The 72,089-nt window shown below is 29.5% G+C and overlaps 1 protein-coding gene across 1 annotated transcript; it reads left to right on the forward strand.

The window, feature by feature from the left end:
- The first annotated feature begins 28,350 nt into the window (after window positions 1-28,350).
- Window positions 28,351-29,051, forward strand: LOC145258315 (nudC domain-containing protein 2-like). The gene has a single exon (XM_080116390.1). The coding sequence runs from the start codon at window positions 28,385-28,387 to the stop codon at window positions 28,844-28,846; it is 462 nt and encodes a 153-aa protein (XP_079972516.1). The 5' UTR covers window positions 28,351-28,384; the 3' UTR covers window positions 28,847-29,051.
- The last annotated feature ends 43,038 nt before the right edge of the window (window positions 29,052-72,089 follow it).

Consider the following 72,089-nt stretch of genomic DNA (forward strand, 5'->3'; position numbering starts at 1 on the left):
TAATATATAATGTAAAATAAACATTTTATTTTTTAAATAATAAAAATTTCTTTCCATGATACATAATTTAAAACAAATATTTTATTTTTAAGATCATAAAAATCTATTTTTATAATATATAATTTCAAACTAATATTTTATGTTTAAGATTATAAAAGTATTTTTTCATAATATAGAATCCCTAATAAATATTTTATTTTTACAATCAGTAAAATCTATTTTCATAATATACAATTTCCAAAAAATATTTTATTTTTAAAATCATAAAAATCTATTTCCATAATATATGATTTCAAATCAATATTTTATTTAAAAAAAAATAAAAATGTATTTTAATAATATATAATTAAAAATAAATATTTTATCTATTAAATTAAAACAATCTATTTAAATATTATATAATTTTAAATAAATATTTTATTTTTAGGAGTATAAAAATCTATTGAAATAAAATATAATTTCAAACAAATATTTTTTTAAAGTATAAAAATCTATTTTCCTAATATATAATTTCAAATAAATATTTTATTTAAAAAATCATAAACATCTATGTTCATGGTATATAATTTCAAATAAATATGCTATTTTTAAAAGTATAAAAACTATTTTTAAATATGTAATTTCAAACAAATATTTAACTTTTAAAATTATAAAAATCAATTTTCATAATACATAATTTCAAATAAATATTTTATTTTAAAAATTTTAAACATCTATTTTCATAATATATAATTTCAAATAAATATTTTATTTTTAAAATTAAAAAATGTATTTTCATAATATGTAATTTTAAATAAATGAGTTATTGTTAAAATTGTAAAAATCTATTTTCATAATATATAATGTAACATAAACATTTTTAAAATAATACAAATCTCTTTTCATAATACATAATTTAAAATAAATATTTTATTTTTAAGATAATAAAAATCTATTTTCATAATATATAATTTCAAACGAATATTTTATTTTTAAAATTATAAAAGTATTTTTTCATAATATAGAATCTCAAATAAATATTTTATTTTTAAAATCATAAAAATCTATTTTCATAATATACAATTTAAAAAATATTTCATTTTTAAAATCATTAAAATCTATTAACATAATATATGATTTAAAATCGATATTTTATTTTAAAAATCATAAAATGTATTTTAATAACATATAATTAAAAATAAATATTTTATCTTTTAAATTAAAACAATCTATTTCAATATTATACAATTTTAAATAAATATTTTATTTTTAGAATTATAAAAATCTATTGTCCTAATATATAATTTCAAACAAATATTGTTTTAAAGTATGAAAATATATTTTCCTAACATATAATTTCAAATAAATATTTTATTTTTGAAATCATAAAAATTTATTTTCATAATATATAATTTCAAACAAATATTGTATTTTTAAAATTATAAAAATCTGTTTTCATAATGTATAATTTCAAATAAATATTTTATGTTTTAAAATATAAAAATCTGTTTTAATAATATAAGATTCTAAATAATTATATTTTTTTTAATTATAAATATCTATTTTCATAATAAATAATATCAAATAAATATTTTATTATTAACATCATGAACATCTATTTTCACAATATACAATTTCAAATAAATATTTTATTTTAAAAATCATAAAAATCTATTTTCTAAATATATAATTTAAAATAAATATTTTATTTTCAAAATTATAATAAATTTTTTTCATAATATATAATTTAAAATAAATATATTTTTTAATTATAAAAATCAATTTTCATAATATATAATTTCAAATATATATTTTATTTTACAAAATTATAAATACCTATGTTATTAATATACAATTTCAAATAAATATTTTATTTTTAAAATTATAAAACTTTTTTGTTATATATAATTTAAAATGAATATTTCTTTTAATTATGAAAATCTGTTTTCATAATATATAATTTCAAATAAATATTTTATTTTTAAAAGTATAAAAATCTATATTCATAGTATATAATTTCAAAATAATATTTTATGTTTAAAATCATAAAAATCCATTTTCATAATATATAATTTCTACTTTGTGAGTTACTGTTAAAATTATAAAAATCTATTTTAATTATATATAATGTTAGATAAACATTTTATTTTTAAAATAATAAAAATCTTTTTTCATAATACATAATTTAAAATAAATATTTTATTTTTAAGATCATAAAAATCTATTTTCATAATATATAATTTAAAATAAGTATTTATGCTTAAAATTATAAAAAAAATTTTTCATAATATATAATTTCAAATAAATATATTATTTTTAAAACTATAAAAATCTTATTTCAAAATATAAAATTTCGAATAAATATTTTATTTTAAAAATTATAAAAATCTGTTTTCATAATATATAATTCTAGATAAATATATTTTTTTAATTATAAAAATCTATTTTCATAATATATAATTTCAAATAAATATTTTTTTTAATTATAAACATCTCTTTTCATATTTTATAATTTTAAATAAACATTTTATTTTTAAAATCATAAAAATCTCTTTTCATAATATATAATTTAAAATAGATATTTTATTTTTAAAATCTTAAAAATCTATTTTCATGATATATAATTTAACATACCTATTTTATTTTTAAAATTATAAAAATCTATTTTAATAATATATAATTTCAAAAGAATATATTATTTTTAAATCTAAAAAAATCTATTTTTATAATTAAAATATTTTATTTTTAAAATTATATAAATCTATGTTCATATTATATAATTTCAAATACATTGTTTTTTTAAATTATAAATATCTATTTTCTTATTATATATAATCTCAAATACATATTTAATTTTCAAATTAATGTTATATTTTTTAAATTATAAAAATCTATTTTTAATATATAATTTCCAAAAAAAATAGTATTTCTACCATGATAAAAATGTTATTTCTAATTCTATATAAATAATTTTCTTAATCATAAAAATCTATTTACTACGATATAATTAAAAATCAATATTTTACTTTTAAAATTAAAAAAATCTATTTTAATATTATATAATTTCAAATAAATATTTTATTGTTTAAATGATTAAAATCTATTGTAATAATATATAATTTCAGATACATATTTTTTAAAGTATGAAAATCTATTTTCCTAATATGTAATTTAAAATAAATATTTTATTTTTAAAATCATAAACATCTATTTTGATAATATATAATTTCAAATAAATATTGTATTTTTAGAATTATAAAAATCTATTTTCATGATATATAATTCTAAATAGTTATATTTTTTTTTAAATTATATATATCTATTTTCATAATATATAATATAAAATACATATTTTATTATTAAAATCATGAAAATCTATTTTCACAATATATAATTTCAAATAAATATTTGTGTTTAAAAATCATAAAAATCATTGTTCTTAATATATAATTTAAAAACAATGTTTTATTTTTAAAATTATAATCAATTTTTTTACTAATATATAAATTGAAATAAATATATTTTTTAAATAATAAAAATCTATTTTCATAATATATAATTTCAAATATATATTTAATTTTAAAAATCATAAATATCTATGGTCATAATATATCATTTCAAATAAATATTTTTTTTAAATTATAAACTTTTTTTCTTAATATATAATGTCACCCAAATATTTTTGTTAATTATGAATATCTATTTTCATAATTAATAATTTCAAATAATTATTTCATGCTTAAAATAATAAAAATCTATTTTTATAATATATAAGTTCAAAAATATGGTATTTGTAAAATTATAAAATCTATTTTCATAATATATAATTCCAAATAAATATTTTATTTTTAAAAATTATAAAAATCTATGTTCATAATATATAATTTCAAATAAATATTTTATTTTTAAAATTATAAACATCTATTTTCATAATATATAATTTCGACTAAATGAGTTATTGTTTAAATTATAAAAATCTATTTTCATGATATATAATGTTAAATAAATATTTTATTTTAAAAATAAAAAAAATCTCTTTTCATAATACAGAATTTAAAATAAATATTTTATTTTTAAGATCATAAAAATCTATTTTCACAATATATATTTTAAAACCAATATTTTATCTTTACAATTATTAAAATATTTTTTAATAATTTATAATTTAAAATCAATTTTATATTTTTTAAATCATAAAAATCTATTTTAATAATATATAATTTCAGAAATATATTTTATGTTTAAAATCATAGAAATCTATTTTCGTAATATATAATTGCAAATAAATATTTTTTTTCAAAAATCATAAAAATCTATTTTCATAATATACAATATCAAATAAGTATTTATTTTTAAAATTATAAAAATCTATTTTCATAATATATAATATCAATTATATATATTGTTTTTAAAGATATACAAATCTATTTTCATTATATATAATTTCAAAGAATATTGTATTTTTAAAATTATAAAAATCCATGTTCATATTATATAATTTAAAATAAATATTTTATTTTTAAAATTATAATATCTATTTTCATAATATATAATTTAAAACAAATATTTTATTTTCAAATAAATATTTTATCTTTAAAAGTGTGAAAATCTATTTTTATAATATATAATTTCAAATATTTTATTTTTTTAAATTATAAAAATCTATTTTCATACTATATAATCTCGAATAAATATTTTATTTTTAAAATTATAAAAATCTGTTTTAATAATATATAAATCTAGATAAATATATTTTTTCAATTATAAAAATCTATTTTATAATATATAATTTCAAATAGATATTTTATTTTTAAATTACTAACATCTATTTTCATAATATATAATTTCAAATAGATATTTTATTTTTAACATCTTAGAAATCTATTTTCATAATAGATAATTTCATATGCATATTTTGTTTTTAAAATTATAAAAATCTATTTTCATCTCTATATAAATAAAATGAACTCATTTTTTCCCGTATGATTTTGACATTAATAGGATTAAAAATCGAGATATTTCATGCAAATATAATATGCACAAACGGCAGAACAATATCTGAGGTGTGTTATAGGCTTATTATTTCTCAAATTCCTCGATAATCTTAGATTTCTATACTTTTTCTGCTGAGAAGTCACGGCCAAAATCGGTTAAGATCAATGAAAGTGGTAAAATATTTTCTCTCTAATAAATTCCTCCTCCCCCTGTCACCACTTAACACCGTTTGGGGATCTTTCACAAGGAACAGTTGAGAAGAGAACACCGGTTTGGCTTCGTAGTTCTTTCATGTGAAGTTATTTAAAATCACTAAACTAAGCTGCAGTGCTCTGTGGCGTGGTTGTTAGCGTGCTGGACAATTCACATTATATTTTCACGTTCGCGCCGACCTACCGTAGTCGTTTTTTTTTTCCTAAACAACTGGAATGGACTTTTCTTGGTGGCCGAACTGTTAACGTTCCAGATGTTTGTTTTTTTTTTTCACACTTTATTTTCCTACTTTTACTCATGACTCCGGGTTTGATCCTTCCTACTTACCTCCCATAAATTTTTTTAACTCCCCCCCCCGTCCCGGAAACAAACACTCGGGCAACGCCGGGTACCCACGCTAGTAATATATAATTTCAAATAAATATATTATACTTAAACCTATAAAAATTTATTTTTATATTATATAATTTCAAATAAATATTTTATTTTTTAAATTATAAAAAATCTATTTTTATTATATAAAATTTTAAAAAAATGTGTTATTATTGAAATTATAAAAATCTATTTTCATAATATATATTGTCAAATAAACATTTGATTGTTTAATTGCAAAAATCTGTTGTCGTATCATATAATTTCAAACAAAAATTGTATTTCTAAAATTATAAATATCTATTTTCTTATTATATATTATTTCAAATAAATATTTTATTTTCAAATTAATATTATATTTTTAAATTATAAAAATCTATTTTTAATATATAATTTAAAATAAAAATTGTATTTCTAAAATTATAAAAATCCTTTTTCATAATATATACTTCTATATAAACAATGTTTTAATTATAAAAATCTATTTACGACTATATAATTAAAAATCAATATTTTATTTTTTAAATTAAAAAAAATCTATTTTAATATTATATAATTAAAAAAATACATTATTTAATGATAAACATCCAATGTAATAATACATAATTTCAAATAAATATTTTATTTTTAAAATCATAAAAATCTATTTTGATAATATATAATTTCAAATAAATATTGTATTTTTAAAATAATATAAATCATTTTTCGTGATATATAATTCTAAAGAATTATATTTAAAAAAAAAATAAATATCTATCTTATTAATATATAATATAAAAAAAATATTTTATTATTAAAATCAGGAAAATTTATTTTAACAATATATAATTTCAAATAAATATTTTATTAAAAAAGAATAAAAATCTATTTTCTTAATATATAATTTTAAAACAATATTTTTTTGTAAAAATTATAATCATTTTTTTTTACAAATATATAATTTCAAATAAATATTTTTTTAAATTATAAAAATCAATCGTCATAATACATAATTCCAAATAAATATTTTATTTTTTAAATTATAAAACTTTTTTCGTACTATATAATTTCACATAAATATTTTTGTTAATGATGAAAATCTATTTTCATAATATATAATTTCAAATAAATATTTCGTGCTTAAAATAATAAAAATCTATTTTCATAATATATAAGGTCAAAAATATTTTATTTGTAAAATTATAAAATCTATTTTCATAATATATAATTTCAAATAAATATTCCATTTTTAAAATTATAAAAATCTGTTTTAATAATATATAATTTCAAATAAATATTTTTATTTTAAATTATGAAAATCTATTTTCATAATATATAATTTCAAAGAAATATTTTATTTTTAAAAGTATAAAAATGTATTTTTATGATATATAATTTCAAATAAATGAACGATTGTTAAAATTATAAAAATCTATTTTCAAAATATAAAATGTTAAATAAACATTTTATTTTTAAAATAATAAAAATCTCTTTTGATAATACATAATTTAAAACAAATATTTTATTTTTAAGATCATAAAAATCTATTTTCATAATATATAATTTCTAACCAATACTTTATTTTCAAAATTATAAAAATATTGTTACATAATTTATAATTTCCAATAAATAATTTATTTTAAAATCATAAATACCTTTTTTCATAATATATAATTTCAAAAATATATTTTTTACATAAGAATCTATTTTCATAATATATAAATTCAAATAAATATCTTATTTTTAAAATCATTACAATCTATTTTCATGATATATAATTGCAATTAATTATTTATTTTTATAATTATTAAAATCAATTTTCCTAATATATAATTTCAAATAAATATTTTATTTTTAAAACTATAAAACTCTATTTTCATAATATATAATTTCAAATAAATATTTTATTTTTAAAATTATAAAAATCTATTTTTATAATATATAATTTCTTATAAATATTATATTTTTTAAATTATAAAAATCTATTTTCATATTATAATATTTTGAATAAATACTTCATGTTTTAAATTATAACGATCTATTTTCACATTGTATAATTTCTAATAAAGTTTTTTTAATTATAAAAATCTGGTTTCATCATATATACTTTAAAATAAATAGTTTATTCTCAGAATTATTAAAATATATCTCTATAATATATACTTTACAATAAATATTGTATTTTTAAAATTATAAAAATCTTTTTTAATAATATAAATTGAACTGAAATATTTTATTTTTAAAATCATAAAAATCTGTTTTCACAATAATACCAAACAAACATTTTATTTACAAAATTATAAAAATCTGTTTTAATAATATATAAATTCAAATAAATATTGTAGATTTTAACTTATAAAAATCTGTTTTCATAATATATAATTTAAAAAATATATTTTATTTTAAAAGTCAGAAAAATCTATTTTCATTATATATAATTTCAAATAAATATTTTATTTTTCAAAATTATAAAAATATATCTTTATAATATATAATTTCAAAAAGATATTTTATTTTTCAAAATTATAAAAATATACTTTTATAATATATAATTTCAAATAAATATTCTATTTTTTAAATCATAAAAATCTCTTTTCATAATATATAATTTCAGATAATATATGATTTTTAAAACTATACAAATCTGTTTTCATAATATATAATTTAAAATAAATATTTTTTTAAATTATAAAACCTGTTTTCATAATTAATAATTCCAAATAAATATTTTATTTTTAAAATCCTAAAAATCTATTTTCTATAATATATAATTTCAAAAATATATATTATTTTCAAAACTATAAAAATCTGTTTTAATAATATATAATTTAAAATAAATATTTTATCTTTAAAATTATAAAAATCTATTTTAGCAATATATAATTGTAAATCAATATTTTAATTTTAAAGTTATAAAAATCCTTTTTCATATTATATGATATTAAATAAATATTTTTTTTAATTATAAAAATCTATTTTCATAATATCTAATTTAAGATAAATATTTTATTTTTAAAAGTAGGAAAATCTTTTTTCATAATATATAATTTCAAATGAAAATTTATTATTAAAAACATAAAAATTTATTTATATAATATATAATTTCAAATTAATATGTTATTGTTGAAATTACAAAAATATGTTTTCATAATATATAATTTCAAAAAGAAAATTTATTTTTGAAGCCATAAAAATCTATTTTCACAATATATAATCTTTAATAAATATCTAATTCTTAAATTATAACCATATGTTTTTCATAATATATAATTTCAAATAAATATTTTATTTTTAAAATTATAAAAATCTATTTTCATATTATATTATTTCAAATAAATACTCTATATTAAAAATTATAAAAATATATTTTCATAATATATAATTTCACATAAATTTTTTATTGTTAAAATTATAAAAATCTATTTTCATCATATATAATTTAAAATAAATATTTTATTTTAAAATCATAAAACATTTTCATAATATATGATTTCAAATAAATAGTTTTTTTGTATTTATAAATTCTATTTTAATAATATATAATTCCAAATAAATATTTCATGATTGAAATAATAAAAATCTATTTTCATAATATATAATTTAAAATAAATACTTTATGTTTAAAATTATAAAAGTGTATTTTCATAATATATAATTTCTAATAATTTTTTTTAAATTTTAAAAATCTATTTTCATCATATATACTTTAAAATAAATATTTTATTCTCAGAATTATAAAAATCTGTTTTCATAATATATAATTTCAAATAAATATTTTATTTTTAAAATCATAACAATCTATTTTCATACTAATGTAAAATATACATTTTATTTACAAAAAAACTCTGTGTTAATATATAAATTCAAATAAATATTGTATTTCGTAAATTATAAAAATCAATTTACATAATATACAATTTAAAAAAAAATATTTTATTTTTAAAATCATAAAAATCTATTTTCATTATATATAATTTAAAATAAATATTTTCTTTTCCAAAATTATAAAAATATACTTTTATGATATATAATTTCAAATAAATATTTAATTTTTTAAATCATAAAAATCTATTATCATAATATATAATTTCAAATAAATGTATGATTTTTAAAACTATGAAAATCTGTTTTCATAATATATAATTTAAAATAAATATTTTATTTTAAAAATTATGAAATCTGTTTTCATACTTAATAATTTCAAATAAATATTTTATTTTAAAACTCCAAAAATCTATTTTAATAATATATAATTTCAAATAAATATATCATTTTTAAAGCTATAAAAATCTGTTTTCATAATTGATAATTTCAAATAAATATTTTATTTTTATATTATACAAATCTTTTTTTAATATGTAATTTAAAATAAATATTTTATCTTTAAAATTATAACAAAATCTATTTAAGTAATATATAATTGTAAATAAATATTTTATTTTTAAAGTTATAAAAATCCTTTTTCATATTATATAATATTAAATAAATATTTTATTTTTAAAATTATAAAAATCTAATTTCCCAATATATCAATTTTAATCAATATTTCATTTTTAAAATTATAAAAATATATTTTTCATAATATATAATTTCAAATAAATATTTTGTTTTTAAATCATAAAAATCTATTTTCATAATATATAATTTCCAAAATATATTTTATTTTTAAAATCATAAAAATGTATTTTCATAATATAAAATTTCAAAATAATATTTTTCTTAAATTATAAAAATCTATTTTTATAATATATAATTTCAAATAAGAAATTTTTTTTAAATTATTAAAATCTATTTTCATAATATATAATTTCAAATAAATATATGATTTTTAAAACTATAAAAATCTGTTTTCATAATATATACTTTCAAATAAATATTTTCTTTTTAAAATTGTAAAAATCTATTTTCATGATATATTATTTCAAATAAATATTTTATTTTAAAAATTATAAATATCTGTTTTCATAATATATAATTTCAAATAAATATTTGATTTTTTTAAGTATATAAATCTATTTTCATATTATATTATTTTAAATGAATACTCCATATTTAAAATTATACAAATATATTTTCATAATATATAATTTCAAATAAATATTTCTTTTGCAAATCATAAAAATCTATTTTCACAATATATAATTTTTAATCAATATTTTATTTTTAAAACTATAAAAATATGTTTTCCATAATATATAATTTTAAATAAATATTTTATTTTTTAAATCATTAAAATCTATTTTCAAAATATATAATATCAAATAAATATATGATTTTTAAAACTATAAAAATCTGTTTTCATAATATAGAATTTAAAATAAATATTTTATTTTTAAAATTTTTAAAATCGATTTTCATAATATATAATTTCAAATAAATATTTTATTTTTAAAATTATAAATATCAATTTTCATAATATAGGATTTAAAATAAATATTTTATTTTTAAACTTATCAAAATCTATTTACATAATATATAATTTCAAATAAATATTGTATCTTTAAAATTATGAAAATCTATTTTCATAATATATAATTTAAAATGAATATTTTGTTTTCAAAATTATAAAAATCTATTTTCATAATATATAATTTCAAATAGATATTCGATTGTTTAAATTATAAAAATCTATTTTCATATTATATTATATCAAATAAATACTCTATATTTAAAATTATAAAAATATTTTTTCATAATATATAATTTAAAATGAATTTTTTATTGTTAAATTCATGAAAATCTATTTTCATAATATATAATTTTAAATAAATATTTTATTTTAAAAATTATAAACATCCAGTTTCATAACATATAATTTCAAATAAATATTTTATTTTTAAAATCATAAAGCTTTTTTCATAATATATGATTTCAAATAAATAGTTTTTTTTAATTATAAAAATTTATTTTCATAATATATAATTTCAAATAAATATTTCATGTTTAAAATAATACAAATCGATTTTCATAATATATACTTTCATATAAATGTTATTTTTACAATTATAAAATCTATTTTCATAATATATAATTTCAAATAAATATTGTATTTTAAAATTATAAAAATCTATTTTCATAATATAAATTGCAAATAAATATTTTATTTTTAAAATCATAAAAATCTATTTTCATAATAATGTCAAGTAAACATTTAATTTACAAAATTATAAAAATCTGTTTTAATAATATATAAATTCAAATAAATATTGTATTTTGTAAATAATAAAAATCTATTTTCATAATATATAATATCAAAAAAATATATTATTTCTAAAGCTATAAAAATCTGTTTTCATAATACATAATTTCAAATAAATATTTTATTTTTAATATTATAAAAATCTTTTTTCATAATATATAATTTAAAATAAATATTGTATCTGTAAAATTATAAAAATCTATTTTAGTAATATTTAATTGTAAATAAATATTTTATTTTTATGTTATAAAAATCCATATTATAAAATATTAAATAAATATTATATTTTTAAAATCTATTTTCATAATATCTTATTTAAAATAAATATTTATTTTTAAAAGTAGGAAAATCTTTTTTCATAATATATAATTTCAAATGAATATTTTATTATTAAAAATATAAAAATCTATTTTTATAATATATAATTTCAAATAAATGTGTTATTGTTGAAATTATTAGAATCAATTTTCATAATATATAATGTCAAATAAACATTTTATTGTTCAATTACAAAAATCTCTTTTCATAATATATAATTTCAAATTCAAATAAATAGTTTTTTTTAATTATAAAAATCTATTGTCATAATAAATATTTCATGTTTAAAATAATAAAAATCTATTTTCATAATATATATTTTCAAATAAATATTTTATTTTTAATATTATAGACATCAATTTTCATAATAAATAATTTCAATTAAATATTTTTTAATCCATAAAAATCTATTTTCATAATATATAATTTCAAATCAATATTTTGTTTTAAAAATCATAAAAATCTATTTTCATAATATATCATTTCAAATAATATTTTTTTAAGTATACAAATCTATTTTCATATATATAATTTGAAATAAATATTTGATTTTTAAATTATAAACATCTATATTCATAATATATAATTTTAAATAAATATTTTATTTTTAAAATCATAAAAATCTATTTTCATAATATATCATTTCAAATCAATATTTTATTTTTAATATCTTAAAAATATATTTTCATAATATATAATTTTATATACATATTTTATTTTTAAAATCATAAAAATCTATTTTCATAATATACAATTTCAAATAAATATTTTATTTTTAAAATTATAAAACTTTTTTTCATAGTATATAATTTCGAATAAATATTTGTTTTTAATTATAAAAATCTATTTTCATAATATATAATTTCAAATAAATATTTTATTTTTAAAATTGAAAAATCTATTTTCATAATATATAATTTCAAATAAATATTTTGTTTAAATTATAAAACTCTATTTTCATAATATATAATTTCAAATAAATATTTTTGTTTTAAAATCATAAAAATCTATTTTCATAACATATAATGTCAAATAATATTTTATTTTTAAAATTATAAAAATTTATTTTCATAATATATGATTTCAAATAAATATTTTATTTTAGAATCTTTTTTCATAATATATAATTTCAAATAAATATTTGTTTTTAATTATAAAAATCTATTTTCATAATATATAATTTCAAATAAATATTTTATATTTAAAATTATAAACATCTCTTTTCATAATATATAATTTCAAATCAATATGTTATTTTTAAATCATGAAAATCTAGTGTTATGATATATAATTTCAAATAGATATTTTATTTTTAAAATCATAAAAATCTATTTTTATAATATATAATTTCAAATAAATATTTTATTTTTAACATCATAAAAATCTATTTTCGTAATATATAATTTCAAATAAATATTTATTTTTAAAATTATAAAAATCTGTTTTCATAATATATAATGTCAAATGAATGGTGTATGGTTTTATTATAAAATATATTTTCATAATATATAATTTCAAATAAATATGTTTCTTAAATTATAAAAATCTATTTTCATAATATATAATTTCAAATGAATATTGTATTTTTTAAATTATAAAAATCTATTTTCATAATATATAATTTCAAATATTGTATATTTAAAATTATAAAAATCTATTTTCATAATATATAATTTCAAATAAATATTTTATTGTTAAAATTATTAAAATCTTTTTTCGTAATGTATAATTCTAAATAAATATTTTATTTTTAAAATCATAAAAATCTATTTTCATGCTATATATATTTCCTGTAAAATTTCAAATAAAATAAAAACGTTTTTTTCTATTTTGATATTAAAAGTGCAATTAAAGACTAATTGTGTTATTTTCATTTGTATTATTTTATACATTTTATTGTATATTTTTCAATAATGACCATTCCTCATATTTGTGTAACTGGATTAAATACCCTTTTGTTATTGTTCATAAGAAAGTTTTGTTTTACTCTTGTGTGATGTTTTTGTTCTTATAAATCATATTACAAGAGTTAGTCTTAACAGTCTAAACTAAAACTAGCTTTTATTAATAGGGACTCAATGTATAACAGCACAGGCCTTTTTTGATAAATGAAACATCAAAAAGCATGGAAAAAGGATCCTTCCTGAAATTATTTCAGTAAAAAAAAATAATATTGACCAGAGAACAACAACAGAACAAAAAAAAACTCAGTCTCTTTCACAAACCCCCAAATAATATGCACACTTCTGCTCACAAACAAAAACAAAAATAACTTGCTTTCAACCCGTTTCGCTCAGAATAATTTGGGTAACTCCATCAAGAAATAATGTTAGTCTTTACAGTAGCTGATTTATCTTACTCAATCCTGTGCTTAGACATTTTGCCCCACTTTAATCTTTTAGTGGATATGCACAGACGTCAGCCAATAGATGCTAATACAGAACTTTCTAGGTTTTAAATCAAACACCTCATACATCAGCCAAGTACTCTTCATTAAGAATACTCTGCTACTCAGAGTAAACAAACTGGAATTTTGTTTCAATCAAACTAACTCAATCGACAAAGCACTATATTGAGACTACAGTTCTTCCTGTTTTCTCACATTCTTGCTGTCTCCCTGTAGAGAAACTAAAGGCAGAAAAGGTAAAGTTTAACCATATGTTTAAGTTGGGCTTCCTCTTTGCATTCCAGACATTGGTTTTTGACTGAAGATTATTGATAACTGAATGTCATGATGGTACTTGATCATTATTCAATCTCATATATATATGATTTCTCTTCATCTCTATACGCTTATCACATCTTGTCCAAATTAGATTTGGTCAAGGCTTACCATCAAATCCCAACGAATTTGACTGACATACCCAAAATTATGATAACTCAATTTTGAAGAGTTTGAATTTTTTACTTTACCTTTCAGTCTGCGCAATGCAGCTAGTACTTTTCGATGCTCCACAGACTGAGTAGTGTGAGATTTTGATTTTGCCTCTAACTATATAAATGTCATTCTTGTGGAGAGTGCCTTACTTGAAAAATATGTCTCTGCCTACTGTTTGAACATTTTAGCAATACTAGTTGAGGATTGACCCTAGTAAATGTGTTTTTGGTGCTTCGTCACTACTTTTCTTAGACTACATTATCAACTCTGACGGTATACTTCTTTTGCATGAAAAAGTAAAGGCTCTTCAAAGCCTTCAACTACTCATTTCATTTTGCCAACTTTCTCAGTCAACCTTTTCAATACTTTTTCACATAAAAGCTAAAAAAAAAAAAAAGAAGCGTTTTTTCAAAAGGTACTTTTCACAGAAATAATATTATAAGAGTTGGTCTTAGCAGTCCGTACTAAAACTTTATAAAATTTGATATAACTGTAGAGAAGATGTTTGTCTTTTTAACTGGAACTCTGGTGATCCTCTTTTGTTCTTCATCTTAAGCAAGGGCCGGCAGATGAATACAGATAAAATGTCTAACTCCAACAAACATTTTAGAACCAATTTCTACATGTTACAAATTAGTAAGCAAAACAGAAGATATTGTTTTTAACTAATTTTCCGGGTGTATCTCCTTTAAAATAATTTATTTTACCAACATATTGGGCAAAGCAGAAGAGTGCCCGACTTAAATTCAGCAGCAAACGATGTTCAGCCAAATTTAATTCCTGATATTAAATTTTATCTGTAAGATAATTTTGGGCGACAGGTTCAATTTTCCAAATTTATTAAACGATTTATTTAAGTATTAGGTGAAAGTACAGAATAGTTAAAATTTGCTTTCTAAATAATAACGTTATTTCAAAATGGCCTGTGAACTGCAGAAGATTGTTTAGAAAGCCATTCTTAACATGAGAAGGGAGTGGAGTTTGTTAATTATTCTTTTTTTTTAATTGCAATTTCACCCCAAACAAGGCACATTGCCACTTTGATGTAAGGGGCTACTATCAGGGACATAAGCTACAGGGGTACTATGTGGGTAGTTGGGCAGCAAGATGTCGGTTCACGTTACACTTTAACTTCTGCATGTCAGTACAGTTGGAGAAGCAGGAACTTGGAAGGGAATTCCAAAGTCCAGCGGTTCTGGGGAAGAAACTACTGGAGTAGAAGGCTCTCTTACATCTAGGGATCTTAACTGTGAAGGGGTGGGATTTTGCTGCTTGTCGGGTTTTTCGGGGGGTACTTACGTCGAGGGGGCACAAGTGCTTGCAGTTCGTCAGAGCATTCACCATGGAAATACTTGTAGAACAGGCAGAGGGATGCTACATTTCGTTGATGGGACAGAGGCTAAAGCTTAGATGACAGTTCAGGACCTATTAGGTTGGCGACTCTCTTTTGAACCTTGTCTAGGAGTGAGAGACTAGTAGCAGATGCACCAGCCCAAATATGACAACAATATTCCATACATGGGCGAATGGTGGCCTTATAGAGGTACAGGATACTTTTGGCTGTTAGTAGCTTTCTAGCATGGTAGAGAGAACCTACCTTTTTCGCAGCATTTCTGGCAATACTCTCAATGTAATTTTTCTAACTCATGTTTCCTGTGGACGTTAGGCTGAGGAGTTTAAAAGATGTACTTTCAAATAAAGAGTCTTTGGCCATTGCTATTGGTGGTAGAGAAGGTTTCTTGTATTCATTGAAGAAAACAAGTTTAGTCTTGGCAGCATTGAATGTGACCATCCATTTTTGTCCCATTCCACTACAGATTGGAGGTCATCCTCTAGTGTTTTTGCCATTTCTCTAGATATGTGTTCCTTTGTTTTCCTCTCGTGTCGGTTATAGAGAGTGATGTCATCAGCATATATACCTATCTCACAGACAATTTTATCAAGGAGGTCATTTATGAATATTAGAAATAATAGAGGTCCAAGGATAGACCCCTGGGGCACTCCCGCATTTATATCATATTGTTTGGATGTAAAACCATCGATGACAACCTGGATTTTTCTCTTATCTAAGAAGGATTTAATTATGTTTTAAGATTCTTCTAGTGATACTGTATGATCTGATTTTCCTGAGAAGACCTTCATGCCATACCCCGTCAAAAGCCTTAGATATCTCTAGAACTACCGCTCTACCCTCCCCTGCTTTGTCAAGTGAATGGTATATATGTTCAGAGATTACAGTTAGGATGTCTGCTGTGGAACAGACTTGCCTAAATCCATATTGTTGGTCGGTCAGAAGTTTAGCATCTGTAAGGTGATGAACTAGAGCTTGGTTAATAATGGACTCAAATATTTTGGCAAAAAGTGGGAGGAGGCTAATGGGGCGGTAATTTACTGGGTCAGTTCTTTTGCCAGAATTCTTGAAAACTGATACCACAGAAGCAGTTTTCCAGCAGTCCGGAAAGCAAGATTCATTAAGGCATTTGTTGCAAAGTTTGGAGAGAACTGGCGCTACTTCGGCGAGCACTTTTTTAATAGCACAGCTGGGATGAGATCAGGTCCACATGCTTTTGAAGTGTCAAAATTTTTATGATGGCATGCACCTGAGATGGGGTGATTTCCAAATCGTCTAGTGTGGCGTCTGTCCGCAAAGAAAAGTCAGGTAGGGGGTGGTTTGCAGGGTTCAGTGTGGAGTTGGTGGCGAACCGACTGGCAAGCATGTTAGCTTTCTCAGTTGCTGAGCAAACAATCTCATGATTGTTGGATAGTGGGGGAATTGTTGATTGCCCATTATTTACTACACTGTTGTAGATTTTCCACAAGTCACGGGTTCCTAATTTCTGTGCTTCGATGCATTTTTTAGTGGTTTCAGTAAATTCTCTCTTAGCTGTCGCTATTTCTTTCTTACAGTTACTTCTGGCTTCTATATACTTCTGTCTGTTTGAACTGGACTTATGTCAGTTAAATTTGTGGTACGCATGCTGCCTTTGCGCTATTGCAGCTGCACAAGTCGAAGTAAACCATTGGGGAGAGTGGAGCTTGCTATAAAACTTCCGCATGGGAACATGTACTTCAATTGCTCAGTGGTCTCATGTGCGCACTGTTCAGCAGGAAGTGAGAAGATATTTTGCCATGGGGCGTCTCTGATGAGATCCCTGATGGCTTCCCAGTCAGCCTTTTTATAATATCTTGTTGTTTTGAGTAATGGCTCTTCTGTTTTGGCTCTAGAGTTTAGTGCGATTTCAACTATTATCACTACATGATCAGCATTTCCAAGTGGGCCGTGGGCTTTCATAACGCAATCATCGGGGACTGTGGTCAGAAACAGATCTAACAGTGATGCATGTTGTTCTTGCTGGTCAGGGAAACGGGTTGGAAACGTAACCGTCTGTGATAGGGAATGAGATATAGAGAAGCTATGTGTTGTGGTACCAGCTGCATCTGTGTAAGTAGAAAATCCAAGCCAGTTGTTGTGGTGGACATTGAAGTCACCAAATACATGCACTTGTGCACTAGTGTCGAGGGAAAGTGCTGTATCTATGCTGTCAGAGACTTTGTTTATTAAGGTACAGTCATCTTTCGAGGAAGAGTGGTAGAGAAAATAAAAGTAACTAATGTTATGTTGCATGTTAAGTCAAAAGCACATAAAGGCTTGATCATCAGATTCTAGTTTTGTTTCTCTAGTCTAGGGGAGGGTATTTCGAATATAGACTCCAAGCCCGTGCATATGTCTGTCAGAGTCCTTACAGCAGAGTGGGAGATATCCAGGCATATTAAAGTAGTTAGAGGGGATGGAGGAGTGTAGGTTAGTCTCACTTAGTGCTAAGATATCGGGGGTGTTTGTTAGGAGAAATGCTTCAACATCATTTAAATTAGTTCTAAGCTCACGGATGTTCGTAAATGCAAGCCTCAAGGGAGGAGGCAATTTGGTTTTGTTTGAGTTTTGTTCTGGTTTAATTTTACAATTTAATAAATTAATAAATAAAAATTAATACAAAACTTTGCAAACCATAAGAGTAAGCGACCCAAAACAGTATTTTATATCAGGAACTGAACATGACCGAACACTTAGAGGCAGATACTTTTTTGGTTTGCCTAATAATGTTTACCAAATGAATGCTAAAATAAGGAAAATCTTAAAAGATTTCTTGGCGAACCTGAACAAGCCTTCCCTTCTGCCGTAAAATTAATTCCTTTTCATGTTTTCTTTTTTTTCTTTTTTTCAGATTATCATTAACTAGGCACAGCTAAAACGGAAGGAGGGAGTAAGTATTGTTTGATGAAGTCTCCCTTTAAAAATTTACCAAAAATCAAGTAATTATCCAATCAATACGAAATTTTCACTGATTATTAAGTGAAGAATGAACTTTATAATGGTGTATGTTTTTTTCATAATCAATATATATATGTGTGTGTGTGTGTGTGTGTGTGTGTGTGTGTGTGTGTGTGTGTGTGTGTGTGTGTTTGCCTACAACCCCCCACTTCTTTATTTGTGGTTACAAATATGCTTAATATATTCAGCTGAAACTGAACAAAATATATTGTATTGTAGGGAGGGAGAGAGTGTGTGTGTGTGTGTGTGTGTGTGTGTGTGTGTGTGTGTGGAACAGCATTAACCCTATTTGGGTTTAACCAGCTTCCTCCAAACGAGGAAGTTCCATGGGAGTATGAAATTCACAAGCGGTCTCCAGTCGCATGTATATCTCCATTAAGGTTTTTGCAACTCTTACAGGGTGGTGTCGATGTCCTCCTACATACAGCACCTCAAATTCTCAAATTAGTCACCCATTTTAGTAATGACCAGGCTCAACGTTCCTTAACTTCAATGAACTGACAGGACCCGGTGTGTCAACATAATTATGCCGGAGGGTGAGGATTGTAGATAAAACAACAACAACAAACAAACTGTGCATGTATCAGATTTTAAGGTTGAAAATTCGAATTTTGAATGTGTTTAATTTTTCATCTTTTGTGTTTTGAAATGTGAAATTCGTTGAATATGTTGATAATAATTATTATCTTTCAGATTAGCAAAAATATTTATAGGTAGTTTTCATCATTTTTATGAAAAACACTACTAAATCTTTGCAAAATAAGTTAATAATTTTCTTTTAATGAGCCCAATATTGCTAATATACCATTAAATAGGAAATGCTTTAAAGAATCAATACCAAAAAAGAAAAAATCGATAAATAACTGTGCTTTTTGCTAAAAATACGATCATTTCTTTCAGCGATTTGTTGTACCGTAATATTTCCTCACCTATGGTGGACCATAAAACCTTACAAACAGTTGTTGTTACGTAATATTTCCTCACCTATGGTAGACCATAAAACCTTACAAACAGTTGTTGTTATGTAATATTTCCTCACCTATGGTAGACCATAAAACCTTACAAACAGTTGTTGTTATGTAATATTTCCTCACCTATGGTAGACCATAAAACCTTACAAACAGTTGTTGTTACGTAATATTTCCTCACCTATGGTAGACCATAAAACCTTACAAACAGTTGTTGTTACGTAATATTTTCTCACCTATGATAGACCCTAAAACCTTACAAACAGTTGTTGTTATGTAATATTTCCTCACCTATGGTGGACCATAAAACCTTACAAACAGTTGTTGTTACGTAATATTTCCTCACCTATGGTGGACCATAAACCCTTACAAACAGTTGTTGTTACGTAATATTTCCTCACCTATGGTAGACCATAAAACCCTACAAACAGTTGTTGTTATGTAATATTTCCTCACCTATGGTAGACTATAAAACCTTACAAACAGCTGTTGTTATGTAATATTTCCTCACCTATGGTAGACCATAAAACCTTACAAACAGTTGTTGTTACGTAATATTTCCTCACCTATGGTAGACCATAAAACCTTACAAACAGTTGTTGTTACGTAATATTTCCTCACCTATGGTAGACCATAAAACCTTACAAACAGTTGTTGTTACGTAATATTTCCTCACCTATGGTAGACCATAAAACCTTACAAACAGTTGTTGTTATGTAATATTTCCTCACCTATGGTAGACCATAAAACCTTACAAACAGTTGTTGTTATGTAATATTTCCTCACCTATGGTGGACCATAAAACCTTACAAACAGTTGTCGTTACGTAATATTTCCTCACCTATGGTAGACCATAAAACCTTACAAACAGTTGTTGTTATGTAATATTTCCTCACCTATGGTAGACCATAAAACCTTACAAACAGTTGTTGTTACGTAATATTTCCTCACCTATCGTAGACCATAAAACCTTACAAACACTTGTTGTTATGTAATATTTCCTCACCTATCGTAGACCATAAAACCTTACAAACAGTTGTTGTTACGTAATATTTCCTATCCTATGGTAGACCATAAAACCTTTCAAACAGTTGTTGTTACGTAATATTTCCTCACCTATGGTAGACCATAAAACCTTACAAACAGTTGTTGTTATGTAATATTTCCTCACCTATGGTAGACCATAAAACCTTACAAACAGTTGTTGTTACGTAATATTTCCTCACCTATGGTAGACCATAAAACCTTACAAACAGTTGTTGTTACGTAATATTTCCTCACCTATGGAAGACCATAAAACCTTACAAACAGTTGTTGTTATGTAATATTTCCTCACCTATGGTAGACCATAAAACCTTACAAACAGTTGTGGTTATGTAATATTTCCTCACCTATGGTAGACCATAAAACCTTACAAACAGTTGTTGTTATGTAATATTTCCTCACCTATGGTAGACCATAAAACCTTACAAACAGTTGTTGTTATGTAATATTTCCTCACCTATGGTAGACCATAAAACCTTACAAACAGTTGTTGTTACGTAATATTTCCTCACCTATGGTAGACCATAAAACCTTACAAACAGTTGTTGTTACGTAATATTTCCTCACCTATGGTAGACCATAAAACCTTACAAACAGTTGTTGTTACGTAATATTTCCTCGCCTATGGTGGACCATAAAACCTTACAAACAGTTGTTGTTACGTAATATTTCCTATCCTATGGTAGACCATAAAACCTTACAAACAGTTGTTGTTACGTAATATTTCCTCACCTATGGTAGACCATAAAACCTTACAAACAGTTGTTGTTATGTAATATTTCCTCACCTATGGTAGACCATTAAACCTTACAAACAGTTGTTGTTACGTAATATTTCCTCACCTATGGTAGACCATAAAACCTTACAAACAGTTGTTGTTACGTAATATTTCCTCACCTATGGTAGACCATAAAACCTTACAAACAGTTGTTGTTACGTAATATTTCCTCACCTATGGTAGACCATAAAACCTTACAAACAGTTGTTGTTACGTAATATTTCCTCACCTATGGTAGACCATAAAACCTTACAAACAGTTGTTGTTACGTAATATTTCCTCACCTATGGTAGACCATAAAACCTTACAAACAGTTGTTGTTATGTAATATTTCCTCACCTATGGTAGACCATAAAACCTTACAAACAGTTGTTGTTATGTAATATTTCCTCACCTATGGTAGACCATAAAACCTTACAAACAGTTGTTGTTATGTAATATTTCCTCACCTATGCTAGACCATAAAACCTTACAAACAGTTGTTGTTATGTAATATTTCCTCACCTATGGTAGACCATAAAACCCTACAAACAGTTTTTGTTACGTAATATTTCCTCACCTATGGTGGACCATAAAACCTTACAAACAGTTGTTGTTACGTAATATTTCCTCACCTATGGTAGACCATAAAACCTTACAAACCGTTGTTGTTACGTAATATTTCCTCACCTATGGTAGACCATAAAACCTTACAAACAGTTGTTGTTACGTAATATTTCCTCACCTATGGTAGACCATAAAACCTTACAAACAGTTGTTATTATGTAATATTTCCTCACCTATGGTAGACCATAAAACCTTACAAACAGTTGTTGTTATGTAATATTTCCTCACCTATGGTAGACCATAAAACCTTACAAACTGTTGTTGTTACGTAATATTTCTTCACCTATGGGAGACCATAAAACCTTACAAACAGTTGTTGTTATGTAATATTTCCTCACCTATGGTAGACCATAAAACCTTACAAACAGTTGTTGTTATGTAATATTTCCTCACCTATGGTAGACCATAAAACCTTACAAACAGTTGTTGTTACGTAATATTTCCTCACCTATGGTAGACCATAAAACCCTACAAACAGTTGTTGTTACGTAATATTTCCTCACCTATGATAGACCATAAAACCCTACAAACAGTTGTTGTTATGTAATATTTCCTCACTTATGGTAGACCATAAAACCTTACAAACAGTTTTTGTTATGTAATATTTCCTCACCTATGGTGGACCATAAAACCCTCCAAACAGTTGTTGTTATGTAATATTTCCTCACCTATGGTAGACCATAAAACCTTACAAACAGTTGTTGTTACGTAATATTTCCTCACCTATGGTAGACCATAAAACCTTACAAACAGTTGTTGTTACGTAATATTTCCTCACCTATGGTAGACCATAAAACGTTACAAACAGTTGTTGTTATGTAATATTTCCTCACCTATGGTAGACCATAAAACCTTACAAACAGTTGTTGTTATGTAATATTTCCTCACCTATGGTAGACCATAAAACCTTACAAACAGTTGTTGTTATGTAATATTTCCTCACCTATGGTAGACCATAAAACCTTACAAACAGTTGTTGTTACGTAATATTTCCTCACCTATGGTAGACCATAAAACCTTACAAACAGTTGTTGTTACGTAATATTTCCTCATCTATGGTAGACCATAAAACCTTACAAACAGTTGTTGTTACGTAATATTTTCTCACCTATGATAGACCCTAAAACCTTACAAACAGTTGTTGTTATGTAATATTTCCTCACCTATGGTGGACCATAAAACCTTACAAACAGTTGTTGTTACGTAATATTTCCTCACCTATGGTGGACCATAAACCCTTACAAACAGTTGTTGTTACGTAATATTTCCTCACCTATGGTAGACCATAAAACCCTACAAACAGTTGTTGTTATGTAATATTTCCTCACCTATGGTAGACTATAAAACCTTACAAACAGTTGTTGTTATGTAATATTTCCTCACCTATGGTAGACCATAAAACCTTACAAACAGTTGTTGTTATGTAATATTTCCTCACCTATGGTAGACCATAAAACCTTACAAACAGTTGTTGTTATGTAATATTTCCTCACCTATGGTAGACCATAAAACCTTACAAACAGTTGTTGTTACGTAATATTTCCTCACCTATGGTAGACCATAAAACCTTACGAACAGTTGTTGTTACGTAATATTTCCTCATCTATGGTAGACCATAAAACCTTACAAACAGTTGTTGTTACGTAATATTTTCTCACCTATGATAGACCCTAAAACCTTACAAACAGTTGTTGTTATGTAATATTTCCTCACCTATGGTGGACCATAAAACCTTACAAACAGTTGTTGTTACGTAATATTTCCTCACCTATGGTGGACCATAAACCCTTACAAACAGTTGTTGTTACGTAATATTTCCTCACCTATGGTAGACCATAAAACCCTACAAACAGTTGTTGTTATGTAATATTTCCTCACCTATGGTAGACTATAAAACCTTACAAACAGTTGTTGTTATGTAATATTTCCTCACCTATGGTAGACCATAAAACCTTACAAACAGTTGTTGTTACGTAATATTTCCTCACCTATGGTGGACCATAAAACCTTACAAACAGTTGTTGTTACGTAATATTTCCTCACCTATGGTAGGCCATAAAACCTTACAAACAGTTGTTGTTACGTAATATTTCCTCACCTATGGTAGACCATAAAACCTTACAAACAGTTGTTGTTATGTAATATTTCCTCACCTATGGTAGACCATAAAACCTTAAAAACAGTTGTTGTTATGTAATATTTCCTCACCTATGGTGGACCATAAAACCTTACAAACAGTTGTCGTTACGTAATATTTCCTCACCTATGGTAGACCATAAAACCTTACAAACAGTTGTTGTTATGTAATATTTCCTCACCTATGGTAGACCATAAAACCTTACAAACAGTTGTTGTTACGTAATATTTCCTCACCTATGGTAGACCATAAAACCTTACAAACAGTTGTTGTTATGTAATATTTCCTCACCTATCGTAGACCATAAAACCTTACAAACAGTTGTTGTTACGTAATATTTCCTATCCTATGGTAGACCATAAAACCTTACAAACAGTTGTTGTTACGTAATATTTCCTCACCTATGGTAGACCATAAAACCTTACAAACAGTTGTTGTTATGTAATATTTCCTCACCTATGGTAGACCATAAAACCTTACAAACAGTTGTTGTTACGTAATATTTCCTCACCTATGGTAGACCATAAAACCTTACAAACAGTTGTTGTTATGTAATATTTCCTCACCTATGGTAGACCATAAAACCTTACAAACAGTTGTTGTTATGTAATATTTCCTCACCTATGGTAGACCATAAAACCTTACAAACAGTTGTTGTTATGTAATATTTCCTCACCTATGGTAGACCATAAAGCCTTACAAACAGTTGTTGTTATGTAATATTTCCTCACCTATGGTAGACCATAAAGCCTTACAAACAGTTGTTGTTATGTAATATTTCCTCACCTATGGTAGACCATAAAGCCTTACAAACAGTTGTTGTTATGTAATATTTCCTCACCTATGGTAGACCATAAAGCCTTACAAACAGTTGTTGTTATGTAATATTTCCTCACCTATGGTAGACCATAAAGCCTTACAAACAGTTGTTGTTATGTAATATTTCCTCACCTATGGTAGACCATAAAACCTTACAAACAGTTGTTGTTATGTAATATTTCCTCACCTATGGTAGACCATAAAGCCTTACAAACAGTTGTTGTTATGTAATATTTTCTCACCTATGCTAGACCATAAAACCTTACAAACAGTTGTTGTTATGTAATATTTCCTCACCTATGGTAGACCATAAAGCCTTACAAACAGTTGTTGTTATGTAATATTTCCTCACCTATGGTAGACCATAAAACCTTACAAACAGTTGTTGTTATGTAATATTTCCTCACCTATGGTAGACCATAAAACCTTACAAACAGTTGTTGTTATGTAATATTTCCTCACCTATGGTAGACCATAAAACCTTACAAACAGTTGTTGTTACGTAATATTTCCTCACCTATGGTAGACCATAAAACCCTACAAACAGTTGTTGTTGCGTAATATTTCCTCACCTATGGTAGACCATAAAACCTTACAAACAGTTGTTGTTATGTAATATTTCCTCACCTATGGTAGACCATAAAACCTTACAAACAGTTGTTGTTATGTAATATTTCCTCACCTATGGTAGACCATAAAACCTTACAAACAGTTGTTGTTATGTAATATTTCCTCACCTATGGTAGACCATAAAACCTTACAAACAGTTGTTGTTACGTAATATTTCCTCACCTATGGTAGACCTTAAAACGTTACAAACAGTTGTTGTTATGTAATATTTTCTCACCTATGCTAGACCATAAAACCTTACAAACAGTTGTTGTTATGTAATATTTCCTCACCTATGGTAGACCATAAAGCCTTACAAACAGTTGTTGTTATGTAATATTTTCTCACCTATGGTAGACCATAAAACCTTACAAACAGTTGTTGTTATGTAATATTTCCTCACCTATGGTAGACCATAAAACCTTACAAACAGTTGTTGTTATGTAATATTTCCTCACCTATGGTAGACCATAAAACCTTACAAACAGTTGTTGTTACGTAATATTTCCTCACCTATGGTAGACCATAAAACCCTACAAACAGTTGTTGTTGCGTAATATTTCCTCACCTATGGTAGACCATAAAACCTTACAAACAGTTGTTGTTACGTAATATTTCCTCACCTATGGTAGACCATAAAACCTTACAAACAGTTGTTGTTACATAATATTTCCTCACCTATGGTAGACCATAAAACCCTTCAAACAGTTTTTGTTACGTAATATTTCCTCACCTATGGTAGACCATAAAACCTTACAAACAGTTGTTGTTATGTAATATTTCCTCACCTATGGTAGACCATAAAACCTTACAAACAGTTGTTGTTATGTAATATTTCCTCACCTATGGTAGACCATAAAACCCTACAAACAGTTGTTGTTACGTAATATTTCCTCACCTATGGTAGACCATAAAACCCTACAAACAGTTGTTGTCTCCCTTTTTCTTTTTGTTGTGACTTGCATTTGACTTAGTTCAAAATGTGGGGGACTTTTGCATCTACCACACTCTCTCATCCAGAAATACTTAGTCCTTATGGCAAGACAGGGTCAAAACAATCAGGCATAATAATAGAGATGTAGGAATTATCTCCAACACATACAGCGCCTAGCATTTCCATTGACCAGCCTTGTCGGTGCTTAACTTCGGGGGTTATGTAGGCAACAAATATGTATTGCTTATGAAAAAAGGAATTAAATCCTTATAAAGTTGATTTTTAACTTAATTGTCAAAACAAACGTTAAAAAATACATGAAAATTTACAGGCCTAAATCACTTCATTTATTCATGTAAAGCCTACCGTAGTTCCTTCAAAACTACCATTAAATTTGTTTTTTTTTTGTTTTTTTTATTTCGCCACACAAAATCTGTAAACTGAGATAAAAGATGGAATTATTTGCCATCATCCTAAATCTTATTTAGACAAAAAAAAAAAAAATAAATAATTGATTCTAAAACCTTTTAAAAAATATATAAATGTGCTATCCATCGAGACAAAAATGGTAGTGAATGGTGTTTTTTTTTTGGGGGGGGGGCAAAATTCTATTAAAAATAGTAGAAAAAGTTTTATATTATTCTGCTTTTGATGTGATTAAATTCAGGGTTTTTTTTTTTTTTATCTTTCTGAAAAAATAAGTTGCTCAAGAATAATGAATTTTAATCATTTTAATTTGTTAAAAAAAACTTGGCTTATCTACCATTTTTTGGCCGTGCCTAGACTTAACTTTCATATTAGCAGGAAAAAAAATTAATAGTTTATCTAATGATTTTTAACATGGGGGATCACTTTTAATTATAACATTCTATTAAATTGATAACCCACTTTTCGGTCAATCAGCAAAACTCTCCTTATTAAGCTATTTTAGTGATGTAAAAGAAAAATTTAATAGAACGTTATAATTTAAAAGTAAACTTTAAAAAAAATTTCCTGCTAATATGAAAGTTAAGTCTGTTATCGACGATAATAATTTTACAGCAGGAGGAAAGACTCGTCCAGGTCCGCCGATTTCTTAAATCCTATTTTTAAAAAGAATGTAAACATAATTATATTTGAAATATTTTTTTTTTAAGTTTAAATAAAATAAAAAGAATTGACATAGTCCAGGGGAGATAATTTAGGGCGTTGGTTGAGATGAATTACCTCCTCTTTCATAACTCGTTATGGCCAACTTTGAAGAACGTAGTGCTATTGTCCCCGTACAAACACCTTGGGGACACTGGTTTCAAACGGTAGACGAAGTTTTTGTAATAATCAACGTGAAACCTGGTACCCCGTCTCGCGAGATCAAATGCGATATTCGGCTTAAACACCTTAAAGTTGAAGTTTCGGGCGAAGTAATCATCGATGGGGATTTTCCGGCCACTGTCCGCGCCGATGAATGTATTTGGACGTTGGAAGACAAGAAAACAATAAACATGTGTCTTTTGAAATCGCTATGCGGAGCTGATAAGTGTTGGCGATCTTTGTTGCACGGACAGTACGAAGCTGACCCTTACACCTTTGACCAGATGCAAAAAAAACTGACCCTCCAACGATTCCAATACGAACACCCAGGATTTGATTTTAGTGGGGCTGGTATGTCGGGTGGCTACCAAGGCGGAGGGCCACAGTTAAATGCTTAAATATTTGACCTTTTTTTTATTATTTTATTTTATTTTTTACATTTATTACTTGACGATAAAAAGAAAAATCTTCTGCAGATTTCTTTTCTTGACTGAAGAAAACAAAATAAATTATCAAGTTTTCTAAACACCGCTTACGTTCGTTTTAATCTAACGGTGTGCATGGTTGTAATTTCCCTTTAAAATAAACTTCCATGTCGTGTTACACCGGGATCATCTTCCTCTTTCTAAATTCTAACATTTTCTAAAATTCTAAAATGATTTCGATTCTTTGTGCCACAAGTTTATTGGTTAAAGAGAAGATTGATGCTTGTTGCCAGCTTCCGGTTATGAATCTGAAAAGAAACAACCGATGTTATCAGAAAACTGCTGCCCATTATATTTGAAGTCAACTTTGTTTTGTATTGTATTAATTAGTAGTTACATATAAGGAACTGAAACTGCTTTTTGTAATTAGAAATTTTGTCATATATATATATATATATATATATATATTATCACAAATAATGACATAAAACTTTCTTTTATAATCGAAATGTTTTTGTAACAAATATTTTTGTTTTGTATTGTATTAATTAGTAGTTACATATAAGGAACTCAAACTGCTTTTTGTAATTAGAAATTTTGTCATATATATATATATATATATATTAGGCACCGCCAAAACTGGGGGGGGGCAGGTCAGTACTTTTTGACGGACCGTCTTTTTAAAAATCTACCAAAAATCAGGTAATTATCCGATCAATACGAAATTTTCAGCGATTATTAAGAGAAGACGGTGTACTTATTTTTCATAAACGATATTTATATATATATATATTTTTGCTTACAACCCCCCCTTGTTTTGAAGTGGGAACAAATATGCTTAAAATAATCATCTGAACCTGAACAAAACATATTGTGTTGTTGTAAGGGACAGAATTATAGATTAAAAAAAAAAAAATTGTTTGCATACCTTATTTTGACGTCTGAATATCAGAACTTCGATTGTGTTTAATTATCCCGCTTTTGAGTTTTGAAGTGTGAAATTCGGTGAATATGTTAAGTAAAGTAATTAATTTAAGTGAAGCAAAACAAAAAATATTTTTTTTTAAATATTTATACGAAAAAAGCCATTTTAAAATCTTTGATGAATAAATTAACAATTTTTTTTTAGTGAGCCGAATAATGCATGACCATTATTAAATAAGGCATGCTTTGAAGAATCGATACCAAAAAAAAAAATTCGATAAATATTGTGCCCTTTGTGTTAAAAATAGCATCATTTTTTTTATCCCGTTTGAAAACGTTTGCTGCCTTTCGACTACGGTGGACCAAACGCGCTGAAATAATTTTTTTTTTTATTCTGCTTTAAATTGCCTCCCCCCCCATTTTGGGGAGCCTGGCCCCACACACATTAAAAACCAAACTCATACAAATGGTCACCCATCTGGTACTGGCCAGCCTCAGTTTAATAATACATTGAAATTTTCGTCACTGAAAAATAAGTTTTTTTGGCCTGTTTGGTCTTCCATAGTTTGTTTCTTATCAAACGCAAACGTAAACAGTGTCGATCTAGACTCTAGATTGACGCGAAATAACTGGTTACATATATGAATAAGTGGAATTATTTGAAATCCAGGTACTTATATTATAAGATTTTTGCATATTCTCTTAGAAAATCATCCTAAATCTTAGTTAGACAATAAATAAATAAATTATTTCAAAAACCTTTTTTTTTTAATATTTATGTACGTTTTTTGTGCAAGACAAAAAATGTTAATTGTTAACTTTTTGGGAAAATTTAACATTTAAAATTTAATTAAAAATAGAAAAAGTTTTACATTATTCTGTTTTCTATATGATAAAATTCAGGGTTTTATCTTTCTGGAAAAAAAAAAGTTACTCAGAAATAATGGATTTTAATAAATGTAATTCGTTTTAAAAAACAACAACAACTTGATTTTGCGGCCATTTTTGGCGGTGCCTATATATATATATATATATATATATATATATATTATCACAAATAATGACTATATATATATATATATATATATATATATATATATATATTATCACAAATAATGACATAAAACTTTCTTTTATAATTGAAATGTTTTTGTAACAAATAATCAAATCAAACTTTGGTGCTTGTGCATTATAATTGTATATCGACATTTGTTTTTTACAATCCACAGAGGTACGAAAAAGTGATAAAAAGAATCAAATATATGACAAATGTTATCAAAGGCAAGATAAATTACTCTTCTATCTAGATGAATAAAGTTTTAGTGATTTTTAATCACTCTAAAACGTTTAATCGCTTAAAAAAAATAGTGTCTAGCATGAGGTTAGTCTTGAAAATGACTTAAAAAATGAAATATTTTTAGAAACCCAGCCAATATATTATTATGAGTCTTTTTACTTTAGGGTGGCAAAGTGTCATATCGAGGAAAATAATTTCTCCAAACATTTTTTATTGGCTAGTTAAAGGGAAACAACTTTTCCATTTCTACAAAGAAAAACAATGCAATTTCATTAGCTATTGGAATAGGTTATTTATGTTTACTTGCAGAACCTGTGGAAATTCCACAGTGGCATCTTTCGTGTGTAATATATTGCTACTGGGCATTCTGTGGATGTTCAGCGTGAATAGAGATAGCAGTGTCAGAAATTTCGTGAAAACTATTGAATAATTCCACCCGCTATCTTTCGAAACTTATAACTCCTCGAAAAATGTCATTCAAGCCTTAATTTTTTTTCAATTAAAGGAGCAAGGACCAAGGTTTCATTAAAAAAAAAAACAAAAAAAAACAAACGTGTTTTTTAAAAAAAAAAAGATTTAAACTTCGGACATTACAGGTAAATTTCTAAAAAAAACACTACTTTTTTTTGTTTTAAATTTGAATATATTATTTATTGATCTTTTCTCTTCAATTTGTGATATATAAAACTTTGGTGTGTAAATTAATCATTTACTTTTTAATAGACATTTGAAAATGGGGGGGCGTGAATTAAGAAAAAACGTTTGTCTAAAATATTATATTCGGTTTATTGGAAAGAGCATAAAATTTCACATTGACCCTGAAAATATCGTAAAAATAGAATCAATAGAAAAATTTTGATAGATTTTTAAAGTTTAAAAATTGAAAAATACTGAACTCGTAACATTCAATTAATTTCATTACTATTTTTTAAAAATATTTCTATTACTTTTTATACAACTTTAATAGTTTATTTTGGAAGTATAATCCATAAAGAAAATAAACAACCCACCTTTAAAAGAGAAATTACGAGTTTTTTATATTTTATTTGCAGTTTCGTGTTAGGGGTGTCAAAAATTCCTACAAAAATTCTGATACACCTAGAATAGAGATCCCACGATATTGTAGCCGTTTTGTTAAAACTGTAAAAGTATTTATCTAAGTAATTTGGTTAATGTAGTGCCAGAATATATCTGGTTATTACGGTTTATAGGAGTCTGTGACATATTTCCATTGTATGGACACCTGCTGCAAACAGAAACCTCATGATATCATTATACCATCTGTAGACAGAACAGTTACTACCCTTGGATCCTAGCCAGAACACCAAGAAGGTATACTTTAGTTTTATGTATCACCCAAAAGCGACATCACTTAAAAAAAAATTTTTTTTTTTTTTTTTTCAATTGTGTCTTTGGTAATCAGGAGATGCTATTTATTAAAAAGGAGGCTAGAAGGTGAAAACATACTACGGACATTAAATTAGCATGTCTATATATTACTTTATTGTTCGTAATATGTTATCAAGTTCTATCCTCCTTTTTAATAAATAGCATCTCCTGATTCTATTTATTAAAAATGTACGTACGTTAAAGGTACTACAGTATTAATATATAGATTTCTCTGTGTTTTATAAATTTAATTTTTTATTAATCCCAAGAAACGGACAAACTGTTGACTTTTACAAGCATCCTGTTCCCGCTTCCCCAACTGATTTGGCATCTCCTAAGAATGGTTTTATCTTTGTAAAAACACACAACCACAGACAAACATTTTTAAGAAGGTAACGATGACTTTTGTTGTTCATCATCATTAACATCATAATCATCATTGATTCTTTTTTTATTACCGTGTAGCCTTATCCACTTTGGTGAACCCTTATCCAGATAATGGATTGGAATTGTTTTAACTATGTTTTGAATGTTTGAAATTGTCTTTCTTTAACTATGTTTTGAATGTTTGAAATTGTTTTGCTCGGTGTGATTCTCATATTGTTGTAATGTCCAGAATGTTATGATATTTTGATTTGATGGCAACGTGGAAAAAAAATGTCTCACATTCATAAGCAGTAGCAAATGGAAGAATCAACTTCACACATCTTGCAACATTTTGATAAGAATGTGACACGTTAATCCAGAAATCACTACAACTTATTTCTACAAACATGTTCTGGATTTTCAGCAGTCGTTGAACTGTTCTTTGAATCGTTGAACTCTTCTTGAATAACAGTGTCATCAAAAGGCAAGTGGTGAATAAAAATTGCAAATCTGTACTGCTTATCAAATTCATTGATAATTGTGAAAATAACATGTAATTTCCTTCCAAAGCATCAATGTGTTGTTTCTTTGCATCTACGATATCTTCATCAATATCAAAATCATTTTCATCAATGAATGAATTTTACTCTGCAAGTGAAGCAAAGTTTTTCGTTTTCATTTTTTACATAATTCAATCTTCATTTAGAATGCAGTGAATTTTTGTGACAACTGAGGACTGATTTCCGTTCCTTGAAGTCCTAAATTAATTAAATTTTCTTATTCGAATATATTGATTAAAAAACAAGCATTGGGCAAAGCAATTATCTAGAATTTTTACGTATATTTTTTTAGTGTTTTGCAAAAATTGTGCTTTATTGCATAATACAAATACTCTTTTTAAAACGTTTCCCTTTGAGAGCCACCTAATGTTTGAGCGTAGCAGACTGTTTCAAAATCGGACTCATCTTTGCATAACTCAGAAAATAAATATGAGTTAAATGCACTTGCTTTAATAAAGTTTACTGATTTGGTCACAACACATTGTTGAACTCACCAGGTGTTGTTTTTATTATTACATATTGGCAATGAATAATGCAGTGTGTCCCTATAATATTGGGACATTTTTCCTTCACCCCAAAGAGCATCTTAACATTTGTGATGCTCCATCTCTACATACATTAACTACATCCTCCCATTTGATACTCTTTTCACCAAAAAACTTGTCTACCTTGTTGAATATCTGTACTGCAGTTGTTTTTGTACTGAAAATTCCATGAAACAAAAATTCATTTTTCAAGTAATTGTTTATGTATTGGATTTATATGCAAATTTGAGCCAAATCAGTGATGTCTTTAGTTCCATCAAGTTGGATTGTATAAAAATTGAAAGTAGAATTCTGAACTTTTTATATCACTTAGAATAATATGTCATCAGACATTTCTACAATATGACTTCTGATGGCATTGTTCGACAAAGACAGTTGTTTTAGCTTTTGACAGTCCAAAAGTCAAAAAGTAGTTGATATGATACCGAGACAGCCAATAAATATTACCTATTCTCCAATTATATGAGGTCTTTTGTCAACAAATATTTTTATGGAAATCTCATATGAAGCTCTCAGTCTTCGATAAGTTTTTATAAAAATCTTCCTAGAATCATGAACTTGTTCGGCTTTTTGTTTAAAGAAATCAATATCTTTGGTTAAAAATGTTTCATTTCCAGGTGTCTTTTTAACTTGATAAGTTTTAGAGGAAGCGGTGACAATACCTCCAAGTATATCACATACTCTGGTTCCTCATCTTTTTTAGTTTTCATAATAGTAAAACTTAGTTTTAGATTAAAATTATAACGTTCCATCTGTTTTTTGAGCCATCTTAAATCTTCAAGGATAAAATATACAATTTAAAATTTAAGCAAAGAATGTCACAATATTCTATTGAAGATAATAAAAAGAAGTGAGGTTCAAGGAATAAAAGAAACAATCACATTCTAATTGTTTCCATTCAAGTCCGCATTAAGATTTTGAAATTGTAGAAGTTTACTAATATTGTGCAAGAAGTTTTCATTAAAACAATAACTACTCTATGTATATATAACTACTATTGTAAATGTTTCTTTTATTTATTGATAACCTTTGTAATAATATGTTCTGTAAAATTTTCACAGAATTTTCTAAAAAAGATCACTAGATGAGCACCTCCACAAACTATCACATCTACATGCAAACTGGTCGTGCATACTGCATACACCCGACTGCATATGTACATATGTATGTGGCTTCACAAATTTCAAGCAGCAGTAATTTTTTGAGGTTTCTTAAAAATCCTTTGTGGTTGCTGGTTTAGGAACCACTATCATAGATCAAGATAATTGTTATTTTTGTCCTAATTTAAGGTGTTTCTCTTTAGGCAGCTGGATTTTCCCAATATTAAAAATCAACCTTGTGTCTAACTCTGTCCTCATCCGGAGACAAGTAAATAGGTGAAAAAAAGAATAATTTATAAAAACAATCAGTTGTCACAGATTTTCATAAAATTTTTCAGTATTTCTTCACTTTTAGTTGAATTTTAAAATGTGTTTTTTTGTTTGTTTTGCAAAATATATTTTATTTATTTATTTTTTATTTTTTGGGAGAATTCCAGGACAATTTATCCTAAAAAAAGAACTCCTTAAAAATATACTGATATGATAAGAAGGAAAGGTAGTTTTCCTGGAGCATTGCTAGTAAATAAATGTGAAAGAATATAAGAAGGCTAACCATTTTGTTTTATGAAATTCTCAGTCCATAAAAAACTACAGGGAACCAGGTGTTAAAGTGATGTGATGTATGGACAAACAAGAGGCTTGTAAATAGACTTACTGCTTGCGGTAATTGCGATGGTAGAAGTTTTTGATATTTTCAGAGTAAAATCTATTTTAAGAAAGACAACCAAGACCAAAAAAAAAAAAAAACGACCAAAATAAATGTAAAAAAAAAAAAAATTTCAGTGCTGCTACAGAACTGGAACAAAATTTTCGGAAATCGTAAAACTGAATTTCACATGAAAACAATGGTATCTACGTATTCCTCGTATTTTTAAGATGATTATATCCAAAAATTATGAAAATTGATAAGGTAGAAAATTTTTTATTAAAGAAAATAAAAAATATCCCTGAGTGGCTTCCAGGCCTTGATAAGTGGTGACCTCCTTGTAAAAAAAAAAAAAAATGATCATAAAACACAAGAGAGTTCAACAGGGATGTAATTTTCTGTTCGAATTAAACAAAGATGGCAGCAATTTTTCACCTGCTAACACAATTTTTTTTTTTTTTTTTTTAATAATTAAGTGATATTCAGGTAATTTCAATTGCATGATTTTGGAAGCTACCATTGTAACTTATTAGAATTGAAAAAAAATCAGATAAAAAAACAATGTTTTTTTTTATCACAATCTTCTATATAATCTAGAAGCCCCAAAATTTCTTTTTTTAACATTTCTTTTGGCCCCATTCTTTCTGAAAAAGATAATATAAAAAATGGAACTTGTACAGTTTAATCAAGACATTCAAAAATGAAAATATCGAAAAAAAGGTTATATTGTACATATCCGTTTTGTACTGAAGATCTCAAAAACAAAATTTCATTTAATTTGATTGAGTAGTTTTGTTTTTTGTTTTTTTACAGCAGAAAAACACATTTTTATGAGAGCGCATTGAAGTCAGCCATTATGGAAGTTTTTTAACACATCACGGAGAGATAACTCAATGCAAAGCGCCGACATCTTTAATACTAGCTTTTCTTCGTAAAAATCGAACCTTTTGCTCGGTATCATAACAAATTGTTTTTTTCGCTGTAAAAAAAAAAAAAAAAACTACTTGATGAAATTAGGTGAAATTTTTTTTCGGAGGACTTCGTTCCATAATGGATACGTACAATATAACGTTTTTTTGATATTTTCATTTTTTTGACGTCTTGATTAAACTGTATAATTACCAAAAAAACTTCTACCATCACGGTTACCTCAAACAGTAAGCCTATTTTACTGTTTTGTAGTATTTTTTGTTCTTGTTTTTTTACAAAGAAGTTTTTTTGGGTACTTGTACAGTTTAACGAAGACATTAAAAAAATGAAAATATCGAAAAAAAAAAAAAAAAGGTTATATAGTTGTGATTGATCTGGAAAAAAAAAAAAACAAAGCTCTACAAGATATATTTTCATTTGTCTATTTTTGTCCATACATCAAATCATTTTAACACCAGGTTCTCTGCATTACTATAGCATTCTTATACTCTTCCATATTTACACTGATATGGATTTTCCAGCCTCTTTATGAAATATGAAAATTTCACAAATATATTTTTTTCAGATTTTACAAAATGAAATGAAAGGAAATAAATAACAAAAAAATGGACGATTTGTAAAACATGTTACTATTTTTAATTTTACAATTTTTTCAAATAATAAAAAGAAAAAAATCATCTTTTTACTCATGTTCGCCCCCTAACAAGGCATATCATCACTTGGATGTAAGGAGCTACTATTTTGGACCACGTCTAGGAAAGATTAACAAGATGTTAGTTTACAATACATTTAAACTTGTGCATATCAGTACAGTCAGATAAGCAGGTAGCAGGAAGGGAATTTCAATGTCTAGCTGTTTGAGGGAAGAAACTATTAGAGTATAAAGCTTTTTGGCATTTAGGGATCTCAATAGTGAAGGGGTGAGATTTTGTTGCTAAGCAGATTTGTCAGGGATATGTATGTCAAGGGAGCACAATTCCAATGAGTTCATAAGAGCACATTCCATTAAAATATTTATAAAACTGGCACAGAGATCTATCATTGTGGTGATGGGACAGGGTTGGAGCTGAGTTGACAAAGTGGGACCTATTAGATTGGAAACTTTTTTGGGGGACCATATCCAAGAGGGAGAGACTCGTGGTAGATGCACTAGCCCAAATAATCCATGCATGGGCGAATGGTGACTTTATAGAGTTATAGAATACTCTCGGGTGGGAGTAGTCTTCTAGCCCGACAGAATGAAACCACCTTCTTTGCGGCAGTGTTCACAATTGTCCTCAATGTATTTGTTCCAGTTCATATTACTCATGAATGTTAAATGGAGGAGTTTGAAGGAAGAATTCTCAGGTAAGGTGTTATTTGTCATGGACATCAGTGGTCGGAGAGGTGTCTTGTAATTTTTAAAGGAGAGCATCTTAGTCTTACTAGCATTAAATGTTACCACCCATTTGCGGTCTCATTCCACTATGATCTGGAAATCATTTTCTAATGATTCTGCCATTGTCTTAGATTTATGTAGATTCATTCTTCCCTCATGCATGTTATGAAGTGTTGTATCATAAACAAATATAATCATCTCGGACACAATATTATCAGGGAAGTCGTTTATGAATATCAGGATTAATAGTGGTCCAAGGATCAACTCCTGCATTAATTTTCCTATTTACTTTGCCTCCCAACGAGGGCAGAGTTAGACACCAGGGTCGTTTTTTAATGTGGAGGAAAGGAACAAAAATAAAAATTGTCTCAGTCGTGAAGGATTTCTCCTCCACTAACCGAGAACAAAAAAACCTGGATGGTCCTATTGTCTAAGAAGGATCCAATTATATTTAGTATACATCCAGTTATACCATAAGATTTATTTTCATTAGCAACTCTTCATGCCAGCTTTGTCAAAGGCCTTGGATTTATCAAGGGCTTTGCCCACCTTATCCAGTGCATGTTATATGTGTTCAGAGATGACTGTTAAAATACCTGCAGTCTTTAAACCGTCAATTACAGAATATATAAAAGACTTTAAAATAGTTTAAATAGTAAACATATTTGTTTTGTCTTTGTTTGAAAACAATCCCAACATGCTATGAAAAATACAAATAAAATCGTAAAAATAAACAATTTGGGATGTGAAAAACATGCAGTTTTTTATATCAAGTTCTAAATTTCTATCAATAGTTTTAGTCACGCACAACTTAGGTAAGGAAAATGCAGCTTTCTTTCTCTTTTTTCCTGGTTTTCTTCCAATCAAAGAACAGCCCTCACAAAAAAAAAAAAACAGTGTTAGCACACTGTGTTGAGGGCATAATGGCAGATGTCATGAGAGACTTTCACAAACTACTAAACACGGCGCCGGCAATATAAATACTGCTAAATGAATTCTCTCACACACAGTCCATAAACTGTCACACACACACACACAGCTTCATGCTTATTCCCTTTATTCATGTATATGCATGCGGCACTATAAATTTTTAAAAAATTTTTTAAATGCTGACTTATTTAGTTGTGTAAGATCAAAACATATCTGAGAATTCTCTGATTTATTCAGAACCACAACCATACCTGCACATCATTTAATGGCATTTTTCCACGCACTTTATGACTTTAACGTGCTCCACGTATAGCAAGCAACTTATTCTTTTACTATTTTATCTAGCAGAGGAAATGTAACGTTGTCGTTAATATAGAGACTTTGTTGCAAAGAAACAAGAAAGGAAGAGGAAAGAAAATCAACCCGCTGTTTTAGTTTTTAACAAAGGACCTTTATTCTTGCTTCTACGGCCACGTGTGACTTCTCATCTCTACTATGAGGTCACACACTTGTTTTGAACATGCACTTTTTCAAACCCCACTTCTCCATCCATGTGCGTCCTTTTGTCTTTGCTGTGACGTCACATCATGCTGCTAGCTTGGTCATTTTCATATGTTAGCTGCCATATGCTGCAGCTGCTAACAGCGCTAGTGGTTCTATTATAGAAGTGGTACACATCTGGGTGTCTTGAGAGAAAATGGTTGCACATTCGGTTTGAGTTTAATAATATGCGGCTGTTGTACCCTACTAAGACCACTGCTCAGCTTTGTGTAACGCCTCCTAAATGAGCTTGTGTTATGGTTGCTTATGGGCAATATCAGTTTCAAGTTGGAGATCGCTAGACTGCTTACCAGAGATGTGCAGAGTTTCTTACTTATGTACAATTACTTTTTGATAGATTTTCTTCCTTCCTGGAGTGTCATATATGAAACCTCCACAACCTTGAGTAGAATACTACTTAGACCAAGTATTGCTTTTTGTTTAGCCTGTAACGATCACCATAACAGGTTATTTTCTCATGGATTAATACCCCCCTTGCTGACTGATGCAGCCACACACTGACCAGTCAGCTATCAGGGCGCGTTAATCCTATATGTCTCTTAAGGGACTATTTACCCCTATCAGGAACGATCCAGCAGAGGAGCTCAGACCACCAAAGAACACAAATCTCTCTCCTTTTACTCTGTGCACTAAATCCCCCCCACCCCCCAGAATGTGACAACTCCACTGAAGAACTCCACTGGACAATCTGAGGATACTTCAAGCTTCTGCTTCCCGACATGAGAACATCTTAGAACTTTCTGTTCCCTTTCTTTTCTTTCAGCTCAGACACAGTCCTTTTTTTTTTTTTCAAAATAATCTTTTCATTGTTTTGTCATAAAAAGAAGTTTTGTTTAATTATTCTGTGCCTTTTATGTTTATTAATCTTTTATTAGGGGTTTTGTGCACTCACGCATAAAACTACCTAAAAGCCTGTTCCAACTTAGGGATATTTTTCTCCATATCCTGGTTGAACATTTTAAAGTAAAAATCGAACTCTGGTTTCTTTCTCTATTTTCTAATTTTTATTTATTTATTAATTGATTGTATATTATATATATTGTAATGTTAAAGTTACTAAATCTATACTCCTATAAATTTTGTGTGTATATTGATATTCATATTAAAACCCCCTTTTTTCTATTTATTTAAAAAGAAAATACAACTTTGTTATATATGAGTGATGAATTGCATTCATCTGCAAAAGATCTAAAAATTTTAAAATGGAATTTGCAAGGTGAAGGTCGATGACAGCATTACGGATATGCATGCATGTGTAATGTAATAGTTATTGGTTCATGTTTTAATTTTTAGCCTTGCAGCAAACATGTCTTCATAGCTCAGGCATTAACATCACAGGAAAAAGTAAATCGTAAGCAAAACATTTTGGTTTCAATTCTCAGAGGTGGACCACAAGTAATTTTTTTTTACTTTTTAAATCATTACTATATATTGGGTCCAGTATGATCTATCTATCTATCTATCTATCTATCTATATATATATATATCTATAAAAGTGAAAATGTGTGTGTGTGTGTGTGTGTGTGTGTGTGTGTGTGTGTGTGTGTGTGTGTGTGCATTTCCCTACCAAGTAACCCTGTCAATTTTCAGTTTAGAGATGCGAGATTTAACATAAGAGGTATTGAGATTTGTGAAAGTCTTCTTAAGCAATTTTCAACCAGAAATTTGATTGTCAGGGGTCAAAGTTCAACGATTTGATATTTGAAAACTCTACCAAACTCGTCCGCCAATTTTTGGTCTAAACACTTGAAATTTTAAATGTAAGTTACTTGGGCACAGATCAAACTTTTTAATTTGATTTGAGCCCCAAAAATAAATGTTAAGGGGTCCAAATTGGGGTCAAAGTTAAAAAAACATTTGGTAAAGTTAAAAAATTGGCAAAGGAGTTTGGTAGAGTTTTCATTTGATAGCCAAATTTCTGGCTGAAAACCGATTAAAAAGATTTTCCCAAATCTCAATACCTCTTATATCAAATCTCGAGTCTGTAGACTGAAAATTGACAGAGTTATTTGGTAGGGAAATATACACACACAGACACACACAAACACACAGACATTTTCACTTCTATAGATATACTAGCAGTCCAGCCTGGCTTTGCTCAGGCCCTATGTACTGTTCATAACTTGCCCTATGTGTGAATACTCTTTATGTAAAATTTCAAATGTTTAGACCAGAAATTGACTGAGTAATTTTGTAGAGACCACAGAGGTAATTTTTTTTAAAGTTTGACCCCAATTTTGACTCCTTAACATTTATTTTTTGGTCTCAAATAAAAATAAAAAGTTTTACCATGTCCAAGTTACCTACATCTAAAATTTTAAGTGTTTAGACTCAAAATTGGCGGAGAAATTTGGTAAACTCTGCAAAGGTCAATTCTTTCAACTTCGATCTTTTGGCAGCCAAATTTCGCCCCAAAACTGATTAAAATGCTTGCTGCATATCTGAATACTCGTTATGTATAAATTGTAAATGTTTAGACCCAAAATTTGCTAGGCACTGCAAAGGTAACATCTTTTAAACGTTGACCCCTTGGCAGCTCAAATTATCGATCCAAACTGATAAAAAGTTGGCCCTAACTTCTGAATACACTTTGTGTAAAATTTCAAATGTTTAGACCAGAAATTGGCTGAGTTATTTGGTAGAGACCGCAGAGGTCGATTTTTTTTAAAACTTTGACCACTTAACATTTATTTTTTGGGGCTCAAATCAAATTAAAAAGTTTGATCCATGCCCAAGTAACTTACATTTAAAATTTCAAGTGTTTAGACCAAAAGACCAAAGGTCACATCTTTTGTACTTTAACCCCTTGGCAACTCATTTTTCGACCCAAACTGATAAAGGGAACATTATCTATTCTTAAAAGAGCCCTCGGATATAAATTTAAATCATAACAGCACCAAGTGTTAGCTCCAGGAGGGAGCCCCTTGATCTCTTAAAACTTACTGAAGTAAAATAAAAAAAAAAAACTAAAAAGCTGGCCCTAACTTCTGAACACCCTTTGTGCAAAATTTCAAATGTGTAGACCAGAAATTGGCTGAGTAATTTGGTAGAGGCCGTAAAGGTCAAATTTGTTAAAAACTTTGACCCCAATTTTGACCTCTTAACATTTATTTTTTGGGGCTCAAATCAAATTAAAAAGTTTGATCCATGCCCAAGTAACTTACATTTAAAATTTCAAGTGTTTAGACCCAAAATTGGCAGAGGAGTTGCGTAGAGTTTTCAAAATTTTGAAAATAAATGTTACGAGTTCAAAGTTTAAAAAATAGAACTCTGCAGTCTCTATGAAATTACTCAGACAATTTTTGGTCTAAACATTTGAAATCTTACATAAAGTGTATTCACACGTAGGGCAAGTTATGAACAGTACATAGGGCCTGAGCAAAGACGGGCTGAACTGCTAGTGATAAAACCCTCATTACCATGGAAATATAAAAACCTCAAAGCAGCATCGATTCCGTACAATAGGTGGAAGAATCGACACAAGGATACAATGTGGGCGAGTAAGTTTGGTATATATATAAATGAAATTTCTCTCTCTCTCTCTCTCTGTGTGTGTGTGTGTGTGTGTGTGTGTGTGTGTGTGTGTGTGTGTGTGTGCATTTCCCTACAAAATTACTGTCAATTTTCAGTCTACAGACGCAAGATTTGACATAAGGGGTATTGAGATTTGGGAAAATCTTTTTAGTTGGTTTTCAGCCAGAAATTTGGCTGTCAAGGGGTCTAAGTTGAACGATTTGACATTTGAAAATTCTATCAAACTCCTCTGCCAATTTTGAGCCTAAAAACTTGAAATTTTAGATGTAGGTTACTTGGACATGGATCAAACTTTTTAATTTAATTTGAACCCAAAACAATAAATGTTATTAAGAGGCCCAAATCGGGGTCAAAGTTTTAAAAAATTTGACCTCTGCAGTCTCTACCAAATTACTCATATTTTTTTGGTCTAAACATTTGAAATTTTACATAAAGTTTAATCAGATATAGGGCAAGCTTTTTAATCGTTTTTTTGCAGAAAAATTGAGCTGCCAAGAGGTCAAAGTTTCAAAAATTTGACCTTTGCAGTTTCTAGCAAAGTATTCAGCCAATTTTGGGTCTAAACATTTGGCATTTTACATAACGGGTATTTAGATATGCAGCAAGCTTTTTACTCAGTTTTTGGGCCAAAATTTGGGTGACAAGAGGTAAAATTTGAAAGAGTCGACCTTTGCAGACTCTACTAAACTACTTTGCCAATTTTAGGTCTAAACACTTGAAATAACTGAACATGAGTCAAACTTTTTAATATATATATATATATATATATATATATATATATATATATATATATATATATGCACATAAAGTTATGAACAGTACATAGAGCCCGAGCAAAGCCGTGCTGAACTGCTAGTATAATAATAAATCTGAAATCTGCATTAATCAAAATATCATATTTAAGCGTATTTTACGACCGAGCAATGCCGGGTAGCCTGCTAGTAATTATTAAAGTTAAACTTTCTGTTTGTTTGGTTGCTTTTTTTTTTTTTTTGTGTGTTTTGTTGTTTTTTTTGTTTTTTTTTAGAATTAATATTGAATAAAGGATTAAGGTAAAAATCCAACACTGGTTTATGTTTTTTTAAATGGAATTTTTAAGTTTTTTAGTTTCCTTTTTACTTAAAAAATATCTATCGGCATTGTAGCCTGGTTTTACTAAAAATGTACAAGTAAAAATTAAGCAATGTACGACTAATTGCCACTGCCGATTATTAAAGCAGTTTTTACTCAGGCAATCAACTGGTTGCTTGCTTGTTTTTGTTTTGCGGTATATCAACCCTTTTCAGGTTATTTAATGCCGAATCCAGTGATTTTGAAGAACGATTTTTTAATAGAGTACATTTTTTTTTTTAAGTCGGTTTCTATTTAACCCATAGTTGGGACCCTAACAGGTACTACCACTCCGAGTCAGAGTGGACCTGGGAGCAATGGCAATTAAAGGGTGGCTGCACACTCCCCAAAGCCCACAAGCTGGGGCCCTCACCATCGGATATAGTTTAAGGTAATAGGCAGGACCGCAATCGACTGGGTTCGTCAGCATAAAATATCGTAAAACAATCTTGTAATAAACAATAAAACGAATTTACTCAGAAGTTTCGAGAGGTTATTTTTTGGCAAATATCTTTTTAAGACCCTACTTAAAAAGATATTTACTAGAGAAAACTCCCGATTTTTATTAAATCTTCCCTCTTACATGGGCGATCTACCGTTAGTTAGAGCAGAAAATGTTATTCAAATAAACAATGAAACGGTGTTAGTCCCAGTCGCGACTATTTTTTGGCAAATGTAAAGATTGAGACTTTTTTTTTTCAACTCAGTGTGCCACTTCTTAAAAATTTTTAATTTTTGTAAAAACAAAAAAAAATAATAATGAACAACTTTATTTCTTTATTGTTGAAATAAAAAAAAGTCACAGTCACAACTTTCAACCAAAATGTTTTTTTTTGTGGGGGGGGGGGACAAATTAAATTTTACAAGTGACCTATTTTTTTTTTAATTTTGTAACACAATAACAATGCAACACTAGAAAATCTTTGTAAAAAGTAGAAGAAATCCTTAGAAACTGGGGCAATGTTTTCAATCCCGTGTGCCATTTTTGGGGGAGTAGTTTTCCTCACATTTAAAACATAGTGTCTAACTGCCCTTGTGGGGAGGCAAGTAATTAACTATTATTTTAAAAAAAATTATTTTTTCTTTTCTTTTTTTTTTAATATTGCATAAATGTTCCGTTTTATTATAACGCGACTCTGGTTCATTTCTAAAAAAAAAAAAAAGCAAAGAAAAGTCATTTTGTTTAAAGTTTTCTCAAACATTTTTTTAAGTTATTATTATCGACTATTGCTTGTTTTGTTTTTAAATTCAACTTGAAATTGTCGAATTTGCTTTGTCGAATTTGCTTAACGACTGAGAATTATTTTTTCAAATACAGTATGCCAAATAATTGTGTCTCAGTCTTTTATAATTTAATCAGACGTACATAAAATGGTGTTTAATTTTTAGTTGTGCATAATTAGTAAAATCAAGGCATGATTAATCTAAAAAATAAACTTGTTTATTTTTTACAAAGATTGTTAATAAAAAAAAAACACGAAAAAGCGGCACACAAAATTGGGAAAAAAATAATTGTTTCAGTCCTTAAGGAGATCATTATGTAAATAAAGACATATGTATCTATTTACTTTCTGCCTTAAGAGAGAATATTCTGAAAAATGATTTATTTTTTGTAAATAGTTTTTATATGAATCTAAAAATATATTTCCCAAAAAATAAGCTCTCGATTTAAACTTATGAGTAAATTCATTTTATTGTTTATTTTAAAAATACCACAATAGATTTTTACACTATTTTGCACTGACAAACCCAGTAGTTTGTCCATGTCGAAGTTGCTTTAATAGAAAATCAGCAGCAGGCGCAAATAGTCGTACATAATCTAATCGTACATTTTTAGTAAAACTCTTTATGTACAACTAAAATTCGGCACAACTAAAATGTCTGATTTGGCTCCTGCTGATTCAAACAATTCTACACGTTGTTTCTATGTGACAAACAGCAGGGACAGGTTGCTCGTGGCCTTCGGGCTAACATCACAGTGTAATATCTGTTCTGATGCTACAGCTGCAGTGAGCTGCACTTTACCTTTAATGTTCTCGGTCAGTGGAGGAGAAATCCTAAATGACTCAGACAAATTTTATTTTTGTTCTTATTCAGAGTGTCCATTTTTGGGGAGCTGATTTTCTCCACATTAAAAACCGAACTTATGCCTACCTCCACCCTCGTGGGGAGGCAAGTAAATGGGAACAACAGTAGTAGTAAGTTATACATTAATCGGGCATAATTTTAGTTGTACATTTTTTAGTAAAACAAAACATTTTACCCCTTTTTTATTTATGTATTTATTTTTTGTAGCCATTTATATTCATTTATTTATTAATTATTTATCTAGGCAACAACTTGTCATATTAATTCCTTTTACCTCAAATTATGGAAAATGTAAACTTCTACATTTATTTTGGTACTTGAATGAAAATATCGAAAAAAGTTATATTGTACGTATCTATTTTGTTTTGTTTTATTTTATTTCAAAAATAAAATTCACTTAATTTGATCGAGTATTTATTTTTTTTTTTTATTTTTTTTTTTACAGCGGGAAAACATGTTTTTATGAGAGCGCGTTGAAGTCAGCCATTGAGAAATTGCGCGTTGAAGTCAGCCATTGAGAAATTTATTGAACGCGCCACGGAGAGATAACTCCAGTTAAAGCGCTGACACCCTTCCCCATCTTTAATACTAGCTTTTCTTCCTAAAATTCGAACCTTTTAGTCGGTATCATAACAAATTGTTTTTTCGTTGTAAAAAAAAAAAACAAAAAAAAAACTACTTGATGAAATTAAGTGAAATTTTGTTTCGGAGAACTTCATTCCATAACAGATACGTACAATTTAAACGTTTTTCGATATTTTCATTTTTTAATGTCTTGATTAAACTGTACGTGTACAATTACCTTTATTTTATAATCTCAACTTACCTTTAGATATTTTTTCAACGGGTGATTTTAACAAAGTATTTTTTAACAATTGATTTTTTTCTCTCAAAAAAAAAAAAAAAAAAACAGCAAATAAAAAAAATATTCTGAAATTAAAAATAACTAAAAAAAAAAGTTTCAGTTAAAATAAAATTACTTTTCTATTTGATTAAACGAAGAAAAACAATATTAAAAATGCAATTCCATTGGTTATTACATTTTTTTTATATAGGCATCACCACTCATCAAGGCCCAGAGGCCACTCGAGGATAAGGGTTAAACAGTAGTCATTTTGGACAATAATCGTTAGTAATGGAAATTCGGTAAATTTGTTAACTTAAATGGAACGGTTCATCAAGAACTTATAAATAAAATAAATAAATAAGCTAATGTCAGGCTTAAGACGTCCTCGTATCAAAAAAATAAAGAAAAATTATCTCTTTTCATATGACAAATTGAAACTTGAACTTAAAAAAAAAAAAGAAAGGTCATTTTTTTCATGTCACACTCAAACAATTAAACGTTGTTGCGAACGAAACAATTTTAACGTTTGAAAAATTGAATTATCTCCCTTAAGTTTTTTTCATGAATTATCCCTCTTTTATCAATTTCTATACGATTAAAAGAAGAACATCTATAGAGTTTCCATTCGGCTTTAGTTTTACAAAAAGGTTAACGTTGTGTTATAAAGGCAATTATAAACATGGTGATTGAAATTACCTGATTTTGTACACAATTAATCAAAACAAGACAAAACGTAAGCGTATCTTAGAGGAATATTTCCATGTAAAAGACTGAATAAATTCCCTTGTACCCTTTAATTACCTCCCTTTAGTCTAGTCAAACAAGATCTAATTTTTATAAAACGTACAATAAAAACTTGTAAAGTATTTATTTATTTATTTATTTATCGGGTTCTCCTGTGGGAGACGTCTACCTGAATTACTTTCGCTTTTTCGTGCTTATAAGCCCCTATTCCGAATTCGCAGTAGTAGGCCGATATAAGTGGACCATTTTTTCTACTAAAAACGGCCATTTGGCAATGTTTTTATTTTTTTTTAATATTTAACATGATATTAATTAATTTAATATTTCAAACTGATACAAATTATTGCACAATAAAAATAATTAAGTTAAAACAAAATCATTTTTTGTATCATTTGATTATCGAATACTTCAAGATGAGTAATTTATTTATTTATTTGCGGATTATTATTCTCATATTTATAGTTGTTGTTTCATGACGTTTTGGACAACTATTTCTTTGGTCTTCGTCAGGTGGTTAACCGCGATGGGACAGGAATTCTGAATCTCTTAATTGTATTTTCAGTAATTACTGGCTTCCACAGTTGTTGCCATCTCACCACGTTCTTGCCCAATTAATTATCTAAGGAAATTGAAGATAAACGATCAATAAATAAAATAATTTAATTTAAAACAAAAGAATAGTTATGTGCAAATTTACCTGTAAAGTCCAAAGTTTAAAATTGAAAAAAAAAAACAAAAAAACACGTTGATTTTTTTTTAAGTGAAACCTCACATTTTGAAAATATTGTCCTGTAAAAATTGGACACCTACATCATTTTTTTTTTAATTTCATTCAATGTTGTTATTTTTTTAGATTTTGAAAATCTACATTAAAAAAAACATTGCATAAAGAAGAAATAAAATATTTTAAATAAAAAAACGCATGTAATTCTTTAAGAAAAAAATAAAAATGGAAAATTTATCGGCGTTTTTTTTTTTTTTTTTAAGTAAACTTTGATGCGAGAAATGTGATCATTTTTGAAATACGGTGACCCATCATTGATTAATTTGATTGTTGCCAGCAAACACATGTCAGAAATTCAAAGGGGGAGATAAGACACATTAGCACTTCTAATGTTTGTTTCTTTATATAGTTACTACTGGGAAATATATTTGGTCTAATGTGTTGTTTTTACCTTTTTGAATTAAATATTTTATTTAAAAAGTACATGGAATATAAAATATAGATATAGATAAATTCCTAACAATGAAAGATGGAAGCATCCATTGATTATTATTTTTTATAGATAAGTGATTTTTTTGGAATTTATATATATTTTTATATTCGAAGTAAATTAAAATTCGTTGATTTTCTTGAAATGTTTTTTAAAGAAAACCAATTTAAAAAAAAAATATTGCATATTTTTCTATTAAACCTTTTATTATTTGAAAATTTGGTCTTTGCTCTTTTTATTAAAAAAAAGTTAGGGTTTAAATTACATTTTTCAAGTAGTTATAAGCTTCGAAAGACAGTGTGTCTAATTATTCAAATTTTTATCACTCATTTTTAATGGCGACATCTAACACTGCTATAACTGCGCCACTGTCTGAAGATAACGATTTCAATCCTACCCAAAGCTGACCAGAGGATTAGTTGGCCAAAACGTGGTAAAAAAAAAAACAAAAAAAAAAAAAAAAACAACTACTACTACTACTACTACTCAATTGCTGAGGATGCAGTTAGTAGATTCGGAGTTTCTATCCCGTCACGGTTACCACCTGCCGAAGGCCAGAGGAATAGTTGGCCGAAACGTTGTGAAACAACAAATATAAAGATGAGGATAATAGTCCGCAATAAATAAATAAATAAATAAATCAAACACAAAAAACAAACAAACAACAAAAAAAAAAACAAGAAAACATTGTTAATGATAGTTTTAGTAGAAAATATCGGCCCACTGCTACAAGTTCGGAATAGGATCATGTGAGAGAATGAAAGCGAAAGTAATTCAGGGAGACGTCTCCTATAGGAAAAACATTTTTTGTTTTATTTTTGGAGTCTATTTCTACAAGAGTCCTATTTTTAAGTAGTAAATGTCTGAAAAAAAATCAACGTATGGAAATGTATGTTGAGAATAGGAATAAAAAGCCGAAAGACGCAACATTATTCAATTTCCATTAAAAAAAACACTGTTATTTAAATTGTCATGACGCAATTAGTAACATATTACTACATTAAAAACACATACTTTTACGATTTCTCGATTCATTGCTCTGCCATTAAATATAACGTAAGCAAGGGCAGTAACACATAGTTTGGACTTCTGTTTATTATTTAAGTATAACTTGCAATTTATTTTGAAAACTGTGGCACACGTACGGAAGTGGTACCCTCCCTCTTTTTTTCTCTCTTTTTTCATTTTTTTTTTTTTTTTTTTTTTTTGGCAGATTATTATTGAATCATCACTAATCTGCCAGATTATCATTTTGAAGGCATCAACTTTTTTCGGCAAAACTTTGCGAAGTTAGCCTTTTTTATAAAAAAAAAAATGAAAATTCACGAAATTACTCAAGCAAGACCGATGATGAGGGGAGGTTCTGTCATGATTTCTCCATTGCCTATGACCTCACTCAGGTTGTTCAGGAACCCACCCGTGTGCCCGACAATGACTGCCAGTATGCGAGCTTACTAGACCTTTTTCTCACAACTTGGATCTTCCGACCACTCTCTTGTATCAATTAAGATAAAAATGAAATGTAATATGTCCCCAGACGTATCTCTCCATCGTACAGTATATCGATACACTAAGGCTGACTGGGATAGCTTCCTCACATTTATATCTGATCTATCTCTGCATTCCATGTTTAAAAAGGATGTGTCCTCTATAGTATTAGACCTGACGGAATGGTTAATCATAGGTATTGACCGTTTCATACCCTCGAAAAAGTTTCAGCAAAAACCTAACAGCCAGCCATGGTTCTCTCCAGAATGTGCTGCTGCCATTGCGCACAGAAATCACTTTTTCCACTGCTTCCAACGTAATAGATGTATGGAAACTAAAGCCGCTTTCAGGACTGCCAGCAACCATTGTAAGAAAGTAATAAAGAACGCTAGAGAGTTGTATGCTCAATCTGTTAAGTCCAAAGTAGCTGAGCAGCGGCTTGGTTCCCACCAGTTTTGGCAAATAGCAAACAGAATCCTGAACAACAGCGTGTGCTCTATCCCAACTATTATCAATGGTCCTGAGGTAATCTCGTCAGCATCAGACAAAGCCAAACTCTTTGTCAAGAACTTTGCAGCTAATTCTACCCTTTGTGACCAAGGCCGCCAATCCCCAATATTTCCTCCTGTATCAGAAAACACGCTATGTGATATACGTATATCTGTACGTGATGTTGCCAAGCTAATCAAAAACCTTGATTCCAGTAAAGCAACTGGCCCTGACGGTATTCCAATTATAGTACTCAAAAAACTTCAACCAGAACTAGCGCCCATACTTACAAAACTGTTTAAACATTGTCTTAAGGAGAATAGTTTCCCATCTCCCTGGAAAATTTCATCAGTATGCCCTGTATTTAAGAATTCAGGTGATCGCTCATCCCCCTCTCAGTACAGGCCAATAAGTCTCCTGTGCGTCATGAGTAAGTTGCTAGCATCTGTGTTAAATACAGAAGTAATCAACCATCTCAACAAAAATAAGCTTCTTAGTGACACTCAATATGGTTTCCGTTCTGCTAGATCTACAGCAGATGTGCTTACAGTTATATCTCATAGGATTAGCAAATCTCTCGACGGAGGTCACCTTTCTAGGGCAATTGCTCTTGACATATCTATGGCCTTTGATAGGGTATGGCATAAAGTTTTACTTCATAAGATCTCTAGCTATGGTATAGCTGGAAATGTCTTCTCAATTATTAAATCATTTCTTCCTGATAGGTTCTTAAGAGTAGTAGTTGAGGGGCAAAAATCAGAAGCTCACAGTATTAATGCCGGTGTCCCTCAGGGGTCCATCCTGGGCCCAACTCTTTTCCTGATCTACATTAATTATCTTCCAAATCACACCCTTACATCATTTGTAGACATTTATGCTGACGACACTACCATTTATGGTAGCACATCTAAGACAGTAAACGACCAAGTTCTCTCCAATTCTCTCTCCTCTGATCTTGAGCACGTAGTACAATGGGGAAAGGAGTGGCTGGTTACTTTTAATGCATGTAAAACCAAACTTCTCTCTTTACATCATCAACATTCTGATCCACATCTGGCATCAATTGAAATGAATGGCTCTCGTCTTCAGGAGGCCTCAAGTTTTGACAAGCTTCTGGGCTTGACCTTTACTCCTGATCTTAAATGGAACACGTACATCAAATCTGTTGCCAAGGCCGCTGGAAAAATGGTCGGATCTTTCTATCAATCCGGTAAATATCTCACTGCTGATGCTATTCTCTATCTATATAAGAGCCACGTACGTCCAAGGATGGAATATTGTTGCCACATCTGGGCAGGAGCTGCTAGAAAGGACTTGTCCTACCTTGATAAAGTTCAAAATAGACTTCGTAGCCTCGTAGGAGATGTCCTTTTCTCTTCCTTGCAACCTCTATCTCACAGAAGAGATGTTGCGAGTTTGTCTCTGATGTATCGTTATTTTCATGGAAGGTGTTTGACTGAGCTTCAATCTGTGGTCCCCCCCTCGCCAAACTTTCACAAGAAACACTCGTCTAGCTGTACACACTATCAATAATTCCCCCCACTCTTTATCTGTGCCTAAACCTAAACGTAGATTCCGTGAACAAATCTTCTTTCTTAGAACTGCACGCCTGTGGAATTGTCTTCTGTTTTCCTGCTTTCCGGCTGACTACAATATGGTTGTGTTCAAGTCTAACGTAAATAAGTTCTTGATGAGCCGTTCTATATAAGTTATCAAATTTACCAAATTTTCATTACTAGTGATTACTATATTGTCCAATGTCTACTGTACACTCTTTAACCCTTATCCTTGAGTGGCCTCTTGGCCTTGATAAGTGGTGATGCCAATGTAAAAAAAAAAAAAAAAAATTTAGGCAAAATGGTCGATACTTCCAAAATGGGGTATTTATTTACTAGAATATTGTATTAGAAACGGAGCCGGAGCACCTCTTAAAAATGTTAAATATTGAATTTATTTTTGCATTTATTTTTCATGATCTGATGAATCCGCTGAAAATTTTCTTTTAAAATACGAAAATTTAAAAAATTACAGAAGGGGAGTACTGCTTTCATACGTACGCCAAAACTATTTTCATTAATAATTAATTTTTTATTTTATCATTTTTCGTAATGTTTGGATATATCACTAATTTCGACATGAGAATTAGGTACATCGTTCTTATTCCAAACAAGTACCAAATATGCAAATTTTACTCTATGTTTCTATGTACCCTACTAAAACATCTTTTGAAAGTTATAAATAAAAACGGTAAATATGAAAAATCACTCCACCCTTGAAAATTCCTCTTAAATTACCACTCTTATAGGTTTTCGGGATCTCTGAAAGCGAAAATAACGTTTAAAATTACGGCAAACGAGTAGTTTCCAAGATAAGAAGAAATGTTAGTTTTAAAAAAGTGGGGTATCACTTTTCTATATTAATTTAACGTAAAACAAGCACCCACTTTGTGGCCACGATTTTTTTCGCGGGGAGGTGGGGACTTTCTTTCCACCCTCGGAAAATCCTTTAAAATTACCACCAACTTTTAAAATTCCAGGAAACAAGTAGTTTCCAAGATATTAAGAAATGCACTCACTTTATGGCCATCTTTTTTTTAAGGAGGGGGTGGGCTGCCGATTTGTTTTTCGTTCTTTTTTTGGAGGGGGATATTCAATTATAGAACTTGTATAGTTTTTTAACAGGTGCTTATGCAGTTTAATTAACTGTTGTGAGCAGAAGAACTGGTTAATATTTTACAAAAATTCTGTTTACATTTGGTGGGAGGCGGTGAAGGGACGGAGGTGTTGTAGCAGATTTTCCGAGGGGGGAAAGAAAGCCCCCCCCCCGAAAAAATAGTGGCCACAAAGTGGGTACTCATTTTACGTTAAATCAATATAGAAAAGTGATCCCCCACTTTTTTAAAGCTATCATTTTTTCATGTCTTGGAAATTACTCGTTTGCCGTAATTTTAAAATTACGTTATTTTCATTTTCAGCGACACCGAAAACCTTAAGAGTGGTAATTTTAAAGGATTTTTTGAGGGTGGAGTAATTCTTCATATTTACCATAAAAACTGTAGCATAAAATAATGTACGTTGAATGTTTATTTTTTATTTTTTATTTCATAACAAAAAAAGGGTCTATATTGGTGCGCCGGTGCAATGCGAGTGCTTGTTAAGCTATAGTCGACAAATCGATTTTTGGCAGATGTTTACTTTAGACGGAAAATTTAGGAGACAGGGTCTCTTACTCCGACCTGACTCAGGGGGACAAAAAAGTGCGGGAAATTTATTCACTGAGTCCCGTGAAGGTTATCCCACGTGGTTCATGTTAATAAGCCTAGAAAAATCAGGACATGAAAAAATAAAGACAAGGAAATACTTTTAAGAATAAAAAAAAATATTGACATTTTATTGAGGGAAAAAGAAAGCATAAGGGTTGGGGAAAGAAGGCAGCAAAGCTGCAAAGTTCAATTATTGAGAAAAAAGTTTATATGTTCACCAATTCGACTGCCAAAAAATGTCCTTATGGCAAGCACTAAAGGCTTAATTAACACTAGAGAGAGAGTACAGAAATAAGAGAAAATTAGAATAAGAGAACTTACTGCGTAAAACAATGATTTCGTTTTTTTTAACCTTTCTTTTTTTATCTTTATATATATGTGTGTGAGTCCTTTTTTTTTTACATATATATTTTCTTCACGCCACTCCAAATCGATCTGTCCTCACTTCAGTGACAGAATCCTTGAAAGTTCTTTTGAAAATAATCCTTGAATTTGAAAACTCAATGTTGTTTGGTAAAACCTTCGTTCGTCCTTCTTGTCAGATGAAATTCTCACTGGTTACAACATGGAAAGACAATTCGGTTTCCACACGCCGACATTTAATCGCATCTCGTGCGTCCAGTTTATAGATCAATTCTTCTTAGAATTGATTCTTTCTTTTCTTTTCGAGTCAACCAACTTGATTCGACTCTTACTGAAACTCATTATTCATTCCTATGAACAATGAAATAACTTTTACTATTTTTAAGACTTGAATGTCTGAGTAGGACCAGAGCTCGTAACTTGCGTGTAACCCTCGTGGAATCTCTGTCCAAAACTGACTTTCGCTCCGCTCTCTAGTGCACTTGTTAAATTTTCGCGGGAAAATATCTTAGTAGAACCAATTGTGGCGTGATTCTTTCAGCAGCAGCAGCAGCAGCTCGTTAAAAAGACGTAAAAGACGTTAAAGAAGGAAAGAAGGGAGGAAAGATAAAAGACAACGACGAAAAGAAGGAAGAAATTAAATTTCTGACAAAAGGGTTTACTCTGTACACATAGATTCGAAAAAGTTGTCAAAAAACAAATATATAACAAATAAATGTTATCAAAGGCAAGATAAGTTACTTTTCTACTAAACTGGATATAATTTTCGTGTTTTTATTCAATTTAACATGTTTATTCAGCTCGAAAAGCATACAATTTCAATCAAAAATTCAAGATTCTCTCTTTAACACGGTAAGTTTGGAAAAAGGTGTAATAAATAAAAAACCGGTTAAAATACTGTTAAAAACTCGCTCAATATATGTTACCGTGACATAGATTGACATATATTCGGCGGGTTTTTAATAGTATTTTGTATATTTTTTTTTATTTATAACACCTTTTCCCAAACTTACGGCGTTAAAGAGGGTGTGAGACGCCATCTTGAATTTTCCAATACATCGGTAAACACTGTATGTTTTTCGAGCTGAATAAATATGTTACATTGAATAAAAACACAAAAAATATATCCAGTTAGGTAGAAAAGTAACGTATCTTGCCTTTGATAACATTTATTTGTTATATATTTGTTTTTTGACAACTTTTTCGAATCTATGTATACAGTAATACAAACCCGGAAAACGACAGAAGAAAAGAACTATTAAAAAGAAAACTTATTATTTCGACAGTGTAACACGCGTAATTAATTAAAATCGTACAATTGAATTTCAATTTAATGATAACATACCGGTGCAATTTATTTTTCGTAGAGCCCCTGTCTCCTAAATTTTCTGTCTAAAGTAAACATCTGCCCGATTTGTTAATATGTACGAGCCTTTTTGAAGTCTCACACAAAACACACATTCATATTTCAAGCTGTCATATACATACGCGCACACAAACATACGCGCCCACGTCCACACATGTACACTTATTCACGTTCGCGTACATACACTCACATTCACGTATATATACACACGCGAACACGATCACGCACATGGACGACGTCACTTTCGCTTTCTAAGGAAATACACATGCGCAAAATACACTCTGGAAACGAGTATAAAAACAAGGCGATAAGCTGTTTCTAATCCTCTTTGGAACCAACTCTCAACTAGAGAGGTTGGCTGAACAAGCCGCGCGCCGTTTCGGCGCACGCGCACCTCATGCCCACTTCCTACTATGTATGGGGCACGAGCTAAGGGCTGTATGTATACATTCTCACCCTTTCTCTTTCCACCTACTACTGGCCACTAAGAACACCTTCGCGTAGCTGCCTACTAACTGATGACAACTCTGATATCCTCTCCTTTGTCTACACGCTGGACTACCATTCTCAATTTTCCTACAACATTTATTTCTCTTCCTACGCGCGGACATGTTATAACTAAAATGTTCATTTCTTTCAACAGCAAATAAACGACATTTATCTTATCCATTAATTGAGTCTTTGTTTCCTTCAATTCCCATTCGTTTCATTATTCTTTTGTAACGGGATTGGGGTATTTATATATCCTAGTCCCCTACAAATATATAATTTTAAGCAAAAATAATATTACGTATTTAATTGTCATATCTAAAATAGTAATTTATCCAACAATTATAAAAATTCATCGAGTAGAACAACTGCTATTGTGTTTTTAGTAAAAAAAAAAAAAAGTCTGTCGTTATAAACGACAAATCATTGAGTAGAAATTTATTTCTAGTTAAAAGTAATTTTTACGGGTAAAATCTTATTGTTCTCCGGAGCTAAACAAAGGGACATAACTCCGATATTTTCTATTACTTGGTGTAATCGAAAATATCGGAGTTATGTCCCTTTGTTTAGCCTCCGGAGAACAATAAGATTTAGAAATAAATTTCTACTCGATGATTTGTCGTAATTTTTTTTATATATTAGTATTTTCGGCGTGACAATTAAGTACGTAATATTATATTTGGTTAAAATAACATATTTAAAAAAAACAAAACAAACATATTTAAAAAAAAAACAAAAAAAAAACAGACAGTCTTGCAGTTAAGCCAGGCAAATTCGAAAGTAAGTTCGACAACTCTAGTAGGGTCAAATCAGTATTTATACCGTCAAATCACGGTATAACGAATTAAGTTTTAAAACATAAAATAAAAAATATTTAATTAATTTTTAATAAAAAAAATATTAAAATTATTTAAATATATTTTCTTTTCATTTTCTTTTATTACGCACAGCAAAGTTTTGCGGTTTTTAAAAAATATTTTAATATTTTTTTTTTATTTAATTTGAGGACAAATCACGATATTACGAATTTTTAACCATATAGGAGCCTATTCGTGACCACACACACACACACACACACACACACATTCAGCTTTATATATATATATATATATATATATATATATATATATATATATATATATATATATATATATATATATATAAGAGAAACGAAATTAAAACTATAAGTTGAAATTTACAGGCAAATTTATTGTTCAACTCAATACTTCAAAGAACAATTTACAAAGTCCTCATAATTAAAAAAAAAAATTATAAATACACCAAGCCTCAAAGGAAAAGAAAAAGAAAACAACAGCAATCGCTCCTGATGATAATCTGATGCAGTGATGTACCGATAAAAAGCACTTGAGAAGAATATGGCCGAACAACAACTTTTGGGCGCCATTTTATATAACACGCCTGCCGAAATTAAAAAGACCGCTCGGCAAACGTGCTCAATCAGACGTGCTTGAATATATATATATATATATATATTTATATATATATATATATATATATATATATATATATATATATATATATATATATTAAGTAATGTGATTTATAATTTAAAAGTTTAAAAATTTTTAAAATTTAAAAATCAAAATTTAATTAAATTAAAAATCAGTTTCATAAGAAGGAACAACAACAAAGTCAATTATCTGTACGATCGTTTCGGAAATCCGTGCTTTTTATTTGTGGTATACATGAAGTCACGTAGAATAATTATACATAGTTTTTTTGGTAAGCACGGTCTCCTCATCAGCAAATTTAGGAGGATTTCTATTTAATTGAAAAGACACCAAAAATAAACCTAGCATTAAAAGTAAGGCAGATGAATCTGAAAAATTGAAGTAAAAGGTTTAGATATAAAATTTATAAGAAAATTAATAAGAAAATTGGTATAGGTTAGAGATAGAAATGAGTAGAATATATATATATCCACTATCCACTTATCTTGTGCTTCCTTTTTAAAATTAAATATGTTTTTAACTCTTTTTCAAGATGTCTTTTAACATGTTTTATTAATCATTTGTTCATATTATAAGCTCTATTTCCTTTTCGGTTTTATTGAGCTTTTACATCTGGTTGAGATTACTTTACTTGTAAATATTAACTCTTTAATATTTATAATATATTTTAAGTTTACAATTTTGATTAACTTGGTAAACTTATTGTAATTTTTATTTTATATATATATATATATATATATATATATATATATATATAATGGATTGACTGTAATGTCACATAGAATCAGTGAATCTATGAATGGGGGAGTTCTCTCTAGAGTAATAGCTCTTGACATATGAAAGGTATTTGATAGGGTTCGGCACAGATATCTACTTCACAAGATTTACAGATATGGAATATCTGCAAATGTCTTCTCAATCATCGAATCCTCTCTCTCTGGTAAGTTTTTACAAGTAGTTGTCGATGGGTAGAAGCCTGAATCTCAATCTATTAACGCTGACATGCTTCCACTCTCTTTCGTGTCTTTGTCAATGATCTCCCAAACAACATTCTAAATTGTTTGATGAATATATATGCAGATGACATTACCATCTATGTCAACAATTCAAAGGTCAGTAACACCCAAGATCTCCCGAGCCTCTCTTTGAGCAAATGGCTGACTATACCAGGGCCGAAACCCACAACGATACAGACTATAGAGAGAATAGGGCAAACTGTGACTGATTAATTGTAACATCCAAAACCAAGCTCGTATCTTTTCATCACCAACGCTCTGATCCCTACTTAGCCCCAGTTGATATGAATGGCTCTCGTCTGAAAGTACCCTGCTTTGACAAGTTTCATGGGATCGATTTTCACTCCTGATTTAAAATAGAAGACTTGCATCAAATCAGTGGCCAAGGTTGATGGGAAAATGGTTGCAGCATTTTACCATTCCAGAAGGTATCGCACTCCCAACGCAATCCTCTAAGAGCCGAATATGTCCCAAAATGAAATACGATTGCTACATCCCTCGTCATGTTTTGGTACAGGTAATTGCCAGGATAAACAGACGATTTTCAATTCGCAACTTCTATAGGATAGAAAGGCAATGTCCATTCTAACATTTAATAACAAATATATTGATTATCTTCGTAAGTATTGAGAAAAGGTGAGGATCAGTCATGGAAAGAGTTCATGTGTATAAATGTAGATAAAAGATAAGCGACAGTCCTGTAGGAGGATAAAAGAGTCCATGTATGTACCGTATTGAAGCCCGATTACGGCAGTAGTGATGCTGGATTCATTATCTCTCCATCTTAGTCGACCCCGGGCCAAAAGACTCGGTGGGTCCTGTTGCATCTCAAAAGAGTAGTTGGGAATTGGTCTGAGCCACGTAGAGATGTTCTCAGTCCGAGAGATATGAAGAAAGAGAGAAAATTGCCGAAGATTTAACCCCTGTATAAACTTAGTCGCATGGTCATTTCGACTGAGATGTGGCCTCTGATTGGACAAGTCAGAAAGAAGTTGATTGCTACAACCAATCAGCAATGATCTTATAAACCAAAATGTTCAAAATCTCAAGCCGTGAAATGTCGCTGATGCTGTTGCTACACTTCTTTTCTTTCTCTTTGTCAGCTTTAAACAGCCTCATGTCGGCTACTTGATTTAGATCCATTTTCAATGTTTAAAATATTAGGAGATTTTCTATTTCAAGCACAAACAACATTTGCTAAATAATGTTTACATATTTTCCAGGAATGAACTGTCACATCTTTTTCCCGAAAAAAAGTTTTTGTGCATAAGTATGAAAGAAAATTGCCAAAAAAAAACACTCCTTCGCCACTGTTCTTTTTCGCTTCAATAGAGAATCACAGTAGACCAAGGTGCGATTTCTTTCTTTTTAAAGTTGCATTAAAGTTACATTAAAATGCTTAAAATGGTTTCTGCTCATGTTTTTCTGCACATAAACTTGTCTGATAGTTAATAATAAAAATAACAAAACAAATAAAACCTATTCTAAGTTAATCAAATGCATTTTCTCTGAATTTATAAAAATTGTTGTTTTGATCCAACCAGACTGTATAAACATCAATTTTTTTTTTCAATAAACAGTTGAGCCAAAATACACTGCAGAGCTTGCCTCAGCCCTCCTCGCCAGTCTGTCGGGTTTGAGGTTGCTATCTCAACTCATGCAGGCATACAGTTATAAGCAAACGCACACAGATACTAATGAACAGACATATGCACAACTCATTAATTTTTATCATTATCGCGTGCTCATCAAAAACAAATGTATAAACTTATCATTCTCGACATCACTCAATGAATTTTGTTTCTCGAATGCATGTTGTGTAAGTGAGTAGGGGAAGTTTGGATTATGATTTTTTCAGACCTGTGGATAATTCATGACCTTTGAATTCTAGACTAAGACTTCTGGTTAAATAGCACGTAATTTCAACCGGGGCTCTATAGCCTAGTTGTATGCGCACCTATTCATAGTCTCTGTGGTTATGGTTTGGGTCCTGGTATAGTCAGCCACGTTGGTGAGCCGTAAATACGGCAAAACATGTGTCCGTATAATTATAAGTAAAATAAATGAGCAACGAATATATATATATATATATATATATATAGATATATATATATATATATATATATATATATATATATATATATGTTTACGTCCCAAAATATGAGATGATTATTCAGATCTAAGAGAGACAACCTTCCTAGCTCCCAGGGGAAGATAAATCATACCAAATTTAATTATCGTTAAAATCAATCACAAAATTTGGCACACCGTTTATGAATTTATGCTTTTAAAACTTATTATATTGTTTGTGTTTATTATTTAACATTTTTATTGCTCTCACACATTTGAGTATTGCTTAAAAGGTTTCAATTAAAAATCTTTCTCTAATCTCTGTTCTTTTTTTTTCTTTTTTTTTATTCAATTTTCACCCAAAACAAGGCACAGTGCCACTTTGAAGCAGGGGGCTACTATCAGGGACTTCATTAGCAGGGTCATTATGAAGGGAGATGAGTAGAAAGATGTTTGTTAACATTACACTTGAACTTCTGCATATCAGTGCAGTTGGGAAAGCAGAATCCCGGAAGGGAGTTCCAAAACCCGCAGTTCTGGGGAAGAAACTATTGGAGTAAAAGGTTTTCTTGCACCTAGGGATCTCTACTGTAAAGGGATGAGACTTAGTAGTTTGTCGGGTTTGTCGGGAGTAGTTACATCGGGGAGGTACAAGTGTTTGCAGTTCGTCAGAGCATTCACCATTAAAGTATTTGTAGAACAGGCAGAGGGATGCAACATCACGTCGATGGGACAGAGGCTGAAGCCTAGATGACAGTTCAGGACCTATCAGGTTGGTGACTCTCTTTTGAACCCTGTCCAGGAGCGAGAGACAAGCAGCAGATACACCAGCCCAGATGTGACAATAGTACTCCATACATGAGCGAATGGTGGCCTTATAGAGGTATAGGATACTGTCAGGCGTAAGTAGTTTTCTAGCATGGTAGAGAGAGCCAACCTTCCTTGCAACAACAGACTTGGCAATGCTCTCAATGTATCTATTCCAGTTCATATTCCCTGTAAACGTTAGGCTGAGGAGTTTAAAAAAAGTACTTTCAGGCAATGTGTTCTTGGCCATTGCTATTGGTGGTGGAGAAGGTTTCTTGTAGTTATTGAAGGAAACAAGCTTAGTCTTAGCAGCATTGAATGTGACCATCCATTTTTGTCCCCATTCCACTACACTAGTGTTTCTGCCATTTCCTTGGATATGTGTTCATTTGTTTTCCCCTCATATCTGTTATAGAAGGTGGTGTCATCAGCAAATATACCCATCTCCGAAACAATTTTATCAGGGAGGTCATTTATGAATATCAGGAATAATAGAGGTCCAAGGATAGACCCCTGAGGTACTCCCGCATTTATGTCATATTATTTAGATGTATGACCGTCGAGGACAACTTTGATTTTTCTCTTACTTAAGAAGGATTTAATTACATTATGAATTCTTCCAGTGATTTTATATGATCTAATTTTCCTTAGAAGACCATCGTGCCATACCCTGTCAAAAGCCTTAGATATATCAAGGGCTACCGCTCTACTCTCCCCTGTTTTGTCCAATGAACGGTATATACGTTCAGAAACTACAGTTAAGATATCTGCTGTTGAACGGGCTTGCCTGAATCCATATTGTTTGTCGGTCAGGAGTTTAGCAGCTGTTAGGTGCTGGACTAGGGCTTGATTAACTAAGGACTCAAATATTTTGGCGAAAAGCGGAAGGAGGCTAATGGGGCGATAATTTAGTAGGTCAGTTCTTTTACCAGAATTATTGAAGACTGGTACTACAGAGGCGGTTTTCCAGCAGTTGGGAAAGCAAGATTCGTTAAGGCATTTATTGTAAAGTTTGGAGAGAACTGGAGCAATCTTGGCAGAGCATCTTTTTAATAGTACAGCCGGGATGAGATCTGGTCCACATGCTTTTGAGGTGTCTAGGTTTTTTATAATAGCATATACCTGAGAAGGGGTGATTTTGAAATCGTCTAGTGTGGTGTCTGTTCGCAGAGGAAAATCAGGGAGGGAGTGATGTACCGAGTTCAGTGTGGAGTTTGAGGCAAACTGACTGGCAAGCAGATTAGCCTTGTCAGTTGCCGTGCAAGCAACCTCATGATTGTTTGATAGTGGGGGAATAGTTGACTGTCCATTATTTACTACGCTTTTAGATTTTCCAAAATTCCCGGGTTCCTAATTTCTGTGCTTAGATGCATTTTCTGGTGGTTTCAGAGTAATCTGTCTTAGCTGTCTCTATCACTCTCTTACAATTATTTCTAGCTTCTATAAACTTCTGTTTATTTGAGCTGGACTTATGTCGGTTGAATCTGTGGAATGCATGCTGCCTTTGACAAATGGCAGCTGCACAAGCAGAAGTAAACCATTGGGGAAAGTGAGGCTTGCTATACAATTTCCGTGCGGGAACATGTGCTTCAATTGCAGTTTTGAACCATTCAGTGGTTTCATTTGCACACTGTTCCGCTGGAAGAGTAAAGATATTTTGCCATGGGGCATCTCTGATGAGTTCCCTGATGGCTTCCCAATCAGCCTTTTTGTAATACCTCGTTGTTTTGAGTAGTGAGTCTTCAGTTTTAGGGCGAGAATTTAGGCTGATTTCTACCATTATCACAGCGTGATCAGCATTCCCGAGTGGGCTGTGGCCATTTGTTGTACAGTCATCGGGAACCGTTGTCTGAAAGAGATCTAGAAGTGAGGCATGTTGATCTTTTTGGTCTGGGAAACGTGTCGGAAATGTAACCAACTGAGATAGGGAATGGGATATAGAGAAGCTATGTGTTGTGCTACCAACTACGTCTGTGTGATTAGAGAATCCTAGCCAGTTACTGTGGTGGACATTGAAGTCACCAAATACATGTATTTGTGCGGTAGTATCGAGGGAGAGTGCTATATCTATGCTGTCTGAGACTTTGTTTATTAGGGTACAGTCTTGGTTTGAGGGAGAGCGGTAGAGAAAATACAAGTAGCTAATATTGTGTTGCATATTTAGTCTGAAGCACATAAAGGCCTGGTCATCTGATTCTAGTTTTATTTCTCTAGTCAGGGGGAGGGTGTTACGAATATAGACTCCAAGCCCATGCATATGTCTGTCCGAGTCCTTACGGTAGAGTGGGAGATAACCAGGCATGTTAAAGTGGTTAGAGGGAATGGAGGAGTGAAGGTTAGTTTGGTCCTGGTTTAAACGTAACTTTTGTTTGAGCTGTCATTTCATTTTATTTAAAAGTTTCAGTTAGGGTGAGTGAGTGAGGGGGTGCTGGACAAGTAGCTGTGCAGAATACCAGACATGCAATACAAGTAGACCATCAGCTGTCCTCACCCACAGGATTGTGGCCTCAGGAAAGCCCACCGGGGATTAGTGCAGGGTCCCTTTCCATGCACGACATGGCACTACAAACATCCCGATATTATACAACTGTTGATGGAGCAACCACTCTAAGCGCTACCAAAGAGTTAGGGCACCTGTACTATCAGTCGGAAACAGCAGCCAGGAACTGTCAATCTGGTACCCTCAATCCATTAGGCAAAGCCAGCCCAGCCCAACTGCACCGACATATATGGCACTGAAGCACCCCACTGTGTCCAGTTTAGGGGGATGGGATGTGGCGGGAGCGGGGAAAAGCGGCTTTCATTGCCCTAGTCAGGAAACAAGGTCAACCACTGGGTGATTCAGACGAGTCTCTGTGATAGTACCTCTACGCCTGGCCAATAGGCAAAGAAGGAGTATGAAAGCCGGGTGATAGACAGAGTCTATCTCCTCCTTAAGCAGTTTAGGTTTGCCAACCGGTGATTTGTTTGAGTCACCAGCTCTAGGAAGGTTGTCGTCCAGGACTGAAGAGGCCTCCCTCCGCTAGGTTTAGCTTCAGAGTTTTTCTTCTCCTAGACGGATAACCTGTGAAGATCTACGGGTCCATCATCTCCGAGGGGGTTTGCCCCGCGCCTGGGTCCTAATCCAGGTATTTCTGCGACGCTGCATGGGTAGTTAATATTAATTGGTTATTTAGGTTAATATCTCCTGAAAAAATCGGGTATTTAGGTTAACTTCTACAGAAAATTTTCACTCCTCAAACGTGGTTAAAAAAGAACATTACTATGCTTTCCATTTCCATTTTTACTGGGAGAGGGTATAGGTAAAAATTCATGCAGTGGAAGCAACTAAATTTGCAACAGCATTGGATTGAGAGAGACGAGTTAATGTATGGCTAGATATAGTTTTGTAAGTTTAGGAATGTATGGTTAGATATGGTTTAGTAAGTTTAGGATTAGGATAAAGTGTTAAAATATGATTTACTTGCTATTAGAAATTATGATTTGGTGCCCAAACTGAATATTTAGTATGACTGAAAGATAAGATATATGCTCAGTATAGATACAAGAGAACATTTGATATGGTGTACAGTTATACCTGATAGATATAGGTTATTGCATATTCTGTAAGTATAGTTGAATATAGATGGATGGATAAGTAGTATGTTTCATTGTATACGAATGCATGGAATTTTAGACAATTTGAGTAAGTTGCCTTCAGACTTCAATGAAGGAGGATGACTTCGCCTTTCTCTTAATATCCGGAAGTTTGTATTTCAATGAGTACCGGTTTAGTTTGTGTAATAATTATTGCAATACTATCTCTTAACAAAGAGATATTAACGGTTGCTGTTCATTATAGATTACTTTAAGTCTATGTATAGGACTATGGCTAGTAAGTATTTACTTAGAAGCTTGATTATGGGTTACGAGTTATAATCAGGAGCATGCCTAAGAAATCTTTAGGTGTTAATGGGTATCGATTTACGAGTCTGTTAGGGTCAAGGGCGGAGAGCAAGGACCCCTCTAAGTTACGTGAAATGGATTAGGTTTAGTGGCAACTTAGGAAATAGAGCAGTTTGATTTGTTAGTGATCAGGAGAAAGAGAATTTAAGCAAAAAGAAAAAGGATTGTCATGCAAAACAGACAAGGCATTTATCTTGGAGGTAAAGTATCTATATGATGTACTTAGTATACACGCAGCGGTATTTTGAAGTTTTGAAAGGAATTATAGGTACAATAGTTTCATGGTTTATTGTACAAGTCCGTAGTCTAGGTCAGGGACGAAGCACTTCTAATATTGTAACTGGGTTTATCTAATTTTAAAAGTAGTTGAATAGAGTATTATGAGGTGTTCTACTTAGCTTAGGGATAGAATGAAAATTTTAGGTAATATTCAAAGTGATATAAGGAATTTCATGAGGATTAGATATATGATCACTGGATGTTGAACTGCTCAGGAGAATTCTTGTATCTATTCTCCAAAATCTTCTTGTATCTGTTCTCCAAAATCTTCCTCCTAAATTAGAACCATAAAAAAATCTATTTTTTAAAGCTGTTCTTGTTAATTGTGAAAAAGAAAAAAAAAATAGCTGGGAGAGGAAGGGGGAGTAACTGTGTTTGGGCTTTGTATAGTATGTACAAATTTCAGGAATGAGTATTCCCGCTTCCGTGATTGGCTAAGTTGATTGGAGATTTTGTCCAATCAAGAATCAATACATAAAACAACATTGCTTTCCATATTCAGGCTACAAACAAGCCCTAGGGAATAGTTTTGAGACTAAACGGATACTACATATTGATCGCATTCAAAAGAGCTAGAATAAACAGATCGACCCGTACTTGTCTATTTCTCTCTCTCTCTTTCTCTCTCTCTCTCTCTCTCTCTCTCTCTCTCTCTCTCTCTCTCTCTCTCTCTCTCTCTCTCTCTCTCTCTCTCTCTCTATATCTATCTATCTATCTATCTATTATATAATAATTTAGGCGAATTTTCTCCGAACGGTATAACTTCAGAAAAGTTGCCCCCACACATAAATCGAACATTGTCCCACACCCTTCCAGTAATCGATGCATGGTTTCCACTAATATTAAATTGTTTTTATTGCAATTCATAAATTGCTACAATTTCTTCACTATAATTTACTCTCCCAATTGCTACATGTTTGGGGGTGGTAGCATGGAAGCTTTCCCTTTAATAATGTTCTACTTTCACTACCCCATTTATCACCGGAGCTATTATTACGGATTCTACGCTTACCGTGTTTCACCGTAATTATTTGGTTGCGGCATCAGTTTACACTACCTATAAAGAACCACCAACCACCTCTGAAACTAATGAACGCTCCCTTTCCGTTTGACTTCTACCTATAGCATTTTCATTGGCTGATCAGAAGTACATCGTCATTCATTATTTGTAATTACAGTATAAAATGCTTACTCATTATTTACGGATTTTTTCACAACAAAAAAATTTTTCAGATTACGTTAAATGCCCCCCTTACTTTTCTTTCTTGGCAATTATTGTTGCATTTTTACATAGTTGAATCTTTGATCATATCAATTACTAGAATTTGCATTTTTTCTTAGTTTGGATTGTTACGGTTGCAACATATTGCTTTTTGATTACGGACACTCACAAGCTTTGTTTACGGATCGTTGCAGGCTAAAGGCTGTCTGTATGTGTATACGTCCAAATGGCGATATGTTATCCATACATCGTCCGTTAACATCTTTCTTTTTCTTCTTTCTCTCTTGTCCGCCAACGAGAAAGAGGTGGAATGCGTTTCCGCGCTATTTTTTTTTATTTATATATTAAGTGCATGTTAAATTCAACACTTAAGATATTTTGATTTATTAAATTAGTATGTGATAGTTATGTGATTTATTAATTGTTATGTGGTTAGTTATATACCGCCATTCACTTCCAATGTTAAGAATATATTTCTACGTGATAGTCCTAATCCCAGCGAGGTAACATGTATGCAAAAGTAGCAAATAATCGTTTTTGCCTAAAAGAGCTTTGTTACAGTAACTCAAGTATTTAAGAAAAATTCTTCTTCTTCTTCTTCTTCTTCTCCTCCTCCTTCTTCTTTTTCTTATGATTGCTCGTAATTGCGGTTGCGTGAGAAACAAAAGTAACGATTTATTTTTTCCCTGTATTAACTCGATTGTTTTTAATACAAATTAATATATCGTTGCAGTTTACATATTTGAAGCATATATTTGGTTTACTAGCGTCCAACTTTCGAACATGAACATATGAATGCAACCTGTTACTTATATAGACACTTCTTCTTCTTCTTCTTCTTCTTCTTCTTCTTCTTCTTCTTCTTCTCCTTCTCCTCCTCCTCCTCTTCGAGCATGCATTTCTTGATTTTTACACCACTTTATAACAAACAAAACGCAGGTACCTCAGTCTAAGAGGAATTCTCCTTCATTGAACGACACCAGACTCAATGGTTTTAGAATGGCTTAACGTTCTTTTTTGGCATGTGTTCGTATTATGGGGATGCTTCTAACTTTCACTCACACACCTCTTCATATATAATCAGATAGGGGCAGTTGTCGCAATTCTGCTTCACGGGATCAACTGGTGTAATCATGCTGTCTCCAGTCCCTAAACGCAGGGACTAACCCCAAGTCCCCGTGACTACACTATTATCTTCGTCTAATGATGGACCCTTCAAAATGTAACAAGACACTTACTTGTAACGGGAACTACCGCTCTGATGCTTAGAGCGCACAAAACGCGCACGACCTTAAATTTGTGTGGTAATACCTTTAACGGGTTTGTTGACTGTTCGTTACCAGACGCTGTCGTTGAGTTCTCCTCGTAGCCGCTCTCATGAATGGCTAGTATATCGCTTCTCTCCATGCAGTCTGGGCTGATTGTGGAGTCGGCGCTGTAAATAACTGTGTTTTCAAATCAATTCAATAATCAATGATAAATCGGAGATCATTTTCTTATAAACGAGAATAATTATTCATAAGATATTTCAAGATACACTTTGTGCAAAGGAAAGTTAAATTTTTCAGGTTCTTAATGGTTTCAAGATGAAGGATTTTTTTCAACTTAGATTCGTGCAGACAACATCTCGGTAGGAGCATATAAGAACTTTTCTACTTTAGGAGAATATTCAGCCCTGGGCGGGAGCCCAACACTGAGATGTATTCTTCGACGGCCAGCAAGCAAGTCCTCCTGCTAAAAACAGACGGCTTTATCGATTTGTCGTTTCCCTTGCTCTCTAGGCCAGATTACTATTTCTTCCTTTCTCGTTTGGAGATTACCATTTCTCCCCTCTAATCGCTTTTCTTTCTTTCTCTCTCTTAAACTGATTTTTCTCTTTCTCGCTCTTCTTCTTTGTCCTAAAGAAATTTTATTATCATAGCAAACCTGCCTGTGAGTTGAGTCCCTGGCTTGATACAAGCCACATGGTTTACTGCCGACATCTCTAAGCATATCAAGCTAGCTCTGATGGCGTCAAATGTCCAATTTACTTCGTTGAGAAATTATTTTTTTCAACAATAAAATACACATTCTATCATTTATCTGGGCTCTCTTAAACCTCGTGCCATACACCCCATCTAACCTTTTACCCGTAAGCGAGGTCATTTGCTATCATTATCATAGCAAACCTGCCTGTGAGTTGAGTCCCTGGCTTGATACAAGCCACATGGTTTACTGCCGACATCTCTAAGCATATTAAGCTAGCTCTGATGGCGTCAAATGTCCAATTTACTTCGTTGAGAAATTATTTTTTTCGACAATAAAATACACATTCTATCATTTATCTGGGCTCTCTTAAACCTCGTGCCATACACCCCATCTAACCTTTTACCCGTAAGCGAGGTCATTTGCTATTGCATAGCGCATGCAACAGCGTTATAAATAAAAACAATACAAAAAATCCTAGTCTAGAAGGATTTCTTGTTGAAACACACCAGAACAATTGGTTATGCAATTAATTAACGCATTTTTAACACTTATTTGTTTATTGACGGAGCTTGATTTCCTAACTTATCAACAAGTTATTCAAATTAAAACATAAATAATTCAGTCTAAAATGATTTTTCATTAACTGACACCAGAACCGATGATTTTGGGATTGCTTAAAGTGTTTTTCAATATTTCTTCATATTAGGTGGGCTTCATTTCTTAATTTAGGGACCACTTCATGAACACAAAACAATACCTAAGTCTGGAAGGATTTCTTCATCATTGTAAGACAACAGAAAAATTATTTCAGGATTGATTATTATATTTCTTCGCAAACATTTTTTATTCTTTGCCTTTACGTAATATGTGGGGGCTTGTACATTTTTCTAATCGTTATGCACAGCTGTTGATAAAACTTTACAGCAACTGCCTTTTTCTTTTTTTTTTCTTTTAGATATTTTATTTTTCCTTACACAGCCTGCAAACCTGGATGTGCGAATTTTCATTCCAGATCAGTACCGATTACTTCAGAAAAGCAAAAAGAAATTACATCAGTCCATAAGGATGTCTAATTTATGTAAAAACACCAGAACGTATGATTAAAATATTTCTTCGTAAACAGATTTCATTTATTCATTTCCTTTATTGGGTGGAGTTCATGCACATATGCAATGTTTTACAAGTTGACTAACGTGCATTTTAACGTTTCTGTTTATTGTTCAACAATTGCTAAAAATATTTTTTCGTAAACAATTTTTATTCTTTACTTTCCATTAAAGGAGGTTGAAGTGCGTTTATTTTACGATAATTAGTGTGTTTTTTTAACATTGCTTTTTAACTATTGGCTCCTTGATAATTAACTACAATGATGAGCTAGAAAATCAGCTTATTTTATTTTTGAAAGTATAGGGGTTCTATCGATGAAATATGTTCTGTCTCTGTGGACCGGGTACCGGGCAACGCCGGTACACGGGTCTTGCCAATAATATATAACGTTTAGTGACTATTTATCTCGCCCCCCCCCATGATCTTGATGGCCGTCTCTTTTTATGTGTTTGATTATCACCATCTGTTTTTAATGGAAACGTGATCTTTTAGTGACGTCATCGTTTTGAGTTGTAATTATTTTAATGACGTTTTTCAGTATGTACGAGGACAAACAAGCAAGAACACAACATAACAAACTAGTAAGACCCACAAAGTTTTAGTAGCATAGAAGACGGTTCGTTAAGTATAAAATATTTTGGGGAGGAACATGATTTATAAAACATTTGAATAGCACTGGGCGCAGTGTCAGTATTATTTTTTAAAAAATTTTTTTTTAATAGTTTAACCATATATTATTAAAGAAGAAAAAAATGACAACGAAAGGAAACCAAAATACATTTCTAAAATATTTTTACTTTTCTTCTACTTTTCTTGGGAAATTCTGACCTCCAAACGCTAAATGGTATGCTCCACGTTGCTATTTTGCAACTAAGGTTCGAACGGTGTCTGGGATGAGAAATTCTTCCTCCCTCCTTTCGAAGCGGTGGTATACATAACACTCAATATAATACGGTGGCTTATCTTTTTAACGGTCAGTGCGAGGCTGACTACGTGGGGCATACCATTCAGTGTTTGGATGCTAAAATTTCCCAACATGCCCCCCTTTGATACGTATGCACAAAAAATGGTCAACATCCAAGCCTGTACAGACTCATAAATCACCGATCGGTGAATATTTATTGCAGTGCCAGATCTGCACTGGGGGTACACGGATGAAACGTTCTCTAAGCACTTTCGAGTCGGTATTATTAATTTGCGCCAACCGTCTATGTAAACAGAAAGAATATACCCATAATTTGGAACTTATGTGTGTTCGATAAGATTGTTTCCTTTTCTCCTTTCTCCCATACAATTTTTTCCCCTACCCTCGCTAATAAATTATGGTCTTTTGACCACATTTGTATACGATGCCCCCCTCCCCCGTCGCCGACGATCATTTTAAAAAGTGTTCGCCGAAAGATGTCTTGATAGAGTTTTTTTTCTACCCCACCTCTTTTGTCTAATCAATGTTTTTAAGCATCGAATTAGAGCTAAGGAGAAAAAATAAGAAAAATATTTTAGAAGTGTATTTTGGTTTCCTTTCGTTGTCAATTTTTTTTCTTTAATAATATATGGTTAAACTATATATAAAAAAAAAAACTCAACAATTAATAACGGCACTACTGCGCCCAGTGCTATTCAAATCGTTGATAGATAGATAGATAGATAGATAGATAGATAGGAAACGTTGAAATTTATACATAGACATATGCACTAAAAATTATATAT

The sequence above is a fragment of the Euprymna scolopes genome, chromosome 3 (genome assembly GCF_053919585.1).
Source record: "Euprymna scolopes isolate OS-2025 chromosome 3, ASM5391958v1, whole genome shotgun sequence".
NCBI lineage: Eukaryota > Metazoa > Mollusca > Cephalopoda > Sepiida > Sepiolidae > Euprymna > Euprymna scolopes.

What these genes read in the sequence shown, in the direction of transcription:
- LOC145258315 (XM_080116390.1), top strand. Translation starts at nt 28,385, where the DNA reads ATGGCCAACTTTGAAGAACGTAGTGCTATTGTCCCCGTACAAACACCT.